We start from the raw sequence: 72089 nt of genomic DNA on the forward strand, positions 1-72089 counted from the left end.
CGTCTTGGCCGATCTGGTCCCCTTAAGTAGCTAGTAGATCAGTAGCTGTTCTCCAATAGGTGAAACCTAAATGGGCAAAAATCCCCAGAGATGGCTGATCTGAACAAATATATTGACTTATTATTCAAACCATCTTCTGACAGTGCAGTCTGTCTCCACAGGATGTAAACTCTGTTCTAAATACTAACAGGGCCATCTCCTCCACATTAATCAGAATCTTTTACTGGTGCCTGCAGCACAGATTTGCCCAGGTAATTTGTACGGCTGGGCTCTTGAATCTGCCATTGCCCCCTAAAATCCTCATCATCAATTCCCTGGACCTGATGAGGAGACTTCTCTGGGGTAGAGAGAATGGACAATCCCAAGAAAATCACAGAAGAGCTGGAATGAAAACTCTTGATCTCTATTTTGGTGTCAGCAATAGCTGGCCCCCCTTGTGCTGTCTGACCTAAGCATCACCCTCCCAATCATGACGAATGAAAGCCAGACTCAGTTGATCTTCCCTCCAAACTTCTGCAAGAAAGGCCTCTACAGTGGCTTCCGGTTTTCAGGGCAAAAAGTTTGGGGGCCACATGTTCAGCCATTGAGGCAAACAGATCCTTAGCATAAGGGTTGCCATCTGTTCATCAAGACGGCAAAAAGCCTGTGAATAGAGTTGCCATTTGGCCAGTGTTTTATCGGTTTTGCCTTTATTTTTATGTCAAGGACTCTTGAGAAAATCAGCTAAGTCCAAAATTTGTCCCTGCTTTCAAACGCAACTATAACACAAACTAACCCACTTTAAAGTATTTTAGATCTGTCTCAACTGTTTATATATGGTTATTAAATTATACAGAGACAGAATTTCAATGCTAAAAGAAATACTGAGGATTTTACACACAATCTTCTTCAGTAACCAGCTGCTGGCATTCTTGGAAATCCTGAACAAATGCCTCTTTTTTTTCTTTGACTCCCTACCTGGAATCCACCATCCAACCACTGCAATACTTGAGATAGTGGAAGTTCTCGTTCACGCCTGCATTGTTCGTTGCCACAACATATTCCACCTTCCCTGATATCTATCATTCGAGGCGATATGTCCTGGCCTGCTCATTTGCAATCCTGCAAGATGTCTGGCGCACATATCACCTAGATGATAGATGTACCTCCGAAGATTGCAGCATCCAGGTTTGTTCTTCAAGAAGCATCTTAAGGTAATCAAGCTTGACAGTAGTTCCAGGCATGTATGTGTTAAGTCAACTCCTTGCCACATCTGGATCCCCAGCGCAGTCTCCAGGCATCTAACTCTATAATTATGTCCAGTGTTCAGATGAAAAATAACAAAGCCATGACTTTCGTGTTGTGTCTTACTAACAAAATCAATGATGGGTGGAGAGCTTGAACTGATTTCAGTCTCTGTTGGCTTCATTTCATTAAATAGTTTTTTGTTTTTATTTGCTCACTGTGTTACGCGAGATTGAGACCAACCTTATTCAAATCAGACTTTACTGTGCTCCAATATAAACAGTCCAGACCACAACACCAGTCCTCATGCCCTCTGACCATGAGCTGAAGCAACCCAAGAACCGTTTCGGCTTCTTGAGCCTAATCGTTGATGTGCATCCTAAATTCTACGACACAGAACTCATGTCTGAGCATATCCATCCCATTTAAGATGAACCAATCAGAAAAACAAAAACATTGTTGAGTGGAAAGCCTTAAAATTAAATTGGGCAAATTATAATGGACTTGAATGCAACCCAAGTAGTTACCAGTCTCAGAGATTAATTCAAACACTCCATGCATCGCTTTATTGTTTTTTCCCATGTGGTCCAGCCACCACGGAATGCCTCTTCTGGCTTCCTCTACAAAGTGGCTGACCTTTGCGCACATGTACAAACTTCAGTATCTGTAGGTCCCTGTAATGAAGTGGATCCGGACACATGACTAGGATGGATGAGGTAAAGACAGACATATCGTTGCCCATTTTGTCTGAGAGTTGGCCCTCAAGACCTTTCAAGACTCTTTCTTAATATTTAAAATCTTGTCTACTAAACACTCTACACACAGATCTATTGCAGACCACATTAGCAAGAACTCCTAACACCTACCACCCATCCAACACTAGATGGTTACAATAATTTCCCCAACAGCAACGACTACCTCAAAAATACCTCACTCACCTAACTATGAGCTGGGCAAAGTCCATGTCAGATAAACCAGGTGGAACCTATCAATTTGGTCGGCCCTCTGAACTACCCATCAAACACTATCATCCCCAGTCACAACAGTGATTCAAACATACTGAAAACTCTAACAGCACCATAGAGATGGGGCCGCAGACACATCCTAACAAGGCAAAGAAAACTCTAGTACATGATGCATTTTCAAGACTCAAGATGGAAGATACCCAACTGTGTTAGGCAGAGGAAGGAAATGGTTGTAGTATATTGTAATTGTATATATATTGTGCTTACTACCCCTGACGAGATGTCAAAGTGATTTCCAGCAAGTAGCACGCTACTCCGGAACCCAAGAAGCATTAGTGGTGAGCTAGTATTTAGAAAATATGAACTAATTGAGCAGTGGGCATGTGAATCTGTTAGTTGGATTGAAAAGAATAGTAGAGGGATAGAAGAGGGAAGGACCAAGAAAGGGTTTATATGTAGATAATGTTAGTAGTGGGAGGAGGGTTACATGATGGAAGGGTTTAGAAAGGGTTGTTCTGAATAGTAAAATGAGGTTTGAGGTGATGCACGGAGGGATAGAGGAGGAAAGAGTGTAGAAAGGGTTATTTTTGGAGCTCATAGTAGTTGAATGAGGTTTGGGATGAGTCAGAGAGTGGAGGTAGAGGTTGTATTGAGAGAGGTATAGGGTGACATATAGGGTAGTGCATTAAAGAGGATCAAAACATGTGTTTAACAGTATGAGTAAAGTAATAAACATATAGATACACGACCCTGGAAGGCCAAGGAATACAATGAAATTACCCATGTATTTACGTATTTATTTACACATTTGCTTATTTGTGCTTTTATTCATTTACTGATCATCTTCTGTAGTGCAAAGTCCAGCCAGCTGGGTTGCAGAGTTCTGCACAACTTGTATGTAAAAACATAAAGACCGCCATTAATTGGCAGTGGCAGGAAATAAACATTTGTCGCACATTTTGATAAGGGTAGAGATGTTGCGCCAACGCTGGCATGTGCATAAAGACAGAGAACATGGAGACTTATCACAAAGTATAAAAAGGCTGAGAAGGGCATGAGTAAATAGATGGATAATCAACATACATCTAAATGGTGAGAGAACAAGAGGATACTTAAACCTTTCAATACTAGAAAAGTTGAATGTTACAACATTCTATCTTGCATGTTCAGTGAAAAGGCAGACTAAAGCCTGAAGATCTGCCCACTGAAAAGAAAAAGTAAACCACATAATAACAGAAGCAGCTTTCAATCACAACTGCAATCGTACACAAGTGTAGCCAATAATATGGAAGGAGTGATAGTAACACAATGAAACTGTAGTATGATAGTCAATATAGAAGGAAAAATGAGTGTGTATGTCAAGATAGAGAAAGGAATATAGGAAATCACCCGCCACAGTCAAGGAAGGCGCAGAAATGGAATGAACACAGGGTGTCACACCACACATCAGTATGTTATAGGAATGGAATGACCATAGGGTATCATGCCACACCCAAGGATGACAAATTAATGGAATGAACTCAGAACCTTACACACCAAACCTCACAAAGACTGGGGAAGGGAATTAGCTTAGGACGTACCACACAACACCTCATAAAGGTAGAAGAATGTAATGAATATAGTACATCACACACTATATTCTAGAGAGGCAGAGGAATGGAATGAAAAAAGCACACCACACACTGCACTCTAGGAAGGTGGCGGAATGGAATGAACATAGGACACCACACATAAGTAAGGCAGAAGAATTAAATGAACCTAGGAGGTCACCCACCACACTTCTGGAAAGCAGAAAAATAAAAGAGACATAGTAAATCATACACGCCATAGGAAGGCCCGGGAATTTAATGAATGTAGAAAATCAGACACCATACATAAGAAAGGCAGGGGAATTAAATCAGCCTAGGACATTACACACCACACTCCAGGAAGGCTGGGGAATGAATTGCATGTAGAAAATCACACACTGTCATACGCTTTATATTTTTCCAAGTAAAACTTTGCATTTGTTGGACACAATAAACATCAGAACCATGTGAGACTGACTCCACACACACCATCCAGATATGTTAGCCTAAGTCATGCTGGCTCACAGTGCACCATCTGTACCCCAATAACAAATGGATGTGCAACCTCAGAACATGAAAACCCTGACTCCCCGTGGAAAGCATGGTAACAGATCTAGAACACCCAGATCTAGAACACCTTTGCTTAGTTACTTATGCATATACAAAGAGATACACAAGAAATACACAACATGCAGTTTCAATATTTATTGAAGTATTGTGATTATTGAGAAAAATATGTGTGCTGCAATAATCAATAGGAGGAAACAGAATAATGTGAATAGCATTATGAGAATGGTAAAGAAGATAAACAGTTCAAGCATGTTGCTGATTACAGAGAAAATATGTTTGCATAGAAGTACTTTAATATATTGTACGCCTACCCAGCACTTCCTAACCTAGTGTGTCAAGAATGATCTAACTCTGTCACCTGTGGATAAGTGTCAGCAGGCTGCCCGTCTTGGTGGAGAGCTGGGAAGCATTCCTCACATGAGGTCAACAGAAATCAGCTGGACTGGAATTCCTGCATGGGTCGGCCTCTTAGTGCCAGTGAAATGCTCCTCTGTCTGTGCAAAGGATTGATGTAATTTATATAATAAACAGCATTCACGTTACCATGCTGAAGTCCCAGTCAGGCCACTATTGTTTTTGCTATGGTGATAGGCCCATTGCCAAATGGCCTAAACAAATAACAACAGTTTGCGTGAAGAACTGAGCCCTTGTCTAGAATATTCAAGGTATCTGATAGTGTACCAGCAAAGTGGAAGCAAAGCTAAGTTCAAAGAATATTATCTGGTATTTGCATGCAGATGAATGTGTATAAAATGTCATTGTGTTTAAGGAGAGAAGGCAACTTAAGAACGTGAGCATGTAAAATGGTTGTGCTTAGAAGTCAATAGCGCTAAAAGGTTACTTGGAGACGCGCTGGACCAGGGCAAATCCAAAGTTCCGGCCGACCGTGATGCAGGGCAGGCTGGCTAAAAGACCCATGCAGGGTCTGCTGAAAAAGTACCTTGGATAGAGCAAGCGTCGCCGTCGATGAGTCGGTTCTGATTCATGAAGTTGGGTTGAAGTGCCGTCATCTAGCCTCACAGTAAGGTTGTGCATTGGCATTGAACCCCCTTACGATGTAGGCGCAGTGTCATTGTCGAACCTCGTAGTAAGGTCCTGGACCATTGTGAGCCACACAGGAATGTGTCCTTAGATCGGCACTGCGTTGGCACAGAATGACACTGCGTCGGTTCCGATCGGCGCAAAGTCAATTTTGAAGTAAAACAGCTATAGAACCCATTTCTGAGGCCCAGAATTGAATTGGCACCTCAGGCAAAGGAGGACTCCCAGATGGCAGAGTCCAACAGCAACAATATTATTTTTAAGATTTTGTAAACGCCCTAGTTAATATATGTAATACTTTAAAAGTAGTTTATTCTACGAGAATGAGTGTAAGAGAAAACACAGGTACAGTAGTGAAGAGAATATTGCTTCTTTATTCCCTTTTGGTTATTCCAGATCTTTTCTTTGGATCTAAAGTCAAGACTTGTTTCACCGCCTCTTGGCATGTAATCCTGAGGTTTTTCAAGGTAGAGGAATATCGTTGAGCTCTAATTAGTCTGTCAACTGGTAAAGAGTTTCTGGTATGCATAGGCGTAGTTTCAAAACTGTGAATAGTTGGATCTGGATGGAACTGCTTAGGTACCCCATGTATGCTGCAATAAACCTCCCTGTAGGTCATGACCAGTCTCATGAGTTATACTCACCTGGTTTCTACAAAGAGGTTCCTTTCTATAAATCTTTCAAACCCTCTTTATTCTCAGAGAGGAACTGGTCAAAGCTCCTGACATTTGGGTTGAGCCGGCGTGTTAGTTCGATATCACGGTACGGCTTCATCCACTTGTAACGGAACATGTCAGCAAGTTCCTTGGCCCCTGGGAATCCCAACTTCTCATACATATCAGGAGTAATCTAGTGAAAAGTTAGAGAGAAAGGCATGCAATTATCAAAAACCTCAATTGCAATTATTATCATATCATTTACCTTAAATGCTTGACAGCAACATGGACCATGTGGAAAGCAGTTTTCTATCTCAACAGAGAGCTGCTCATTTCAACAGAAAGGAAGAGTAAACCAGGGGTTTGCAAAAGTGCAAACAAAGTCTTGTAAACAGAGTTATTTCTCACAAAAACTAGGAAGAATATGGAAAGAAAGCAAAGTTCTCAAAAAGTTGGGCTTACACATATGCATTTTTTCATTTGCAGCTTCACCTTAGTGCATCAGATTATATCACTGCATTGCGGGGCATATATTAAAGGTGATAACTTTCAAAACTGAACTTAGAAACATATTTACAATATGATGCATCATTTCACAAGGAGTCACAGATACGTCCGTATTACTGACATATCTGTAGGCGCAAAAATGACGCATAGCTGGAGTGTGTCACAAAAGTGACGCAACTCCAGCAATGGGTCATTACACATGAGCAAGTCTCATGTGAAATGTGCCTGCGTTAGTCTTATGCCTGCCATGAGGCAGGCGTAAGATATTAACGCATTTGCGTCCTAGAAGTGGCGCTGTGAAATCTTAAAGATTTTACTGCGTCACTTCTATGATCCTTACTTGCGTCGGAATGCCCCCCTGCATACATTATACCTGGCGCAGGTATAATGTGGCGCAGGGGTTTACAAAGTGACACATCTGCATAGATGCATCACTTAGTAAATATGGTGCAACAAGGCACATTTTTTACGCCACTGGTGCGTCACAAAAAGTGACGCACCTGTGGCGCTGAAGTGACGCAAGGGCTCATAAATAAGCCCCTATATTTGGCTCTTAAATTTTGCGTTCACCGTTGAAGTATAGGTTTTTCTCTATCTGAACAACCTTGTGTATAGAAGTGTAGGATATAGGATCTGCAAGCCAAGACTGGTCTCAAAACCCCCAGCACTGGACCACTCGTTTCACAAAGGCTCGGGATGGACTGTCACCCATCTTTTACTACAGTGTGACAGTGGATCACAGGGCCAGTGTGTGTGGTGGTTCCTTATCTACACTGAAGATACAGCACAAACCAATACTTTACCGGCAGTTCATTAACATCCCAGATATTAGCTCTTATAGCGCTTCATGCTGTGTCTTTCTGAAGCGCTGTAAATAATGAATGTTCTGAAAAATCGGGGCATATGATTTAAGACAATTGCTGGTGTCAGAGTTGCATACTCATCAATTCACAGACATTTCCTTTCACATGCATTATCCATTATTCCACTCATCCATCTATCCACACAAATTCGGCATTCATCAAAAGATTAATTTACAGCAATTCAGCCTCTCAACTCATCCAATTGACCACCACCTCATACCACCATTCACTATTCCATTAATTTACTCCTGTATATATAGAGCCAAGTATCCCTTCACACAAAACGTGACATAATATGACATATGAACTTGTAAGCGCGCGTTCACCTCTTGTCAAATCATGGCTCTGAATTAGCAGATGTTTATATTCAACTGTACATACTGAAACATTTTACTTGCTCAACCATCAGTGCACTTAGTAATCCACACAACTATACTAAAACATCTGATTCAAATAGGCAAGGTGTTTGCACTACTGCTGCTGTGCCTGTTAATGGATGGAGGAAGATTCACTGATACATCCTGATCTTTGCCTGTTCTGTTACAGTAGAAAGCTAGCTCTTCAATAGAGTGAAGAAGGGAAGCTTGCACTGGTGTGACTACGCTGTACCGCTTCTGTAAAGGAGGGAAGCTTGCACTTCTGCCCAGGCTCTACCTGTTCCAGGAGGACTGCTGGTGCCCAGCTGTACCTGATGCTTGGGCGATGCTGTGGTGTCCTTCTGTGAAGATGGGAAGCTTGTCAACTGAGCCATATGGTATATCTGTTCTGTGAGAGAGGGAAGCTTGCACGTCCAAACCCCAGCTGTGGCCACCCTCTTTAAAGGCTTACAGGAAGGGATGCCACCTTTAACAGAGAATAATACTAGACATCTCTGTGCATGCCTAGGCCATTATTGAAGGGCCAGGAGATGGCCCTTAAATAGCATGTTGTGTAAAATTATCGATATTATTTTTCTTTAACATAGCAATTCAGCCTCCATCTGTATTAAAAAAGTATTTAGGAATAGTCTAGACAGCCCTAAAATACTTTTGACGTGTTCTCATCTTGTAGTTGTTGCTTTTCGTTTATATTTCAAAGGGAAAACCACTGTATTGTGATTTTATTTTTTTATCTAAATTGGCATTAAAATACTAACCAGACCAATGGTCACAGTTGCAACCCTCTCCAAATAGCTTGGATGGTTATGTACCCATACCAGAGTATTACATGGAATATTAGATATCACATTTGTAGTCTAATCCACAAACACTTAGAATGACATCAAAGCCACATAATTAGGACAGGTAGCTTACAAATTGTAATTCCTTTCAGCACACAAACCCACGCATATAACCTTTATATCTTCAAATTTGTGATACTATTTCTATACTTTCTGTTAAAAAAGGAGAAAACCAGGATCGCTGGTTACTTGCTGTATAGATCACCACAAGGGGCAAGGGTTTTATGGTCAAGGTAGTTTCAAACTTTCCTTTCCAGGAGTTTAAAGAGACTTATCTCATTACACGCTACAAGGTAATCTGAAGCATTTTTACTGTTTTGAAGTGTTTACCTAGAGTGCTAAGCGTCATTCCTCTCTTCCAAGCAAGGTCTGCTACTGGCCATGGGCTACTAAAAGCCCAGCTCTCACTTCTTCCTCTAAGCCTGATCTGCTGATATTAGGTATGAGCTCATGCTAGCTTGCTCTTCTTAGCAATACGAAAGGGGATGATGGACGGAGCGTTTAAGCAAATCAAACACTCATCCCAAGTCAACTGATCTGGGTTTAATCCATCACCATTCTTTAGCTCACTTCACCACCCCAGTTCAGACATGGCCATATGCAAATCAGTCTGACCCTGTGCCTCATGGGAACAGTCCTGCCCGAACTGCCAAGCCATGTCTTCCCTGGACCGGAAACAAGCTTCCTAGGACCGGTTTTGGATTCATAACCCTCATCAGCCAGGCTATCTTGAATCCAGTGGTAGAGTGAGCAAGGGACCCATATCTGGGCATACCCTGCCAACTTGCTTTTCTGTGCTTCTCTGCCATATATTGATGTGAGGAAGTACTGGAGTACAGTGGACAACATAGTCCAGACTATTTCACTGAGGGCCTACACTGACTGGCCTTACTTGTCAAAATCTGTGAAGGTGAACACCATCATACCTGTCCCTTTCCACCACCCAGTGTCCACACAGGAATTGTCTCACTAAGGATAAGTGCAATCTCTCTTTGCCTCAATCCCCGTCTCTATTGTTCCACAAGCCACCATCCAGTGTCTCCAGCCTCTCCTATCCTATAAAGTTGGGTAGACATCATCGCTTGTGGGGAAATCTCACACTTGCATCCCCTAACAATATTGACAACGCTACACCCCGGATAGTGATATAAATGATATCAGTTTACTACATAAGGTTGCACGGCCACTTTGCTATGCACAGGTACCAAAGCATCTTTGTGTCTCGCCTTCCAACTCACAGGACCAATCTAATTATAACATTTTCTTGCACAAGAGATCTGAGGAGCCTAAAACTGTACAAGTGTATAGACTTGTGCCTGTAGGGATGATTGTTTCTGAAAGTGTGCAACACCTAATCTCATCATCATCATCTCATCGGCACATCTCATCATCTGCACATCATCATCCTCTCATATTATTAGTAATTCTCATATCATCAGAATTTCTCATCTCACCATGATTAAAGTTTTAGCGTTTCAGTGAACCTACATCAGGATCCTCTGTACTCCCGGTGTGTGCACCCCATACCCGCGTACCCCTGATGAAAGCGCTCCTGATGTTGAATAATGTCCTACTCCCTCAGCCTGCATCCCCTGGCCTCCTGAACCAGGACACTTGACTCTTGTTCCAGTGGGATAGGCCCTCTTGAACGGTGTTGGGTGAGCACTCCATCTAATACTGGGAGTTAGGAGGCTCCGACACACCGGGCACCCACATTTCCAGTTCTTCCATGGTGCCCCGTTGCCTACCAGAGTCAACCCCATTTATGGGTGTGAACGAGGAGAGCTCCACAGTTTTAGCTGGAGCCACTGATTTACACTGAGTCCAGGCCTTGAGCAGCCATGGGAACTCGACAGGAAAGGCCTTAATGGTGTGGCAGAAAGGTTCCATGTTTACAAAGTTAAGTGACAAACTCTAAGCAAAATCAAAATACATTTGTGCCAGTTTTTTTAAAACACGCTTTTGCCAGCAATTGACTCACACGTTCACAGCACAAAGTGAGAGAGAGGAATTTTACTGAGGGAGCAAATCCCCGGCATCTCAACTGTGCCACAGAAAATAAGCCAACCCTCCAAATTACCATCAGGGAACTAATTCTCCTGCACACTGTTTTATTACACACAGGAATTACCACACCACGACTAAACATCTCAGTAACTATGAAGGTTCTGCATTCACATCAGTATACAAATTTTAACTACTTTGGGTGCTTCCATCAAACTTTACTTACATCACATGGTATCAAGGTTAAAAAGTCATGAGTGTAAATTACTCCAAACACTCAAAAGCTGATGGGAGGATGCTTGCAATAAGCTTAAACATCAGCGGTTGCTCTGGGTAGCATTCCAATCCATCGTTGTATTGCCCACCATGCCACTTCCAATTAGACCCAGCCATGTGGAAATCAGCCTTGACCCTGCTCCAATAAACACAGTCCGTCCCAAACTGCCAAGCCAGGTCCTCTTTGAACCACAGCATAAGCAACCCAAGCCTGGTTTTGCCCTGATTGCCGCTCTTCAGTCGGGTGTAGCTTGGTTCCAGTGGCACAGTGAGCAAGAGACCCATGTCGGGGCATGCCCTTGGCCACATAGTCCATTACATCAAACATACAAAAGCTGGTGAGAAGATGCTCACAATAAGTCTAACCCCTGGCAATCACTTAGGTAGCATTCCGGCCATAGTTCGGGCTGGATGTTGCCACTGGAGCCGGGTGAAGACTGATTTTCATATGCCTGGGTTCAAACTGAGGTGGCACAGTGGACTCAGAAGCGGCCCAAGTAATTACAAGTGGCTAAGAATAATCCAAGCATTCCATCACTTTTTTCTATTTTTTGGTGTATAAAGTACCCCGGTCATCACATCTACATATTTCAGTGCAATGCTTTGATCCTCATGAACCTATTGATGGTCTCCAAAGCTGAATCTGGGCAATTATTAACCATTGGATCTGTAAAATAGCATTAGCACACTGCCAAGTGCTATACACAATCTGTTAAAGGCCCTGAACCCAAGTTATAGGCCTTAGGAACGGGTGAGGGCCTATAACAAGAGAGAGGACCTAGCCATTCACGGAAAGTAGAATGTTGTAAACTAAACAGGGTGAAAAGAGGATACAAGTATTGGAATGTTGAACCACATGTTGTATACCATTCATTGTTGTCTTCTGTGGAGCTCCCAACATTCCAATGTTCTAATGTACATTTGTGTAGCCAGGAGATGTAAACTGACTCATGATACAATTCTGGCCAACGTGGACTACATATCAAACTCTGAGCTCTGGTTGATGTGAACTAAATGCTTCTCTCTTCTGATTGGCACATATTTTTACATTTGTTACTGCAATGGCATCTTTTTTAATAGAAATAATATCTCTGTCCAGATCCAATTCACGTACACCATGAGAACACCCACTCATCCAACAAATTTGACCCTCTCCTGAAACTCATGACTGTCACAATTCCTTATTTCTTACAACTGGCTGCACACGTATAATGTCACGTATACACAAGGAGCAGGCACATAATACTCACAAAGGAGACCGGTGATTCTTTTAGCACTAATGCCTTTAAGGAGCTGAGCACACTTTATTTGTATTTTTTTATTTTACAATTTTCTATAGCACAACTTTACCAACGTAGTTGTCACCTGCCTCATTCCAAACAATGAGTACCATTAATGCAAGTCTACAGATGGATGTATTGTAACAAAGGACTTGATTGGTTCTGGTCATGCTGGCATGGAAGGAGGGGGATTTCACAGCTACGGGGGAGAGAAACGCACCAAGGTACTTACCACCAGGGTTTAGCTGGCTGCAAATGCTGACAAAAAAGGGCTTTTGCACGTGCAGCAGAATGGGCAAAAATAGCATGTAGGTGAGTTACTGCCAATTTTTTTTATTTTATTTTTTTACCATCAGAATGGGTAAAAATACATACAATTTGCACGGGGATATTTTTAGACCATTAAATAAAACATAGATATCAAATGTACTCTGTTAATTGTGGGAAACACTGTTTTCTTCTCACATTTTAATTGTACAAGCATGTGACTCACCTTGGATTCCAGCACTTTCTTCCCCATATGCTTGGATAGTATCTCCGCGTACTGCTTGATCGTCAGACGTTGAGCGGTCAGCCCAACGGGCTTGCCCAGGAAACCTTGTGGAGACTCAAAGAGTTTAGCCACAGCTGGTCCAATGTCTGCGACGGATATACCATCCATTGGAATATCACCCATGGGAATCACTAGAAAGAAAGAAGAGAAAAAAATAAGAAAGACAAATGTTGGGGGGATACAGCGCTGTCTTATTCAGAGGGTGACTTTGTTATTTTCAACTATTATTGTCTCACATTCTTCCTCCAAATAGCACGTATTACAAACATTCGAGGTACCTTCCACTGCTCCCTCCATAAATCTCTGAGATGTTGCATAGCCTTGGAGCTCATTGAAAGTTTGAAAGTTTATGTAGTTTGTTTGGTCCAATGGGAACAAACAGGCATTACAAGATAGGAAAACAATGATCTGGTCTTCTCACATAGATGTAATTAAAAACGGGAAGACATTTTCTAGAGGGGTCGTCTAGTCCTGAAGAATACACATAGATGTGATAGCACACTGACAGGCTGAAACGTGTTGATCAAAACAAGGCAGAGGGGACGGTCTCCCATAAAGGCTACCACACTCCAATCCTTTCCTGATTTTAATCTTATATGAGATGGGGTCATCCCATAATAAACAAACTGTAACAGTGCCTGTCCCAATGCAGTTTTAACCTATAACTCACGACCTTTTATGTTTCACAAAAAAAAATCCTTTAAGAATGAAAAAGAGCTCAGGATGAACCCCCAGTACAGCATCTTGATGTTGGGGAGAAGCATCCATATGATGAGGCATGCCCCCTAATGAGAGTGCAGGGTTGCAATCTCTTTTTTTTATAAACATACCGAGGAGTATCAAAAAAACTATTTTTCCCTGCAGAATATGTAAGAGATAGGGAATTGTTGATTCATTATAATCGCTTTCTATAGAGAACACCTAAGCATAATGATAATGGTCAAGATAATATTAGGGAAGTGCAACTGGGTGTGCCTTTATAAAATAGCCCTCTTCCTCAAACTTCGGTTATATTAGGGGAAAAGGGATGTCGGGGGTAGCAGCTGATACTCCTAATTCACATTCACTCTCCCTTCTTCTGCAGGTTAGTGGCAGTGAGATAGTTGGTTTGGTTAAGGCGCCATCTGCAGGGTCCATTCATCCTTTTATTCTTAAGTGAGATAGCATAGAGCATATTTGGTTTAACCTGAAAGGTGCCTTGTAAGTGTTGAATTTATAACAATGGTACTGTCATTTAGTATCAATGAATGCAAGAAAGTCTTTAAACGCTGTAACCACACATTCCTCATGATCACACGAAGAGCACAACTCATCTTGAGAAGGTACCTTTCTTAGTCTATATCTCAAGATGCCTAGATTCATCCTACTGTGGGCATTAAGACTCTGGTATATGCTAGTTAAGATACCCTAGTGTGTTCATGTACCCTCTTCAGAGATATGGGTAAACTAAAAGGCACAACTCAATCTCTACTTGTCAATGAAATTGGTACCAATGAGTTGGGGAATAGAAACTTTAGTTTTGACAAAGTAAGTACCACTGTGTTGGGTAATCAAAGTACTTATTTCAATAAAATAAGTACCAGTAAGATGGGCTTTGGAAGCACCGATTTTAATAGCTCCGCAAATTCTGGAGAAGCAAGCGTGATATAAAACCACATTGTAAATACTACTGGGGATAAATGATCAACGCATTAAAAGAGGTGCCTTGAGACTTGGAAAGTGGCGGTTCAGGTTAGCATTACTGGGTAGAGTCCTAAGAGGTAGGAAGACGTAGCCCACATAGATGCTACTATCGAGAGAGCGTGCACCACGTACACAGGATGTAATCATCTGAAACTGGCGCCTTGAGTGGCCTTATGATGGTGAAGAAGTTCTCATAGTAGAAGGGGATGCGGACGCTGGTCATGGGCACCCCCTGGTTCCAGAAATACTGCTCCACCTCTCCCTTGCCGTCGAAGTGCAGAACTTCCAGCTTCCCACCGGTGACGGCGCTCACGCTCTCCAGCCCGCTGTAGACCACGTGCTTCGTGCCCAGCCGCTTGGCTACATCAGCCACCGCCTTACCCTGTGGGAAAGATAGAGGGCATCTCTTAGCCCCAAGATGGATGCTTGCAAGAAGACTTTTCTTTATTTAAGTAACAGACATTTTTAAAGATAGATGATTCCCACACACTGCACACCACACCAGCGTCACAGCTACCTTAAGCAACTTGCAGTCTCCAAACTTCAACCGCCTTCAGAGTGATACATACTACAGGATCTCCCATAACATTTGTGATGTACCTAACAGCACCTTTGCAGACCCATAGCACACTGACAGAGTGCAACTTTCCTTACACAAACACGGCGAATAGTCACCAACTTTCTTAGCAATAGCGGTATTGGAGCAATTTTCCAAGAGGGGTGCTGCCATCAGTGTTACATCGCTGAACTCATAGAGTCAACGTAGAACACGTATTGTAAATGAGCCACGCCTTCAGAAGGAGGGTGCTAGAGGTGTCCTATGTAGCCGGTGGTGCATTCCGAAGCACACCGTCATAAATATATTAATAAAGCATGATGTGGAAGTGCACTGACATTTACATGCAGGAGATTGTCCATTGAAATGGTCACTAAATTTGCACAGACAGTTTTACTGATAAAACGTTATGAAGAAAAAACCATAAAGTGTGGAAAAAGGGTTTCAGCGCATATTTACATGTGCACATCACCAAGTGTAGAGTCGTGATGTGTTCTGATCTTATTAAAATCTTGGGGCATTATTCATGAGAAGTGATGCATCGCTGCATAAAAACAGCGAAGCGTCACTAATCATGCGCCCTCCGAGGGACATGAAGGATGCGTCATCTTTACTGTATGATGCATCATGTCACAAGGAATGACAGATACGTCAGCATTACTGACGTATCTGTCGGCGCAAAACTGACACATTGCTGGAGTTGTATCAGAAGCGTGACAACTCCAGCAATGTGTCCTTTCACATTGGACAAGCCCCATGTAAAAGGGCCTGCGTCAGATATTGAAACAGCAGTGTCCTAGAAGTGGCACATTGAAATCTTATAGAATTCAACGCGGCACTTCTACGAGGCTTGGATGCGGGGGAACGCCCACCCTGCAGACATTATACCTGACCCAGGTATAATGTGGCACAGGGGGTTTACATAGTGACGCTTTGTAAATAGGGCTCAACATGGCACATTTTTTATGCCGCTGGTGCGTCGGAAAAAGTGATGCACCAGCAGCACAAAAGTGTTGTAAGGGCTCGTAAATGAGCCCCTTTGTTTCCATTATATTTCAGAATTAAAAAAATGTGCTTCATTTGTGCTTTCATAACTGCTAATATAATTTGAAACATATGTACAATTGATTTACAGATATTTACATTTTGTAGTGTAAAAACTGACACCCTACAGCCTTACCTATCACACCCACTGTACCACAGCAAGATTAGCACAAAGTTAGCTTCACAAACGTTTCTTTATTTACAGTGAGAGAAAGAAAGGTAAACCCCAATCGCCATGTTAAAAGAATAAGCGGCGATTTGTGAGAAGATAGGGCCTCACATTTGACTTCCCATCTTTGAACACACATCAAATATCACAAAAGAAAGACAAGACAAAATTTAAAGGCATCTTCATTGCTCATTCACCTTTTGAACTCTGGCATGGTTATTTTGAGGGTGCTACTGCCCCCCCCCCCCCTCACCACTACTGCAGACACTCGAAGCACCAATCCTACAGATACTTAATGCATCAGCACCACTGCAGACACTCAATACACCATTCATTCATCGAGTCAGCACACTAACATTGCAGACTCGCAGTGCAGCAGCACAAGGCACATGATACCTTCCACTGTGGGAATGCAGCACAACTGCTGCACGACAGCAACATCATCTGTGAAGACATGCAGTGCACCAACGCAAAATAAATTAATCCTTGCCATTTCCAAACTTAGCCAGCAAGAACGCAGCACCTCAAGAACATTATCACTACATGTATCATCACTTCTGCAAACCCTCCACACACCAATTCATGACAAGCACAGACTTCAGCTGCTAAACCAGTAGCATGTGCAGTACCTGTTTACGGTAGAGTGTCTGTGTTCTGGAGGTGTGTTGCAGCTGCTGAACCTGAGCCATGCGTTGTACCTATTCAAGGCACCATGCCTGTTATGGTGATGCGTTGCAGCTTCCGAACCAATGGCATGTGTAGTACCTGTTTAAGATAGAGTGTCTGTGTTGTGGAGGGGTGTTGCAGCTGCTGAACCTGAGGCATGCATTGTGCCTGTTCAAGGCAGAGAGTCTGCTGGCGAGGTGCATTGCAGCTGCTAAAGCAATAGCATGTGCAGTGCCTGTTTAAGGCAGAGAGTCTGCTGGCGAGGTGCATTGCATCTGCTAAACCTGTGGCATGTGTAGTATCTGTTCAAGGCAGATTGCCTGTAATGGTGGTGTGTTGCAGCTGCTAAAGCAATAGCATGTGCAGTACCTGTTTAAGGCAGAGTGTCTGTGTTGTGGAGGTGTGTTGCAGCTGCTGAACCTGAGGCATGCACTGTACCTGTTCAAGGTAGAGTGCCTGTTATGGTGCTGTGTTCCAGCTGCTGAACCTATGGCATACGTTGCACCTGTTCAAGGCAGTGTGTCTGTGGTGGAGGTGTGTAGCATGTACTGAACCTATGGTATGCGTTGTAAATGTTTAACGTACAGTGTCTGTGTTGTGGAGGTGTGTTGCAGCTGCTGAACCTGAGGCATGCATTGTACTTGTTCAAGGCACCGTGCCTGTTATGGTGGTGCATTGCAGCTGCTGAACCTATGGCATGTGTAGCATCTGTTCAAGGCAGACTGCCTGTTATGCTGATGCGTTGCAGCTTCTGAACCAAGAGCATGTGTAGTACCTGTTTAAGGTAGATAGTCTGTTGTGGAGGTTCGTTGCAGCTGCTGTACCTATGGCATGCGTTGTATGTGTTCAAGGTAGAGTGTCTGCGTTGGAGGTGCATTGCAGCTACTGAACCTGAGGCATGCGTTGTATGTGTTCAAGGCAGAGTGTCTGCGTTGGAGGTGCATTGCAGCTACTGAACCTGAGGCATGCGTTGTATGTGTTCAAGGCAGAGTGTCTGCGGTGGAGGTGTGTTGCAGCTGCTGAATTTATGGCATGTGTTGTATGTGTTCAAGGCAGAGTGCCTGCGGTGAAGGTGCATTGCAGCTGCTGAACCTGAGGAACGCGTTGTATGTGCTCAAGGCAGAGTGTCTGCGGTGAAGGTGCGTTGCAGCTGCTGAACTGAATGTGTTCAAGGCAGAGTGTCTGCGTTGGAAGTGCATTGCAGCCGCTGAACCTGAGGCATGCGTTGTATGTGTTCAAGGCAGAGTGTCTGCGGTGGAGGTGTGTTGCAGCTGCTGAACCTGAGGCTTGCAATGTATGTGTTCAAGGCAGAGTGCCTGGGGTGAAGGTGCATTGCAGCTGCTGAACCTGAGGCATGCGTTGTATGTGTTCATGGCAGAGTGCCTGGGGTGAAGGTGCATTGCAGCTGCTGAACCTGAGGCATGCGTTGTATGTGTTCATGGCAGAGTGCCTGGGGTTAAGGTGCATTGCAACTGCTGAACCGGAGGCATGCGTTGTATGTGTTCAAGGCAGAGTGTCTGCGTTGGAGGTGCATTGCAGCTGCTGAACCTGAGGCATGCAATGTATGTGTTCAAGGCAGAGTGTCTGCGAAGAAGGTGCATTGCAGCTGCTGAACCGGAGGTATGCGTTGTATGTGCACAAGGCAGAGTGTCTGCGGTGGAGGTGCGTTGCAGCTGCTGAATTTATGGCATGCATTGTATGTGTTCAAGGCAGAGTGCCTGCGGTGGAGGTGCGTTGCAGCTGTTGATACTGTGGCATTGTTTTACAACCCAATGCTCTTTGACAAGGGAACCCTGCAGCCAGACACGGCTTTTCACCCTACAGCATGTTGCATAATTGGGCTTGTGGTTTTGCTTTCAACAGTGCCATTAAAGGCTTGAAAATCCCAACACACCAATGGTGTTGCCAACAAGCCAGTATTTGCTAAATATGTCACACACACATGGCAGCTTTGTTTCACAATTTTACAAAACGGTCTAGTGTATTTCAAAAACGGTGCTTGTTCACATGAAGACCCAAAAGTAACCTCAGGTCGCTAATGTGTTTTTTTAGAGCAAAGTGAACAGGTTGATAAAAAGCCTCAATAGCACACAGCAAGGTACAGCATATCACCCTTGGTATTACATATTAAGTCTTATTGCAATGGCAATGCACGATACCTAACAACGATAATGCTTAATTTGAAGTCATTGTTTCTCAACAGTACATCACTGTAGTTCATTGGATAGCACGCATATCTTTGCTCAGTGAATATACAATACACTTATTTCAGCTAATACTCGTTGTGGCTGTACCAGCTGTGGCTTGGATTCTCAAGCATCCTGTGTCATCCATCTACACGCGTTTCGACAAATCAATGCCTTCATCAGGACAGCTACCTGTATAAAGTATAGTACAGTAACATGCTGCTTAGCGCTGTGGTAACATGCTGCTGAGATGTCCATTGATATCACACAGTACTCTTATTTTCACTTGCTGTGTGTAACGATGCACACAATGGATATGTTTAAAGATATAACTTTTATTGCGCAATAATCTTGGTACTTCAAACATACACGAGCTCGCTCGTCGCAATGCTACTACTGCCTCCCTATCCTCAGATTGCTAACTTTCCTAAGGTTTTTACTTATATCACGAGGAAGGAGAATATAGCATGATGTCCTAAAAGTACAATATTAGACATGCTATAACACACAACTTACTCTATAGGTATTCCTATGATATACTTACCAAATAACTATATTACGACACATCCCCTCTTTTCACAAAAACTAAATTTTGTTGAAATTCCACAAAGAGTTTATATACAGTGGAATGTTAATAAAAATACTAAATAAAGCAATATTCCCCATAAACATAGAGAATATCACTCAGAAATGTCATTGTTCAATCCTGGAGATTTTACCAAGGTTCTGCTGAACCTTCCCGCCCCTGTAGCATCAGAAGTTGGTGCTTGTTCATTCTTCTGATCATCGGTTATACAGTCTTGCTCCACATTATGTTTATAATTTATGATCCAGTTTCTGCTCTTTCATGCCCTCTTTGGCCTGGTCACGAACAGTGCACAGGCACACTCATACACATTCTAAATGTCTTTACATGTAATATTCAGGGATAGTGACCTGTTTTCAATATTGTACCACAGCTGCAGCTCACTAATATTACTGCAAATTATCTCCTTGTTACCCATTTCTAATACGTGAGGGCCTGTTTTAATCTAAAGGAAACTTTTCATGGATGTTGCATGAAACATAAACACAAAGGGGGTGCTTATGATGGCGAAAAGACCACCATCGCAGGGCCGGTGGTGGCAACTGCTGGCCCTGCGATTATGGTCCTTCCACCATCAAACATATTTTTCCCACGGTGGCGGTGGGTATCGCGGCGGACGGAAATGGAAAGGCTGGCGGGGATTGGCTTTGGGGGCCTGTTCCTGGCCCCCTTGGGGGTGATGGGGTGCACTTGGGGGATACCCATGGTACCCCCCTGCAGTTCCCTGCACAAAGTGGCTGGCACCGCGTGGTGCCTGCCACTTGGTGCAGGGAAATGCTGTGCATGCCCTTTTACCATTGCGGATGGTGCAGCAGCCAGCAGCACTGTCCGCAATGGTAAAAGGGCAGGATGCGCCCCCAGTTATGGTCTGCCATCATAATGAGCCCCAAAATTTCTCTGCAAAATGTCCGTGCTGGACTCTCACACATCACCCACATTAAAAGTAAATTAAAGGAAAACAGTATTTAAAGCAATCTGTTTAAGAATTATTCAAGGCCATTAGGGCAAGACTCTGCAGAACAGAGCTGGCTCTATCAGAGGGTCCTGAAAGGCTGGGGCCCTGAGCCAGAGCCCACTTTGCCCGTGCCTTAAAAAGTCTTTGTGCTTTGGGCACTGATGGTGTATGACAAAGGTTTGCACTATCCTGTTTTACCTCTGCTCAGCTGCAGTATGGTTCACCATTATATCTGGCACTGGTGCTATTGACCAGAGATGTGTCCACCATCCTGTTTCGCTCTCTTGCATGTATATTTGTATGTGAAAGAATGAATGATTTATTGTTCTGCATAGTTGTTAAAAACCATAGCTTTGTATGGTATATTAGTGCATTATTTTCTCGAGTACTCCTGCCTTTTTCTTGTGGTCATCCTGCGGTTTTTGGTTCCGCCCCACCCTGGTCTCTCTTCCCACTCACTATCATTCCCCCCCCATTAACTCAATTTCAAGACTCAGACACAAGAAGGGAGCGTCTCGGTGACCCTCACGCACAGCGCACACTCCACCAACATAGGTCACACTACAGCAGGCTTCTCCAATGAGCAGCTTGTGAGCTACTGGTAGATCTCCAGGTACCTATAAGAAGCTCTCCTGTGTGCAGCCCAGTCTACAAAATTAGAAGATTTTCCTTAGTTGATTTATATATGTATGCAAAAATTAAAAAGCATGTAGTCGAGATGAAAATCTGTGTATTTTCAGAGCTCATAAGCATATGTTTAGAGAAAAACGGTTACATTTCCAAAATATATTGGTTGATAATTGAGTGAGGTGTTGAGGAGACTTATTCCTAATAATATTAACTTGGTGCTAGTGTCATTGTAGCACTGACTGTCATGTATTACGTATGTAAAGGCGTTCCACATTGACACACCATTTTTAGGTCGAGCCTGGGCAGCGCATGCCCTGCTCTGCGAAGCATGCTGTATTGAGGTAGGGACTTGAAGCTCTGCCCACCCTCCGCCCAGATTTTTCATTGGCTTGTGTCATTGCGCACTGTAAACAGTGGTTGTTCATTGGTCAAAAGGCTTAGTTGTCCCTCCTCAATACCATTTTGTCTCATTTTCTAACCTCCTATGGTGATACACTCTATTACATGTGTTGTGGGCTTTAATTACAGCGTTCAAGCACTATTTTCTCAAATAGCTTTGCCTGTCTGCTGTTACAGGCAGGACAGGCTCTCTCCTAACGCTTATAGCACGCTTTTGCAATGCAACAGGTCTTGCATTTGCAAGAGATTAAGCTATTGGCATTGTAAATGGCAATGCCATTTATTTATCTGTGTTAAAAACAATACGTAAAAAAAGGCATTGTTATTTGGAATGCCAATAGCTGAAACTCTCATAAATGCGAGACATATAGCATTGGAAATGCGTGTTACATTACTGCTGGCAACAATGCTTGATACACTAGAGTGATCTCAGCTGGTTATCTTTGCATACGGTGGCCACTAATGTAATCTTGGCTGATATGATTACTATAACATTGCTTATAATATTGGTAGCAGTCAGTTATTCAATAATTCAATTCAATTCAATAAATTTATATAGCGCGCTACATACCCAGAGGGTCTCAAGGCGCTTCGGGAAGGGTGGGGGATTACTTGTCGAATATCCAGGTTTTAAGTTGCTTTCTGAATACTAGGTGGTTCTGAGTGAGGCGAAGGTGAATGGGAAGTGAGTTCCAGGTTTTAGCCGCCAGGTAGGAGAAGGATCTTCCTCCCATGGTGGTTTTGTTGATACGAGGTACAGCAGCAAGGGCTTGGTTGGAAGAACGTCTACGATTCCAGCAGTAAACAAACAAAGAAGCAAGGCGCTACGATACCAGCTGTTGAGGGAGCGACTGTTCCTGAATGGGTACTCCCGGCCCAATATATATCCGACACTACAGTCCATATACACTGTGTACACGGCGAAGTAAAACCCTACCCTGTAGCTATAGTCACTTTATTCCCTGAGAACCAATCTCTGTGCACAGTGAGGGTGGGGGTGGTGGGGACTCTCCCTGAAGACCTCATCATAAGGGTGGACAATCCCAAATTCCTAGCCCTGTTTCAGAGGAACTTAAACAGTCAGTCAGGAAATCCAGTTCAGACTTATCCAGCCACGACTACAAAAGAGCCCTGGTTACTGGATCGTAGTTTTAGGTTCGCTCAAGCTAATGCTCCTTCAGAAGCGTGGCTCAATGGTTAGAGCGGCAGACCCTGATGCAGAGGTCTGGCTCGGGACCAGGGTTCAATTCCCGCCTCGACGGCTCTTGGACTCAATCTCTCCGGACCTGATAATTCTCGCCTCAGTGCCTAGTCTAATCATGGGTCCCACTCTGTGACTCTGGGCAATAGCTTGCTTAATCTCCACAACGGCCCCAGCAGCGCTTGGATGCCTGGCTTCACCTTGGGGGTGCCCAGGAGTGGACATCTCACAGAAAAAGGCCTGGAAGGGTTCCACAGCGGTATGAATACAGCGCTACGAGACCTCTGGTTAGAAGGCGTTATATAAATACAAACACATTTACATTACTTCTTAATGCATGGGAAAACACGCATGTGAACAAAGTTGTCCCCTCCGCTCCCTATCCACGCTTTATTATAATAAACGATCTCCTGTACAGCGAGGGTGCTCAGGGAGAAGCTTTTCAGTTGGTGGTACATGTCGCTTTTAGTGAACAAATACTTTTTTACTCACATGCCCATATCACTGCAGGGCACTCAAGAGCAGAAAAGACCACGCAAAACCTCTTACATCACTTCTATTGGCCAGGAATATATAAAGACACTCAGAAATACTGCCAATGTTGTGACGTATGCCAAAAAAGGAATCTACAGCGTCCATCAGCTGTCCCCCTTCAAACTTTGCCTCTCATTGGGAAACCCTTTGAGAGGATAGGAATGGACTTGATAGGTCCCCTCCCTAAAAGCTCTAAAGGAAACGCATACGCATTGGTAATTGTGGACTACGCCACGCGATTCCCTGAAGCCTTTCCCCTGAGGGCCCCCACGACCAAGAACATATCAGAAAAATTGATTGAACTGTTCTCCAGGGTTGGCTTCCCAAAGAAGATATTAACGGATCAAGGCACACCATTCGTCTCAAGATTAATGAAGGAAGTATGCAAGACTCTAGACCGCCATCATATTCGTACCTCGGTATACACCACAAAGCGTGCGAAGTCACTGACGTGAAGGAGGAGAGCAGTGGAGCCGCGGCGGAGTTGAGAATCAGTGTGTTCCTTCCGGAAGGCATTGATGAGCAGCATACGGCAGGAGAATCCAACGTTTCCACTCATGCCTGAGCCACGCCCACAGAGGTGCGTGCCTCTTCAGGTACGAGACCGTCTCTCGAGCAGAGTGGGGTGGCGGGGACGCCCGTAAAACACCGCTCGGAGAACGCAGTAGTTTGTAGACTTTCACCCGCGTTACTGCTCCCTTATTCCTCACTCCTTTCCCCCCTATTCCTCACTCCTTTTCCCCGTCTTCCGGCACCGCACACAATCACCGTCACGCATTTGAAAACAAGCATTTACAATGCAATGGTCTCGGCATTATTAAAGGTAGAGCTATTGGCATTGCTCATGACTTTTTTTTTTTAAATTATACATAAATGGCATTGTCATTTACACTGCCAATAGCTTAATCGTTAAATAAATGGCATTGTGATTTACAATGCCAATAGCTTAATCGCTCGCATATGCATGACCTATTGCATTTACACCCACACAGAGCCACACACACACACACACACACATACAGAGCCACCCACACAGAGTCATTCACATAGAGCCACCCACACACACAGAGCCACCTACACAGAGCCACCCTCACACAGACAGAGCCACCCACACATAGAGCCACCTACAAAACAAGACAAGGCATCACAAGGATAGGGGTTCAAGTTGTCCACGAAAAAAAAAAATCCTTGACTGAAGAAGCTACTTGCTTGCCTCAAGGATTATGCTTTAAAGTTTTATCCCTATGTAGGCACTGCTTGTGCTCTAGACGTATTCTACTTTACATTACTGAAACCAAATATAGTATTATAAGTAAACTCTTAACTTTTTATGTGTTGTTTATCTCCTAAAAACATGATAGCCTTTGACTTCTAATCCCAATGAGTTTTGTTGGTCATATTTTCTGTTATATTTTTTGAACTTTAACTTTTCTTTCATTATTACAGTTGGCTAGTTAGCGTATGATTGAGGGGGAGATGTGTTGTAACCTGCCTCTGCCCCATTAACTCTGATGTAACGTGTAGAGTCTTGGGGGCTTCAGATGGAACTGTGGGGTGCCCAGAAGAAACAGTGATGAATTGTTGGTGGCTTGTCCAGAGGAGGTTGTGCCATCTGTGGTGGATGCAATTTCACAGTGTGAGTGGACTCTCCTAACAATATTTCGGTTTAAAATTATGTGGTACCGAAAGTATCAATATTTCATTTTTCACCTGAGAACCTCTCTACCGCTGTGGAGCACACAAAATCAGAGCCATTTTCCAGTACACACTCGCAAAAGTAGCTACAATTGGTGACCACACAGTCCATCAGAGATGCGCTTAGCAGGCTATAGGCCATCTGAAATAAGTAATCGCCAGTAAGAACTGAGCACTCGCTCAACCCAATTGTCCTCTCACAAGCACTTTTCCTCCAGTAACTCATTTAGTCCAAACCGTCTTGCTAAGTTAATGGCCACCTCATTTATCAGATCTTGTCCTCTCACCACTTCACAGTCATTCTTTGTCCTCTTTCCACAAACCTGTATCTGATTTATGTCTCTTAGTTCACTCCATGCCCCCAAACTACTAATTGTCTGATTTAGCTGTTACGGTCCGTTTCTTCAATCTGCTCTTCCCTGCCCATACAATCATACTGTTAAGGCCCCTGAAATGATGCGATCACTAGTGTCTTCACCCTACCCGAGGTCACGCCACTCTAGTGTGCTTCTTGATGTCCTTACTTACGTCACCTCTGATTGTTGCCTTACTGCTGCCTTCCCTGACCCCTTTCCCTGATCCTGCTTTTAGCCGCACTAGTCTGTTCCTTGTCCTTGCAAACTCTTCTTCTGTGTCATAGTAACGTTGCCTGGTCTCTTCCCCTGCTCAGTTAGTTGCCATCCTAACTTGCTTCGCTAACCTGCTTCTTGCCACCCGAACTGTTATCCTAACCTGCTTAGTGGCACCCGCGCCTGAGTTAGTGTTTGCACTCTTATCTTTCCCCTAATCCCTTCATCCTTGTTTATCACGAAGGTACCAGAGGCATAAAATATAAAATGTTAACATGTTTTACTCGTTTCGAACGAGTGCCTCTACATCCCTCTGATTAGATCCACTTTTTTTGAGCTGGTAAAAATGTGTGTATAATGAGACCAGCGTAACATACTGCCTGCTATTGTACAGCATGCTTGCCAGCTCATTCCTATATGGGGCTTGTCGAAATGTTTTCATTTATATTTATCATCCATAAATTCGAATGAGATGACGATTTCTTCAAACCAATATTGCTCTCCAGTGAAGTATTCTTCCTCCACTCGCCCTCTTATACTTCTTAGAGCTACCATTCTGACAGGTATGCTGGAACCCTCCGAATGACAACTCTTATGTGGGCGATGAGCCTGTTTAATGAAGACAACGTACACTTTCGAATGCAGCATTAGGGTGTGGGTATTTGCAGGGTCCGCTTGTACATGTTATTAAGAAGGCTGTGCCCTCGCACCCTGCAGCTCTAGCTCTGCTCCCCCTGCCCCTCATCTCACCTGTTCTCTAGCCGGCTCCTCGGCTCCCACTTCGGTAGGGCTCAGGCCGCTGCCACGGAGACAGCTTGTTTACTGACGTCACTTCCAAAGGCACAAGAACTCACTGACGTCCACGGAAGCAAAAAAAAGCCTTATCGGAAGTCAGGCAAGGTTGCCTGTGACGGGGGCGGGGCCGCGTCCGGACCGGGAGAGGAGGCAGGCGGAGTGAAAGCGTCTCACGGCCTGGGGCTCCTGTGAGCGGTGGAGAGCCCCGTGGCCGCCAGCAGAAGCAAGTGTTGCGGGGCTACTTTGACCAAGAGGGAGCCCCGGGAATGGAGCTGGCGTGCTGAGAGCAGAGTCCCCCGAGATCGGCCCGGTAAATTGAAAAGGGCTGGGGGGAGGGGGCTCGGTGCACTTGTGTGTGTGCTCGTGTGTGTAGGTATGTGTGCGACGGCGGGGGGGGCTCGGTGCACTTGTGTGTGTGTGCGCGCGTGTGTGTATGTTTGCGGGGGTGTGTGTCTGTATGTATGTGCCTGCGTGCATTGGCGCTCGTGTGTCTGTGTGAATGCGTAGACAGCAGCTGGCCACAGCGCGCTCGTACTTGTGCGCGTGACAGTTTGAAATCGCCTCCAAGGCGATGTGCGCGGCCAGGATTGTCTCCTGGAAAGCAGACACGGCAACAATAGGTTCTCGGCGAGAACGCGCTTCCGCGCGCTTAGCCAAGACCTAAAAAGTGCACAGAGTACACGAGTGATTTAGGTGTCTCCTCACTCCCAGCCCTATTACTAGTGGAAGTCAGATAAACAGCCTCACTGACCCGTTCTTCTCTACTCACTCTTTTGGGCTGCCGCTACTTCCCGGTACTGACGAGGAAGTTCGAGGCCGGAACCACCAGTTGCCTGGAAGACCTGGCACCCTGCCGCCATCACAGACCCTGCAAAGTTCGCAGCAGAAAGACTGACTAGTAGAAACAAACGTGTCTTAAAGAAAATAAAACCATACCTACCTAGGCCCAGTTTTCGCCCTGTTCATTCCACGCCGCCACAACAAGCTAACACTTTAACAGGTGGAGGCACCCTTCCTATTGGTCAACCCAGTCAGTGGACACTTACCATGATGACAACACATCTGTTTATAAAACATCTCAGGCGCGCATGCGCAAAGGTTGTTTTGAACCTTTTACAAGGTTTAGGAAAACCATTGCAAATTCGAAAAGGTTTCGAATTTTTCCAGCCTACAGCTTTAGCATGAATAACATGACTTTTGCGACAACTTATGTTTCACGTATCCTTAGCGAATACTAAGAAAATTGTTTTGCAAAAAGAGACAGAGAAAACAGTGTTCTTTTCCTGCGCAGAGGCACTAAACATAGAAAAACTCTGCAAAAGGTAAAATTTCAAATAAAATGTCTATTTATTTTTGAGCCAGGCTGCATTTGATGATCCCCCCACCCCCAAAAACAGAGGGGGCCTCATTTATGAGAAATGACGCATCGGTGCGTGAAAGCAGCGATGCATCACTTCTCAGTGCGCACTCCTTGCGACATTCCTGATGCATCATATTTAATGTATGACGCATCATGTCGCAAGGAGTTACAGATACGTCAGTATTTCTGACGTATCTGTAAGCGCAAAAGTGACGCATTGCTGGAGTGTGTCACAAAAGTGACGCAACTCCAGCAATGTGTCCTTTCACGTGGGGCAAGCCCCATGTGAAAGGACCTGCATCAGTCTTACGCCTGCTGTGAGGCAGGCTCAAGATTTTGACGCAACGGCATCCTAAAAGTGACGCAGTGAAATCTCATAAATTTCACTGCGTCACTTCCACGACCCTTCTTTGCGTCAATACGCCCCCTTGCATACATTATACCTGGCGCAGGTATAATGTGGCACAGGGGTTTACAAAGTGACGTATCTACCTAGATGTGTCACGTGGGATTATTGGGTGGCTCTGTTCTAAAACTGTTATAAAGCGCAGACGCTGTCTGCAAGGGCCCTTTACACAAGTGGTTTGTCTTCTATGTTGGAGTATATATGTCAGCTCGCACATTTTGTTGTACGTTTTTGATTGTCCTGCACGATAAAAATATTTTTGTGTATAACTGTTTATGTACAACTGTTCGTGTTTAATCATTTAAATGTCGGAACTTGAAACTATCACCTATACAGACGATTACATTAAGACAATTGCAGGTGGACCCTCTCTTTTAGGTCCCCAATCGAATACTGGTGGCCCTAGTTCCGTACAAAGTACACTACGTAATAATTTGGAAAGATTGCACAAAAAATTGATTCGTACTGAATTGCACGCAAAATTACTAAGAGATTGCCTTGCGAATAACATCATCCCTATAGGTCTACAGGTACGTAATATACCCTGTATTTTTGTAGAAGATGAGGATTATAAGACCGGATTTAGTTTTGTATCCAACAAGTGTTCCAGAAGTTGGATGGTGCTTAGTATAGAGACAGCTGTACGCCTTATTGATAAACTTAAGACTGAAATCGCTGATCTAGAAAAACAAATACGTGAAGATCCAGCGATTACAGATGCGAATGATTTCTTAAGTAAACTTGATCTTACCATAGCTGAGTTCCAATGGATTAATATCCTTAAGAAAACCGAAAAATTACAAAAAGATCTGAGAAATTACAGCCGTGAACGCACCTATCCGCATTTGAAAAAGGACTTTTTTCAACAGACAGGCAATCAAGGGAACCAGGGACCCAAGCACATCAGTTTCTCTGACTCGGGCTCTTCTAGCTCTGATGATAATTTGAATAGATCGACTTCCTCATATAGATCGAATAGAGGAACCAACTCCACACCTTTTTTAGGAAGAGGTCAATCGCCACACAGGAGACGATCCCGGAACCCGAGACGAGGCTGGTTCCGGAATCAGTACACTCCGGGATTCAGACAGACACGCAACAATTATTACGAGTGGTAACTACAGAACCTATTGAGACTATAGGTGCCATCACCACTAACCACTCTAATATGGAAGTTGTACCCATCTTTAATCTGTCTTCGTACCAATTAAGTGCCAGGGAAGTTGAAGTGTTGAGCCATGGTCTTTCATTTGTACCAACTAATCGAAATGATCTTTTCTCTATTTTGGTTGAGACACACAGATTTTTTAGAACTTTAAGGTTAAAACATTTCTTTCATAAAACAACTACTAATACGCCCATAAACATCATTGGCTTGAAATGTCCTTCAACATTCTTTCCAGCTAATAACTTGATCCCTAAAGAAATGATTACATTCGAAAATGTGGTTTTGACTGAAATTGAGCAACTCTTCCAAAATAGAAAGTTTGCTAGGTTCAATCTCTCCAAGGATGACATGTCTATCATTAAAACCTTGGCAGAGCGGGAAGACCTGGTGGTCAAGCCCGCCGATAAAGGCGGTGGAATCATCCTACAGGATAAAATTCTATATGATCAGGAGGCTCTGAGACAACTTACTAATTCTGACCATTATAAAAAGCTCCCTTGTGATCCAACGACAAGGATCAGAAAACTTATCTTGACCCTTACCACCAAAGGTCTTGACGGACTATGGCTCAGCAAAAAAGAATTTGAGTATCTTAATAAAGATGACTTTAGTATTCCAGCGTTTTATACGCTGCCAAAGATTCATAAGAACAGCCAGCAGCCACCGGGAAGACCTATAGTGGCTGGCTGCCAGTCGGTTCTGCAACCACTGGCAGAATACGTTGACTATTTTCTGAAGCCTTTTGTTTCTAAAACAAGGTCATTTACCCAAGACAGTAGAGACGTTATTGTCAAACTTGAAGGTGTCCATTATAGCCCAACACATAACATCTTGGCTACAATGGACATTGAAAGTCTCTACACTAATATACATCAAGCTGAAGCACTGCAAATGATTTACAACACGTTAGAGACCCGTACACGGCCCCATCAAGTCCCCACTTGGTTTATTACGGAGTGTGCAATGATTGCCTTAAAAGAAAATTATTTTCTCTTCAATAATAACTTCTTTGTTCAACTCAAGGGCGTTGCAATGGGGGCAGTTTTTGCCCCCACCATTGCGAATCTGTTTGTGGCAGAGTTTGAGGAACAAGTAGTTTTCAATAACAATCCTTTCCTTCCACACCTCTCCAACTATCTAAGGTACATCGATGATGTCTGTATAGTTTGGGAGGGTACACAAGCTAAATTGGAAGAGTTCCATCTATGGCTCAATTCAAAAGATGTGAACTTACAATTCACTTTGGAAAGTAACTCTGATGTAATCAACTTTCTAGATCTCAGCATTATGCATGTGGATGGGGCACTGGCCGTAAGTCTGTACACTAAGCCTACGGCACGAAACACTCTCTTAAAATATAGTAGCCACCACCCCCGCAGCCTACGAGATAACCTCCCTTTTGGTCAGTTTCTCCGTATTCGGAGGAACTGTACCAGAAGGGAGGATTATTTCAGAGAAGCCAAAGTATTACAAGAAAAACTTGTGACGCGTTCATACCCTTACCGGCTGGTAAAACATGCTATGAAGCGTGCCTGGTTTTATGATCGACAGGCCTTACTGCAGAAAAATCAGTCTAGAACTTCTAAGTCTAATACGGAGCAGACTACATGTGTCTTGACTTTCGGCACAGAATCCACAGAAATAACCAAAATCATCAGAAGCAATTGGCATCTGATTAAAAAAGTTGAACCACAACTGGCCATGCCAAGATTTGCGTTCAAAAGGGGAAGAAACCTACGTGATCACCTTGTTAAAGCCTATACTGAACCGAGGATCAGTACTCTCACAAGCATTTGGGGCCTTGCACCCATTGTCGGACATTTTCCCTGCGGTAGCTGCACAGCGTGCGCTACCACACAAGTAACAAAAACGTGTTGTATCAACGGAAGAAACATGATTTTTAAACATCATTCAAATTGTCTGACCAAAAATGTGGTCTACTGTATTCAATGCCCATGTGCCCTCAATTACATAGGTAAAACGACAAGAAATCAGAAAATGTATTACACAACACCAATCACGTATCAGATGCAAAGTTAACACCGCACCATTAGTAGAGCACTATAACAACATGTCTCATGCTCCCTCTGATATGAAATGGTATGTAATTGAGTCTGTAAGGGGCACAAGGAGAAGACCCAATGTTGAGAAATTGCTGGCACAAAGGGAGAATAAACTGATCTGGTTATTTGACACAGTAGAAAATGGGCTTAATACCCTCATTGGATGGCACACTTTGGCTACCCTTATCTGATTGCCTCTTAGTCTGATGAAATATCTTATTGGTTGGCTGTCACTCAACGATGGTATGTTACTGTGATACCCCGCTATGTATAACTGCCATTACTGTGGTTTTCATTCATTTTTTTGTTAACTGTACTATACCTTGCCCCCTTTTAGCACATGCACTTTAGATTTGACTAGCCTAAGATGGCTGCCATTATCGGTTCCGAATGATGCCATCATATTATTTTGTTGTACATACACTATATGCTGAATTATGTACTTGTCTTGTGGGCATTTAAGTTTTGTCCTTAGTTTTGTCCATATTTATGCTGGTTTCGCCAGTAGTACTTTGTACCTACTTGTGCGTCTAGATGAGGTTACACCACTGCTTTACTAGGTTAAGATGGCCGCCTGTTTCGGTATTGATGATGTCACCGCGCTACCACGCTTTATTCGCGCTGTATGCGGAAACTGCCTGCTGCCCTGAGTAATCACCGGGACTTAGCACGGACTCACTCGAGCCGGCGTTTGCTGCCGCCTAAGTAAGTTTTGCGCCCCCATTCGTTGTCGGTTGTGTTCTTAAGCTTCTTTTTGTGTTGGCTTGACTATCTTGACGCACGTAGTCAATTTGCTAATTTCGAAACAGTGTACCCTTTTAGATTCCCTGGCGACTTCCAGACTGTGAGTTGGTTGTTTATATATATTTTATTTCTATATCCTTATGTGCACGTTGGAAGGATAGTACGCCTTAATATTGAGTGGTCTTTCTGATTTGGTTTTTGGTTCAATTACAGAACGACCTGTTTGGCGCTTTAGTTATCGTGAGTAATGCTTGATTATCCCACGTTATTGCTGCACCTCTGGTAACTGGAGAATACTTTACCTCACCCTTAACCTTTAGTTGTTCGTATGTGAAGTACGCTAGTTTCACATCTAATTAGGACTTCAGTGTTACTATTACCCTTTGTCCACTACCTCTGGGCCGCATGTGCCTGTGGTTATAGAGTTGTTTGGCATTTTGCTCTCTCTTTAACTGCACTGGGATTTCGGTTGTGTGTTTAATATCACTTTATTGGCTTTTTGTGTTGAGCTGGATATTGGTCTCCTTGTACCTCAGGGTTTTTATTGATGTTATTATGTTTACATTAGAGACTTCTGTGCAACTTTTCTGTGCTGAAGATGGTCCTACCGATCGACATGACCAACATGGACCGAAACGTCGACGCCTAACACCTTTTATGCAATACACTGTATAATTCACTGTATAATTGAATTTGTGAATTTGTATGTGTAAATATCCATCCGTATGTGGTTCCTATATTGTATCCACATTATATGCTGAAGGTGTATGTGGACTACCCAATAATTTATTTTATACTTTTTGGTAGTCTTTTTGTTGCCCGTTCTTGATTATCTACTTTTCATGCATTGAAAATCAAAAATAAATATATTATATTTTTGATATAAACCCTTTGGTTGCTATACTGATTTGTGTGATCACTGATGTGACATATATAAATGTAAAGTTGATTGCGTTAATGATTCCTACATGAACATTTAGCTTATATTATTAACTTTGTAAATATGGCGCAACAAGGCGCATTTTTTACGCCACTGGTGCGTCACAAAAAATGACGCACCGGCGGCGTAAAAGTGACGCACAGCCTCATAAATGAGGCCCTGGGTACTCATTTTGAGAAATTTAAATGGACCTAGAAAAAGGCGCATAGGAGAAAAGGGGTGTGCCCCCTGAATATTGAATCAATAATATCGATGGGACCGAATATAGAGGACAAAATATGAAAAATAAAATATTACCAGGTAAGTCTAGATTTTCTATACCTAACTCCACATATATGCACCTATGCAGTACACACATCTTCAAGGTACGTAGACGTGGAGTCCTCAATATTAGTAAGCTACGATATTGTTGGTGTTGACATTCAGTAGTTCATTGCAAAGTGGTACCTTAATATGTTAACCGACGGCAGACGTTCTCTTCTCACCTGCCGGATTTCTTTCTCTTTGCTGAAGCCTTCGTAGAAGTTGGTCACCAGGAACACCCCATGAGCTCCGCCCATGACCTCCTCCACGCTCTTCTCGCTGTCCAGGTCTCCTTGCACTACTGTGGCTCCCAGGTCACGGAGTGCCTGTGTCACCGGTCGATTGATATCCCTAGTAACGGCTCTCACCGCAAAGTCCGGCTTCTGCAAGAGGGCGCGTGCAACAGACCCACCTTGAGCACCTAGGAATACAGACAGGGTGCAGTGAAAGTAACCGGGGAGTTAAAATATGTTTTCAATAGTAAAGGGACCCACTCTAACGCCCACAAACAATACCACAAAGAACAGAAAATTTAACATGTCGAATTATGGTCCTGTAGTAGAGAACACCTGAGGTGGATGCTGGCAGAACAACAAAAAGTGGTGGGAGAAAAGACCCTCAGCAGACTACCTTGTAATAGAGTGGACACAGGAAGAAAGTAAAAGAGGGTGATGATGGTGGGATAGTCTAGCAAATCATGTGTGCCCTCAAAAGGCACCATTTAATTAAGCACACCTACAAGCAAGCATCAAAAAGCCAATAGGTCTGGCCTTGGCTGTCAGCCTTTTCTCAAAGTTTATTTTGTTTGTGAATTCTTTTTGTATGAAGACATGCAGGCAGTCCGGTAGGAGTGATGACAGAGTTACTGGTCCCTCGTCTAAGTGAAACAAGAGCTTCTTTTTGCTTATTGCAGGGTGGGGACGGGAGGCACCAATGAGGGACGAGGGATGGGGTGGGGATAAACAACACAGACAGCAGGTGGGAGGGGGACAGAAGGGAAAACGACTACAGGCAAAAGGCAGCCAGAGGGGGCAAGCAACAACATGGACAGCGGATGGGTAGAGGGGGAGCAACAACATCAACAATAGACAACTGGTTGAGGTAAGCAATAAAATGGACTGCTTGTAGAGGAAGCAGCAATCTAGACAGCGGGAGGAGGCAAGCAAAAACAAGGACATAAGGGGGTGGATCAAGACAACTCGTCACCGCACCCACCCATGCCACCGGCCACACGCTAGACCCAGTCTTCTCCACAGGCTCCCACGTCACCTTTGACCACACCACCAAACTCCACTGGACCGACCACCGCTGCATCCATTTCACCTTCAAGAAACCAACCACACACCACCGCACCCAACAGCTCCCTCGCCGCTTCTGGAGCAAAGACACCAACGACCAGCTGATCACCACCCTCGCCTAGAACCCACCCACCGACCCCACCGACCCAGACACCGCAGCCCGCAACCTCAGACAGTGGATCGACGACTGCGCCAACACCCTCGCCCCGCTCAAGAAACCCTCCAACAGCCACACCAGCAAGAGAGCCACCTGGTTCACCGATAAGCTCCAGACCTCCAAACGTGCATGCCGGAAACTGGAGAAGACATGGCTCCACGAACGCACACCGGACAACCACGCAGCCCACAAGGACGCTACCCGCAGACATCACCATCTCCTCAGATTAGCCAAGAGATCCTCCTTCAAAAAACGCTTGGACAACAATGCACACAACAGCAAAGAGCTCTTCAGCATCGTAAAGGAACTCTCCAACCCCAGCGCCAACACCAACGACATCCCGTCCTCACAAGAACTGTGCGACTCACTAGCCATCTTCTTCCACCGCAAAATCGCTGACATCCACGACAGCTTCAACGCCACGACCGCCCGACTCAACTGACAACACCTCCCCTGTGAACTCCACCAGCGCCAACCGCCTGACCTCCTGGTCCAACGTCAACGACGACGAGACACGCAAGGTCATGAACTCCATCCATTCAGGATCTCCATCAGACCTGTGCCCACATCACGTATTCAACAAAGCAGATGCAACCATCTCACCCCAACTTCGAAACAGCAACATTACCGGAAAGCTGAAAGCACGCCGAAATCAACACCCTCGTCAAGAAACCCAAAGCGGTCCCCAAGGACCTCAAGAACTTCCGGCCCATCTCCCTGCTCCCGTTGTTGGCAAAGGTCATCGAGAAAATCATCAACATGCAATTGGCCTGCCACCTGGAAGACAACATCCTAGACCCGTCCCAGTCCGGATTCAGACGCAACCACAGCACCGAGATAGCCCTCATCGCGCCACAGACGACATCAGGCGTCAACTAGACAACGGCGAAACATCAGCCCTCATCCTCCTGAACCTGTCAGCCACCTTCGACATGGTATGCCATCGCACTCTAAGGGCACGCCTCCTGAAAGCCGGAATCCAAGAAAAGGCCCTTGACTGGACCACATCCTTCCTCTCAGGCAGAACCCAGAGAGTCCACCTTCCACCCTTCCGATCCGAAACCACTGACATCATCTGCGGCGTCCCACAGGGCTCATCCCTCAGCCTGACGCTGTTCAACGTCTACATAGCCCCCCTCGCACGAGTGGCCTGCCATCACGACCTCAACATCATCTCCTAAGCCGACGACACCCAGCTCATCCTCTCCATCACCAAGGACCCACACACCGCTAAATCCAACCTCCACGAGGGAATGAAGGCCATCGCCGACTGGATGAGGAACAGCCATCTGAAACTGAACTCGGACAAGATGGAGGTCCTCATCCTCGGACCCGCCCCCTCACCTGGGACGACTCCTGGTGGCCGACCGCAATGGGAACAGCACCAACTCCCACTGACCATGCACGCAACCTAGGATTCATCCTCGACTCCTCCCTCTCCATGTCTAAACAGGTCAACGCAGTCTCCTCCTCCTGCTACAACACCCTCCGCATGCTCCCCAGGATATACAAGTGGATCCCGACCGAAACAAGAACAGTGACACATGCCCTCGTCAGCAGCAGACTGGACTATGGCAATGCACTCTACGCAGGAATCCCAGCCAAACACCTACGACGACTACAATGCATCCAAAACGCCTCCGCCCGACTGATCGTCAACATCCCCCGCCACAGCCACATCACCCCCCACCTGAGAGACCTACACTGACTCCCCGTCGACAAGAGGATCACCTTCAAGCTCCTCACCCATGCACACAAAGCAATCCGGACCAGCCTACCTGAACAGCAGACTCAGCTTCCACACCCCCACCCGCCAGCTCCGCTCCACCAGCCTCGCCCTCGCCGCTGTGCCCCGCATCCAACGTACGACCTCCGGCAGCAGGTCCTTCTCCTACCTCGCCGCCAAGACCTGGAACACCCTCCCTACCCTCATACAGCAGACCCAAGACCTACTCGCCTTCAGAAGACTCCTCAAGACCTGGCTCTTCGAACAGTAGCAGCACTCCCCCCCCCCACACCCCTCCCCTCAGCGCCTTGAGACCCTCACAGGTAAGTAGCGCGCTTTACAAGTACTCTGATTGATTGATTGATTGATTGAGCAAGGAGCACAGAGGGTGAAGCACCACAGAGGATGAGTACACAAGAGAGGCTGCTGGAACAGATACTCACTTTAGTTCAGTGCTTAGAAAAACATAAAATGTAGTGCCCAATTAAAAGAGAAGTGGAAGGACACATGTGCTTGGGACATGCTTCGGTAGAGGAACAAACACAACAACTGGAAGTGAATGCTGTGTGTGCCAACTTATGAAAAGCAAGTAAACGAGAGTGACAATGAACCCAACCAATGATAAGCACTGGGCAGCCTCTGAGCCCCCTGTAAGTAAACCAAATGTCTTGCAAGTGACACTCATGCGCTGTCTCAGGCGAGACCTAATGACATCCATGTACATTGCCATTAATAACCAACTGCTAAATTATGAATGCGACTCTCACTCTTCAGCACAATCCACCTATGTTAACAGCCCTGATAAGCAGGCACCTAGGTGTAACAGAACTGTAATCATAGCCCCTTTGGGGAATCAGGCTTACAATAAGACATCCGGACCAGAAACTCATGGTCTGCTGCTTCTGTTTTAGATGAGTTAATAATGAGCTCATTGGTGAAAACAGAAACGTAAAGAATTAAAAGGAATGGTACAATATTTTAATGAATCTAGGTCTAAAATATACATTTTGGGTAAGCTTTACAATTTTGGTTCCCGCTAATTTGGAATGATATTATCATTTTCAGTGAATTATAATGATGAGAAATGCCGATGTGGTTTTATTTGTATCTGGGATAAATTCCCATTAAAATATTTCACAGCTCTCTGTACACCAATACAGCGCACAGGACAGCACCAGGAAGCGTGGGTGTTTCCCTGGAAGGAGTCGGGACCATTCCCCAAAGCTGGGGGAGGAAGGATGCCGCAACTTGTATGTGAAGAGAGGAGGTTACACTGCCACGTGATCTGAAAAAATATTCCCAAATTCACCAGAAGAAATGCAAAGGCTCAGCTGAGTGTTGCTGCGAAAACAAAACTCCTGCTAGAGATACGTAAGTCTGCCTTAGACCAAAGTGCCACTGGGGCTGCCCTGCTCGCCCCCAAGAAGAAACACACCATAACTGCAGTCACTGGCGCGCTCTGACTCTATGGTTCCACATTGAAGAGACCAATCACCTGGTGGACATTCACTGCCACTACCCGACTCTATGGTTCTAAGATAAAGAGACCCATCACCTAGTGGACATATATTGTGTCTCTTTTACTCTATGGTTCCATGATAAAGAGACCCATCACCTAGCGGACATTCCATGCCACTACCTGACTCTATGGTTCCATGTTAAAGAGACTCATCACCTAGCGGACATTCCATACCACTACCTGACTTTATGGTTCCATGATAAAGAGACCCAAAACCTGGAGGACTTTCCATGCCACTACCTGACTCTATGGTTCCATGTTAAAGAAACTCATCACCTGGCGGACATTCCATACCACTACCTGACTTTATGGTTCCATGATAAAGAGACCCAAAACCTGGCAGACATTCCATACCACTACCTGACTCTATTGGTCCATGATAAAGAGACCCAACACCTGGCGGACATTCGCTGTCACTCTCTGACTCTATGGTTCCATGATAAAGAGACCCATCACCTGGCGGACATTCGCTGTCACTCTCTGACTCTATGGTTCCATGATAAAGAGACCCATCACCTGGCGGATATTCCATGCCACTACCTGACTCTAAGGTTCCATGATAAAGAGACCCATCACCTGGCAGATATTCCATGCCACTACCTGACTCTATGGTTCCATGATAAAGAGACCCATCACTTGGTGGACATTCACTGTCGCTCTCTGACTCTATGGTTCCATGATAGAGACCCATCACCTGGCGTACATTCCATACCACTACCTGACTCTATGGTTCCATGATAAAGAGACCCATCACTTGGGGGACATTCACTGTCGATCGCTGACTCTAAGGTTCCATGATAAAGAGATTAGTCACCAGGCGGACATTCCATGCCACTACCTGACTCTATGGTTCCATGATAAAGAGACCCATCACTTGGGGGACATTCACTGTCGATCGCTGACTCTAAGGTTCCATGATAAAGAGATTCGTCACCAGGCGGACATTCCATGCCACTACTTGACTCTATGGTTCCATGATAAAGAGACCCATCACTTGGCGGACATTCCATGCCACTACCTGACTCTATGGTTCCTCGATGAAGAAACTTGCTGCCTTGTGGCGCTGTGTCTACACAGTGTAAGACAAGGGCTTGCTTGAGGTCCCCTTCCTATTTTTAACTTATCCTTATTGTTAACAGCCTCTTACGCCATGGGCCTGCCCAAGTTGATTGGTTGCAGGCTAACCACAAAGTTCTTCGCTCTTCATTGTTCTTCACCCCCAGATCGCTCTCACAGATCATCTGAACCTCAGTGTGCTGACTGGAGATGAGCCATGTAGAGAACTTTGTCTTGGCCCACACACCAGACGCACAGCACACTAGCCCACAACCCCGGCGCATGCAGGTTTCCCCTGTGCCTGACTTTCTCGTGCACACTAGTTGTGTAGCTCTGTGCAAGAAGGAAAGTCCCAGGGCCCCAAGTGTAAAAGGTATAACACTGACCAGACACTACCATTTTTGCGTGCTGTCTTTCTGCTGCTTTTATGATGGTCCTAACCCACAACAAGAGAAATCCTTTTCAGTTCAACCTCTCCACACCCCAAAAGTCATGTCTCAAAAAGGAGGTCCTTGGCTGGAGACCTGGCAACAGATTCTGGCACTAGAGACCACTCCTAAAGGAGACTGAAATCACACAAACTAAAAGTGAAGCAATGCTAAGATTCCTGGCCATCAAAACTCCACTTAAGAAATGAACCACAACTGCCGTCCTCCGTGCTGCCGGGTGCAGCATCCCAAACAGACACACACACAATGCCCAATTTATGACCTGCTGAACCTTGTCCACTAGTCAATAAGTAACAAACCGTGAAAGATGACTATCCACACAGAATGAAATGCGTACATGCTTGTTTGAAAAGCAAACAAGACTAGACAGAAGCAAAACAAGCAGTGGCAAAGCCAATAGGTTTCGCCTATGCAAAATCTATTGGATTTGGCAGGGTCTTTTTAGTGAAGGAAAAAAGTGAATACGTTAAAATCAAGTATAAATGTGTGTGTGTGGGGGGGGGGGGTCGTTTACTGAAAGCGTTACTTACACCAGCTAAATATTCAAGTGCGCTCAAAAAGAGCAGATTCAGACAGAAGATGGCTGTGTGAATAAGTAACCAATTAATGGAACTATTGTCCCTTTACAGCTCTTTGTGCCTGGTCATGGAAGAATGGACGGGTTGGATGGCCAATGCCATAAACAGAGGGGGCAGGCCAATCTTCCTCTTGATAGCAGATAGCCCTCGATAAAGTTTAATTAGCATGTTAGCATTGTTCGAGTCAAGGTTTCGGAAACAAGCTGGGGGTCAGATACCATGGCGTGGAGACTTCTCCCACCGGCGCACTAGGGTTTGTGTGGGTGGACGCGCCCCCACTACAATAAGGGTTCATGCTCTTTCCCCTCTCACACAGTATCGCCGCGCGCTTGAAAAGTGAGTGTCTGGCGCGTGCTTGTATCAGGCGGTAATGCCTCGTGTGTCTGGAGCGGGTTCAACCTCTGCTCAGCTTTTCACACACACACTTGTTTGTCTCATTAAATCTGCTTCATACAATTGATTACAAACCGCACTGCGTCAGTCATGGCAGTTTCTTTTGTGTTGTGTGCGTTATAACGTGAGATGTACGCTGCGACCCAGTGCATCATTTGTAAAATGACAAGTGCCAGGGGCAGGGCCCTGACCAGGAGTCCACTGCAGCGCGCTCCACCCGTCGCTGCCAAAACAACTACGAACCGTCTCTCTCGCCTGCAAGTGCGACAGTCAGGCGCGCAACGCCCATTGGGCTCACGGGGATTCAACTGAGTTTACCTCCAGACAGAGCTCAGTACTGTTAGAGTACTGGTGGTAATAGTCAGTTATTTGTTTTAGATGGTTCTACCTGGGCCTCTAGTAAGTAAACAACTGGGGAGTGAGGCTAGAACCTTGCACCATTAAGAGTGCTTCATTTGTAAGAATAATATAAGTGCAGAGAAGCAAGGAGCCTGCCGCTGAATGCTGCAGTTGCTAAATCCAAGGCTCCACTGTCCTGATTCCAGCTCATGCCCCTGCACTTTGTCTTTATCTCATTTTTGCGGGTTCTTTTTTCCCCCTGCTTCCTTCCTTTGTCGCTGTTTTACTATATGTCTCTTCCTCCTTTTGTCTCCCTTTGTTGCTGGTTTGCTATCTCCCCTCTCCTTCCTCCCGGTCCGTTCTATCTCTTGCTCTGTATCAAAGTCTGATGATGTAAAGTAAGTCCATATCCCCAAAAGTGATTGCTGGCACCCAGCACCTGCCGCCACCGGCACAAATTAAACTCTGACTGGGCATGGTGTAAGAGGCAGGCGCAATGGTTGTCCATGTGAACCTTCATTTTCTGGATACGGAAATGATAGGACCGACACGACATCCCCAATGACAAGCACACTTTGCAGGGTATTGTGGTTCTGGTGGATTGTGGTTCCTTTATGTGATGTTAGGTTAAGGGACTTGTAAAGAGCATAGTGGTCCCAGCGTGGGGGCTTCCTACAGGAGATATGAGGTACAGCTGCCACCACCTAATGGGGTGAGGTGAGGGCTAGATGGAGAAGAGCCAAGTCTTAAGAGATTGCCAAAAATAAAATATGGATTCTGACAGTAACCCACACTAATCTCAAACTCCAAGAATTAAGGACAAAGCTTTAACCTTTGCTATCAGAAAGAGAGACCCAGCCGGTGTCTGAAGAGAGCAGTTTAAAACAGGGATATGTCCCGGCTCCCCTGCTTGAGCAAATTGTATGATCTTTGGCTACTTTATTTCTCGGAGTGCTCTTTTTGTTCATTATCACATATGAGAGCACCTTCAAATACGTGAGTTCAGGGTGTGTGCTTTACAAAAACCTGTGCTCCATTTATTAGCTTATAATATAACTCCATCTATAATAAGGATCCAGGCTACATATGGGTAACTCATGGCAACCGGCCATGGCAGGCATGTTTCTCAGTGCATGTCTAAAAACTCTCACTTTTAATGTATACTTCTCGAAGCTGAGGTATAATCTGATGTACTAAGGTAAAACGTCTTTCGTGTGTTGATTAAACACACGTTTTTGCATTTTTAAGAGACCTATTGTTTTTGTTTGCATGAATGACTTGTCAAGTCGTTTTACGGCTCGGCTCGTGCACAGGCTCTTAGGACCACAGCTGACCCTAGGCTCGGCTTGGCTCAGCTCTTCCTGTTAATTTGCTGGTTCACCCCTTACATGCTATAGTGGGCAATGGTTACTGCTTCAGTCCAACAGGATTCAATCGTCTGCTTCACAGTACAGGGATCCGAAGGGACTAGGGGTTCCACCCTGCCAAGTAGTACGCATCAGGAGTTAAACTAACGCATTTTAATGCTGGTGTCCGCAACACCGCATTAAAATGCATTGGTCATGGATATATAGCTCCCGCACACACTTTGGGGATCATGAAGCGCTCCAAAAAGCAGCCTTGTATGCATTATGTAAGCTCTGCACTGCCGCCCTCCCTGCAAAGCACTTTAGCCTGCTGGTGGGCCAGGAGGACTCGTTGTTATAGTGAGACACGCACAAGGGATACGTTGTGTCTTTCTCAGCCCCAACACAGATTGTGCTGCCTGTGTTAGCCCTTCCTGGCATCGCTGAGACACACTTGTAGTGGTTGGATCATCTGACACAGGCGGGGTTGTTGTTGTGAGTCAGGGTTTGTTTCCTGTGGTCTGGCAGGTGAGGGCGGCCGCCGAGTGTGCAAAAAGTAATGCGATGTGTGGACCCAAGCATAAAGATGAGGCAATACATCACCTTGTGTCCTGTCTTGGTGAGCCAGAGTGAAATAGTAAAACAAACTTCTCAGAAGCAATGGCTAAATGGTTAGAGCGGCAGACCCTGATGCAGAGGTCTGGCCCGGGACCAGGGTTCAATTCCCCGCCTCTGCGGCTCTTGGGCTAAAAAAAAAAAAAAGATTCCACGGACCTGATCATTCTCGCCTCGGTGCCTATTCCAATCATGGGTCCCACTCTGTGTTAGACGGACCGGGAGGGTCGGCCGAGGATACGGGGAGAGGTCTCCGGGGAGAGCCGTCTCCAGCGATCGTACAGACAAGTAACTTCCCCCCCACAGACGGACACCACACAAGGATAAGGTTCAACGATACTTTATAAGCAATTCTTCAAGTACGGTAAATTAATACAAGGAGGTCTGGACTCATGGGTCCCCTCGGTTCTGGTCTCTGGATTGGGAAAAGGGTAGCGGGACAGTCTTATTACCAATTGAATAGATGAAATAGCTCTCAATCCTCGAGCTCGGCGTTCTAGATGATCGGGCCGCGGCGGAGCCAGCAGGTCCCGAGATGGTTGAAGGTAGCGACGGTCCGCGGCGGAGCCAGCAGGTCCCGATGAAGATGGTAGTTACAAACGGTCCGCGGCCACGCCAGCAGGTCCCGACGACGATGAAGGTTTAGGAAGGTTGCGGCAGCGCCAGCAGGCAGGACGATAGTTCGCAAGGCAGAGCTACGGCAGCGCCAGTAGTCCGTCAAGGATGAGTTCTTCTCTGCGTCTCTCGACTCCAGGATACAACTGCCTTCCTGCTCTGGAGCTGCCCCAGTTATAGGTCTGGCGCCCTTTGATGTCCGGACCCTCGCACTTGGAGGTCGGGAGGTCCGGGATGAGGGAGTCCAGACACCCAGCAGGGGGGTGGAGCCAGCGCCCGGGGAGGCTGGGGGCGATCGGCACCTGGCGGGGGAGAGCCATCGACACCTCTTTCTCCCATTGACCTGCCAAGTAGTCCGCTCACCTCCTGGGTGGATGGTGGTGCCGGGATGTCAGAGGCCTGGCCAGGCCCAGGGTTAGGGTCGATCGGAGGCCACGCGGCCTCGTGGTGCAGTGTCCAAGATGGCGCCCAGGTCGGGCGCGAGGGCCGGTAGGGGATCGGGCCCATGAGGTCGAGATGTTCAGAGGCAGGGGTCCCAGAGGGGACGGAAAACGTGGAGTGGTGGCGTGTAACACTTGAGGAGCCGGGCTCGGGCCTGGTCGTGCAGAGGGGGAGCGGGCCCTTCATGTGGCCTGTCCAACATGCGTCCCCCCCAGCTGAAGGCGGGGAGAGTCACCCATCCTCTTGGGGACTCTCCTCGTCGAGGCGGAAAAAGCGTGACAGGCCATCCGCGTTGGCGTGGTCTTGCCCAGGTCGATGTTCCACAGTGAAGTCCATCCCCTGTAGGGAGATGGACCAACGTAGTAGTTTCGGGTTTTCGCCCCGCATCTGCATCAGCCACTGCAGGGGTCGATGATCGGTCTGTACCCGAAAGTGTGTGCCGAAAAGATAGGGCCGGAGCTTTTTGAGGGCCCATACCACGGCGAAGGCCTCCCTCTCGATGGTGCTCCAGCGTTGTTCTCGGGCCAGGAGTCGCCTGCTGATGAAAGCCACTGGCTGGTCAAGGCCTTCGGGGTTCAATTGAGACAGGACCGCCCCAATGCCATGGTCGGAGGCATCCGTCTGGACGATGAATTCCCGGCTGTAGTCGGGGGCCTGGAGCACAGGGGCGGAGCACATGGCGGCCTTCAGTTGCTCGAAGGCTGCTTGACAATCTGGGGTCCAGTTGACCTTCTTTGGTTGGTTTTTGGATGTGAGTTCCGTGAGGGGCCCCACTATGCTACCATAGTCTTTCACGAACCGTCGGTAATAGCCTGTGAGTCCCAAAAAGGCGCGTACCTCGGTCTGGGTGATGGGGGGCTGCCAAGACTGGATGGCGGCGATCTTGAGCTGCAGAGGGGCCACCAGACTGCTTCCCACCTGGTGTCCGAGGTAGGTCACGGACCCCTGACCAATTTGGCATTTGCTGGCCTTGATCGTGAGGCCAGCTCGCTGAAGGGCCTGTAGCACCTCTCGGAGGTGGTGGAGGTGGTCGGACCAGTGGTGGCTGTATACAGCGATGTCGTCTAGGTAGGCGGCACTGAATCCTTCAAGTCCTGCCAGGACTTGGTTAACTAGCCGCTGAAACGTTGCTGGGGCATTCTTCATGCCGAAGGGCATGACCTTGAAATGAAAATGGCCATCAGGAGTGGAAAACGCAGATCGTTCTTGGGCCCGGGATGTGAGGCCGATCTGCCAGTAGCCCGCCGTCAGGTCGAAGATGCTGAGGTAGCGGGCAGCTCCCATGCGGTCGATTAGTTCATCTGCCCGGGGGATGGGATGTGCGTCTGTTCTGGTGACCGCATTCAAGCCCCGGTAGTCGACGCAGAACCGGAGTTCCGGTGTGGTGCCGGGGGCGGCCGCTTTGGGGACCAGTACTACTGGGCTGGCCCAGGGGCTGTCTGAGGGCTCAATGACCCCGAGCGTGAGCATTTTGGCCACCTCCTCTTGGATGCAGGCCCGTACCCGATCTGGTACGCGGTAGGCCCGGTGGCGGATAGGGGGACTGTCCCCCGTGTCCACGTCGTGTACACACCAGGAGGTGACCCCTGGGGTGAGGGAGAACAGGCTGGCGAACTGCAGCAGAAGGTCTCGACATTCTTGGCGTTGTTCCAGGGTGAGGGCCTCCGAGAGTCGGACCCCGTCCACGGAGCCGTCTTTCTCCCGAGTCCGTAGGAGGTCAGGGAGGGGTTCGGAGTCTTCCTCGGCTCCATTGTCTGTGGCCATCAGGAGGCTGAGTTCTGAACGCACGAAATGGGGTTTCAGTCTATTAGCGTGGAGAACCCGGAGGGGGTTCCGTGAAGATTCCATATCGATGAGATAGGTGACAGGGCCCTTGCGCTCGATTACCTTGAAGGGCCCCGTCCATTTATCTTGCAGGGCGCATGGTTCGGTGGGGGACATTACCCATACTTGTTGGCCGGGTTCAAATTCGATGGAGGAGGCATTTTGGTCGTACCACCTTTTCATGTCCTCTTGACTGGCCTCCAAGTTTGCTTTTGCCATCTCCCTGAATCGTCGGGTCTGGTTGCGGAGGGTTAGGAGGTATTTGAAGACATCTGGAGGGTTCTTTAGAGGGGGCATTTCCCAGCCTTCCTTGACTAGGCTGAGCGGCCCTCGCACCGGGTGTCCATACAACAGTTCAAACGGGCTGAAGCCGAGGGATTTCTGGGGGACTTCTCGGTAGGCAAAGAGAAGGCACGGTAGTAGCACATCCCACTGGCGACGGAGGGGCTCTTCCAACCCCCCAATCATCCCTTTGAGCGTGCGGTTGAACCGCTCAACGAGTCCGTTTCCTTGAGGGTGATAGGGGGTCGTGAATCGGTAGGTGACCCCACACTGTTGCCAGAGGGACTTCATGTATTTTGAAATAAAGTTTGTGCCCCGGTCACTGACGACTTCCCGGGGGAAGCCCACACGGGAGAAGATCCCCATCAGGGCCCGGCCGACTACCGGGGCTGTCACAGTTCGCAGGGGAACAGCCTCAGGGTAGCGGGTGGCGTGGTCCACCAGTACCAGGATGAACCGATGTCCTTGTGCTGTACGGGGGTCGAGGGGCCCCACAATGTCTATCCCCACCCTCTCGAACGGGGTGGTGACCACTGGAAATGGTTGCAGGGGGGCTTTCAGTTTGCGGCCGCTCTTCCCACTGGCTTGGCACGTGGGGCAAGATCGGCAGTGCTGGAGTACGTCGTTCCTCATTTTAGGCCAGAAGAAGTGGGTCACCAGGCGGCTGTAGGTTTTGTCCTGACCCAGGTGGCCAGCCAGGGGGACATCGTGGGCCAGGTTTAGCAAGAAGTCTCTAAAACGGAGGGGCACTACTAGCACTCGACTGGCCCCTAACTCCGCGATTCTTTGTTCACTGTATAGCAGATCATTGTCCCAATAGACCCAATGTGTTCCGGAAGTATCCCCTGCGCTCTGAGCGAGGGCTTGTTGGCGGAGTCCCTCGAGGGAGGGACAGGTCTTCTGTTCTTGGCGAAACTGCTCCTGGGTGGGCCCCCCCTCTTGATGCCACTGATCCAGGCCGGAAAGGTCCGGAGGTTGAGCGAGTCCCTCGGGAGCTTTTTCTGGGGGGACGGCACGGTCGGTGTCTTCTACTGGAGCGACCGGGGGAGGAGGTGCCGGCCATTCAGGTTCTTCGGGTCGGGGATTGGCACGGGCGGCCATGGACCGGGTGGTGACGCACGCCCAGTCCGGGATGCCCAACATCCCCAGGTGTTCTCTTCGTTCTACGGCTGCCCACGGAGAGCTTTCAAGGTCATTCCCCAGGAGGCAGTCTACGGGAGCGTCATCTCGGACCGTCACCTTCAACATGCCGGAGACTCCTCCCCATTCGAAGGGGACGCCGACACAGACTCTCCGAATTATCGGCTGAACGGACAGGGCAGAGAATGTTTGGTAGGATCTGTTCTGGGGTCACCAGGTGACAGCGGACGGCTGTTACACTGGCCCCGGTGTCACGTAGGGCTTCGGCCCGGCGTCCATTGATGCTCACCCATTGACTGTACTTCCGGGTGTTAGCGGGTAGGGGGACCCGCGGGACCATGTCTTTCCCCCCCTAAGCATGCTAGAGCCATGGCGGCTGGCTCCCATTCTTGGTGTTCTTGCTCATATTCTTCCTGTTCCTCGGAGATCTGTTCTTCCCCCAGGGCAGCAGCAGCCACCTGGCGGGGTCTCGGGCTCTGGTTCTGTGGGCAATTTGGGTCGTTTGCGTAGTGGCCGACTCGCTGGCATCGGTGACACGTGACATTGGCTCTATATCCCGGTCGTGCCGGGGTGCTGCCCCGGTTGGCCGGGGGGGTGGTGCTGGTAGCGGGGGCGGCCGGAGCGTTGTCTCTTCCTCGTCCTTGGACCCCTCTTCCTCCTCCTCCTCGGGGACGGTGCTGACCGTGGTGGTTCCGGTTCTGTTCATAGGACCCATTTCGGCCCACTCTGGTGATTTCCCACCGGTCAGCCTCGGCTGCGAGCTGCCGTGGATCAGTCAATTTGCTGTCGAGGAGGTGCTGCCGGAGCTCGATGAAGCAATTGTTTGATAGATGCTCCCACACCATGAGATTGAAGAGTTGTTCGTAAGTTGTGACATTGCTTCCTTTGATCCAACCCTCGAAGGCTCGGCTGAAATAGTTCACGTATTCCACCCAAGTTGTACCCGGGATGCGGGTGCAGTCTCGGAACCTCTGACGGTACATCTCGGGTGTGAGCCCATAGCGGGTGAGGAGGGCAGCTTTCATGTGGTCATAGGAGGTCATCAGATGGTCCGGGAGCTGTAGCAGGGCATCGCGGCCCTCATTGAGGAATCTCCCCCATAGACCGGCTCCCCAGTCGCTTCGATCGATCCGGTGGGAGGTCATAGCGATTTCGTAGGCCTTGAACCATTGCTGGATGTCGTCCTCTCGGAAGTATTCTCGAACGACATCCTTGGGGATGTGTACCTTCTTATCTGTTGCCCCTGGGGTGCGGGGTTGCTCGGGCACCCCTAATTCTTTGTTCTGCTTGCGTAAGTCTATCTCAGCTAATTTGCGCTCATGTCTTTTTTCCTCGAGCTCTCTTTGTCTCTGTTTTTCCTCTCTTTCTTCTCGGAGCCGCAGATGTTCTAAGTTCAGTTTCTGTTCGGCCAACTTGAGTTCACCATCCATTTTGAGCCGGGCCATTTCTAGTTCATGTAGTCGTGTTCTTTCTCGTTCCTGGATCTCGTCTTGCGAGAGACCCGTTCTTCGCTCCTCGGGAGCCGTGGTGTCTTTTTCTACTGCTGCGATATTTTGGTCCGGGGGTCTGACGGCCCCGGTTTCTGCCCAGGACTCCAGGGCATGCTTGAAATCGTCTTTGGTACTTAGACCGGTGGTAGCGATACCTAGTTCGATGCAGAATTGTTTTAATTCACGATGGCTGTATTCTTCCAATTTCTCCATCTGAAATTTCTTGGTGGATCCGCTTTCTTTGGTTGTCATCGTGATTTCGTCGTGGGGTGAGCTACTCTCTGTACGATTATGCGGTGATTCGGATCGCGCCGCTGGCCACCAATGTTAGACGGACCGGGAGGGTCGGCCGAGGATACGGGGAGAGGTCTCCGGGGAGAGCCGTCTCCAGCGAACGTACAGACAAGTAACTTCCCCCCCACAGACGGACACCACACAAGGATAAGGTTCAACGATACTTTATAAGCAATTCTTCAAGTACGGTAAAATGATACAAGGAGGTCTGGACTCAGGGGTCCCCTCGGTTCTGGTCTCTGGATTGGGAAAAGGGTAGCGGGACAGTCTTATTACCAATTGAATAGATGAAATAGCTCTCAATCCTCGAGCTCGGCGTTCTAGATGATCGGGCCGCGGCGGAGCCAGCAGGTCCCGAGATGGTTGAAGGTAGCGACGGTCCGCGGCCACGCCAGCAGGTCCCGACGACGATGAAGGTTTAGGAAGGTTGCGGCAGCGCCAGCAGGCAGGACGATAGTTCGCAAGGCAGAGCTACGGCAGCACCAGTAGTCCGTCAAGGATGAGTTCTTCTCTGCGTCTCTTGACTCCAGGATACAACTGCCTTCCTGCTCTGGAGCTGCCCCAGTTATAGGTCTGGCGCCCTTTGATGTCCGGACCCTCGCACTTGGAGGTCGGGAGGTCCGGGATGAGGGAGTCCAGACACCCAGCAGGGGGGTGGAGCCAGCGCCCGGGGAGGCTGGGGGCGATCGGCACCTGGCGGGGGAGAGCCATCGACACCTCTTTCTCCCATTGACCTGCCAAGTAGTCCGCTCACCTCCTGGGTGGATGGTGGTGCCGGGATGTCGGAGGCCTGGCCAGGCCCAGGGTTAGGGTCGATCGGAGGCCACGGGGCCTCGTGGTGCAGTGTCCAAGATGGCGCCCAGGTCGGGCGCGAGGGCCGGTAGGGGATCGGGCCCATGAGGTCGAGATGTTCAGAGGCAGGGGTCCCAGAGGGGACGGAAAACGTGGAGTGGTGGCGTGTAACACTTGAGGAGCCGGGCTCGGGCCTGGTCGTGCAGAGGGGGAGCGGGCCCTTCATGTGGCCTGTCCAACACTCTGCAACTCTGGGCAATAGCTTGCTTAATCTCCACAATGGCCCCCATAATGCTAAGGGTGCCTGGCCTCCACCTTGGGGGTGCCCAGGAGTGGACGCCTCACAGGGAAAGCCAGGATGGGTTCCACAGCGGTATTCGTACAAGCGCCTTGAGACCCTTACGGGTGAGTAGTGCGCTATGCAAGTATCAATTTACATTTACGTTGGATGTTTCTAGATACAAATGTTTTTTTTCAATAGTTAAATTAAGTAAATTGAGTAGCTAGCACATTTCACATTTCCTTGTCTAACTATGGAGAAAGTCAATCAGAATCCTTATTTTTAATACAGTGTCTTGTGTTAATACCATCCAGCTGCCTGGGTTTATAGCCAATAGCACTTTACTTTCTGGGTCCTGTATTTGTACTTCATCCACTGGTGAACTGACCCTAAACCCCATCAGGACACTGCTAGCTCGGCCGGCTTTATTAAAGGCCTCAAGTCCAATCATATAGTCATAAGCGCAATGTTCAAGTGATTGCATTCTTTATTATCAGTAAATAAAAATGTGTTTCTAAAGTAGCATTATGTCTTTCAGGCTGCAACTTCTAGCTTCCATACAGACAAAGCCAGCTCTCCATTAATACACAGCTTATGTGGTGTGTGTGGGCACAATGGTGCAAGGCATAACTGCTTGTTTCTACTTGCTACAGTGTCACTCAAAGCCAATGAAATGTCACACATGAGCACACCAAAAATACAGAAATGTCACATAAGTAATCTGAAAAATTGGCACCTGTGGGGTTCAACTTAAGAAGTGAGGAAGTATGGGGGAATCGACAGATTGGGACAGGCTTGGCGAGAGCCTTGCGAGAAAGACAACAGAGCAGTGAGTGCAGGTCAATTCTAAGAATAGTTTGGTGTCAGCATGTGACAACAACGAGGCAAAAAGGCCAAAGTAGCGTGCCACGGATAGTTTTAAGAATGTCTCAGAAAAACAAGTTCACAGAGAAGCGGAGGTAGCAAACTGGGTGAAAGGGTAAAATCTAGGAAAAACATATGCTTAGTGCTCAAGGCAAGGAGTGTTGCATCTAACCCGTTGGCTGCTGCTGTCGGCCCACGGCCGTCGCGAGCACTACCTCGGTAGTGCTGCGCACGTCCGTTGGCTGACACTGCCCCGCCCGTTTCTTAGAACATTCCGCACTGGCGCGGAACGTTCAAAGCATGCAACGGGTTAAGGTGCTTTAAAAAAAATTACAAAGAAGCAAACTCTGTAGAAAATAGAGAAATCTGCAGTCCAAGAGGTGGAAGAAAGACAAACATTGGCAATGCCAATAGGTCTGTCTGTTGTATGGTAGTGTGAAACATTACAAGTAAAAAACATGGGAATGGATATGTATCTGTGTAGAAGCTAAGAAATGTAGAATACTATTGGTTAAAAGGTCAGGTGACAGTCGAACTTTCAAGCCAGACCTAAACATCTGTATAGGTTAATGACTGCCCAACTCCCATCGGTGCTGCTGCCAGAGAAACAAACATTAATTTTCTAGCTATGTAAGACAATTTAAAAGCTTTACAATGTCAAGCGCGTGCTAAAAGTTGAAGCTCAGGCAGCTTGATTAAAAAAAAACGATCACAGCTGCGTGAAGGGATAACTTTTAATGTGGAATCACACATATGCCCAATCAAAACATGCACCCCTGGCTCCCCACATGTGGGCGGAGCCAAAGTCCCTCTCTAGTGATGCTCACATAATTGTCTGGCGACAACTGTGCTCTCAAGCCGGTCCATACAATGAAGGATTACAAGGGTGTCATCAGGGAGGGGCCAAAGCAAAGGATTAGGTAGCAGCGGGTGGTTGGCGCAGGGATGAAAGCAAGAGCCAAACATATATGACACATCAGTGCCAGGAGTCAGAAGAGGTTGTTTCCATGGAGACGCAGGGCGTACATGGAGTGGTGTTACAACATTTTGCTTGGTGTTTTGCAATGGGTTGGAAGGCTACCCCAAGCCGTTGCCAGTGGTTAGACTTACTGCAAGCATTCCTCCCATCACAGTTCGTGTGTTTGATGTGCTCCGGGTCTTATAGGAATTCTGTGGCAAGTGCTGAGTGTATGTGTGCTTGTGTGAAGTACAATACATGAAGGGCGAAGCATTGTGCAGTGTGCACACGGTAAGTGTGTGTGCAGGCAGTGTATGTGTTTGGAAATAGCCCTGCACTTTTAGTAACTTTTAAACCAGTTAAGCTAGAAAAAAAATGTTTTTGTTAAAATCTGCAGATTATTCAGCAGGTGGTGGATTATGTGGCAAATGTGGCACGTCTATGATTATGCAGAAAATGTAGCAGACGCACAATCGTATCATTTCAGTGAGCCTGGCTATTACTAATGTACACCATTTACAAAAATAGGTTCTTTTTCAAGGCCAAGCCCCCTTCAAAATTGATATTGAACGAACACAGACCCCACGCCCCTTTGCCTTAAGTTCTGACTAATGACTGAAAGTGCTTATGAAATAATTTAGAGGACACTTATGACCAGAAAGTGGTTGACTGTTCATTGCTTGTACTCGACAACAGAGGATAGACTAACACCCTTTACCGCACAAGATATATCAGATTAAAGCATATACCATTTGATTTCTAAAAAAGGAAAATCTTTTAAGTGAAGGAATACAGTCAAGATTTGAAAACAATGTATTTTTTGCCCTGAAGAAGTCAGAGAGGACGAAACGCGTTGGCTACGGTCTTTGTTTCATGCTGAATAAAAGAAGTTATCAATAAAGAAAGAAATTAAAGGAACAACTCTACTGAATTATCGATTTTGTTGTCTTTTGAAATATGAACTACAAATATTGGAAGGTGATCTATTACTAGTGTAAAAATCTGAACCGAAATTAAGTGTGCTGGACCTTTATGTGGCTTATGATATTGTGAGATACATTGTATCTTAGGAGATCTAGGAGCATTGGATCTCCGGTCCTTAGCACCTTGTGTATCCATACAGCAATTATCTCACTAAGGATAGGTGCAATCTCTCGTTGCCTCAATCCCCGTTTCTGTTGCTCCACAATTGATATTGAAGCCTGCACACGTTTAATAAATGTGTGGCTAAACAGACTTCAAAAGCTCTTGTTTTCCAGTATTTCCCCACACATTCCTCTGGGTCAGAACCACCAGCCGCCTCCTATGACGCTGTATTTCGTTCCCACACAATTATTACCATTTGTTCTAAACTATAGGTTCAGAAGTAGCATTTACTATGAATGTTCTCAATCCTTCCTTAGGGAAATCCAGAAATTCTATATACATATGAATTATTTGGGGGAAACCCGCCAATTCTCTTTTAAGCTATTTTTACACTATGCCGATTTTAGACCCAAGTTTAGGACCCAATATGGACAACCGGACACTCATGTTTGTAAAAATTCCGAATATAGACGCCCGCGTGCATTTATATTTAAAGCATATTGATTTTCAGCCTTTGTGTTTTACAATCTGCTATTTGGCACAGGTTTTCCTCAAAAGTCCGCAGTTGAAAAATATAATCGCAGGATTAATGAAAAAGAAAATGGATTGGGTGTTTTGAAATCTCACAAAATGTTCAGCATTTATTTTCCAAACAATTTGCGGAGATGTTTATTATATTGTACGGTGTATAGCGCTTAAATATAACCGACTGCTCACTTCAAAGAGGTGGAAATATACAGTGCTTAAAATGCAGGATAGAGCAATGAGGGAAGGTGTTATAAAAGTAGTAATCCATCCAGGAAAGAAAAATAACAGAATGACAACCGAGATTGTGTTTCAAATCTGGCTGCTGGCGTCCCAGACTGCACCTCAAATTGCATTTCGATTAATCGAAAGCTTCTTTAAAAGGATCAAAAACTAAACAATGAAGCGCATCTTTATAATGGTATTGCTGGGGCCCGGCTCCCAAAAATACATACTCTCGGATCCCTACGCCCCATAGACGTTTTAGCAATAGCTAGAGGTTACAGCGGCGACCCCCGGTTCCCTTTGCAAACCCTGACACTGTCTTTGCGACCCCTGGCCTCAGAGGTAGCAAAGTCAGTGCCAGGCACAGGGGCAGCTCCTCCTTATGTGTGTTGGTTGAAGCCCCACATTCCTTATTTTCAGTAAGATTTTTTATTACACTAATAGTGAATAACACCACATTATTCACTATTGGTGTAGTAAAAAGAATGGAGTACAGTAAGCTGGAATATGACCCTATATGGCAGTTGAGGTCAATAAAACATGCTTTTAAATGTTTGTTGTGTGCGTGCTTGAGGGTGTGTTCACATGTAAAAGAGGGTGTCTGTATGAGTGATTGTGTGTTCATGCGTAAGCATGTGTGTTTGAGTGAAAGTAATGGTCAAATGGCGTGTGCTGTCACTTCCGCGACCCCTAACGTTTTGGTGAATTGGCGTCTCTGCTATGCACCCCTCCCCAAGTATTATTTGCATTGAATTGTCCGACGCGTTTCTGCTCCAAAACCTTTAGGAGCCTCTGCTCAGGTGTCAGCCCCTCTCGGCTGCTTACCTGTCGCCCCAAACACTGTGATCAGCTTCCGGCTCGCCATCCTGCCTGCTCGACCCTGTCCGACCCCTCTGGGAAAGTGAAATTCAGGGCGGGCCAGAGATGGGTGCTGTGGCCGGAGCTGCCTTGTTCCTGTAGTTTTCCAAAGCGACCTGCCTTGCTCCCTCCCGCCTGCGAGGCTCGGGTTCAATGTTATCACCCCGACGAAGCTTATCACACACCCTCCCCGTCACCGCGGACTCGGGCAGCAGCGTGTGTATTCAAACGAGCCCCGCCCCCACTCCTGGCCCTGGACCGCGGCCTAGATTCGTGCATGCTGGATATATTTGTAAGTAGTACCTTCTGAGATTATGCGGCGGCGCATAAACCACAGGCTTCAGCCTCCGTGCACCGGGATTCAAATCCTGGCTTCTCCCGATAAGCAAACTGGCTGCTCCTTGGCAAATCTCATCTGGTTACCTTACATTATCAAAACACGAGAGTGCCTAGAAGTAATTCTGTCCGCAGTGTGTATTAAAAATGGAGAGCCACTGGAATGATGCGGCAATGGAGGTCTAAATTATGTGGCAGCACTGTATGAACAAAAAAAATAATAAGCAACATATTTACCAATGATGGGGCAATTATGAGGCAAGTTCTGTGGCCTTATTATCAAGATATTTTACCACAAATGGATGCAGAAGGGACCAAATATAATATACAAAGGTGTTTTACGAAATGAAGTTATTTACAGTCATCATATCCCAGACAAAACGTTATCCTCTGGCAATGAGTGATTTTGTCCTGCACGGAAGTTTGGAACTATCACTGCATGAACAGTGTCCCTTCTACCAGCCAGAGTCAAAATACATTGAGCAAAGCATACAAGGCTCTGCCGCAGCAAGCCTATGTGTATCCTCTTCTTGAAATAAAAGACTTTCATTCAGCAGTTGGTATTCCCCAAAACTCATGGCCTGGTTCAGGTTCACCTCACACACACGGAGTTTACGTTCTAGAACAGGGAACCTCGAATCTAGGCCTTTCATATGGTCTGATCACTCGGGCCTCCGAGATATTTCAATTTACCACCAAAGGTGATTACGGATTTTAATCTATCGACAGATTACAGAGATAAAACAATAAACATTGGCAAAGCCAGTAGGTCTGGCGTTGGCTGCTGGCCCGCTTTGCAAATTCTCATTTCGTTGCGGATGAAAAAAGCATGGTCTAAAAGCCAAAGCTAATATTTTTTTTCATAGGGCACTGAGGGGGGCTATTTATATAAATACATTTGTATATTTATATAGTGCGGTTTATCCTCCGATGAGGATGTACAGGCGCTGGGCATGGGCAGGAGGAGATGAAGTGATTTGTCCAGACTCACAGGATGTTGAGCCGTCTTGTCAAGACTAGAACCCGAATGTCGACAGCTCTGGTCCATGCCCACACCCTCTCCCGCTGTACTTATGCCCGGATGTGCATTGGTGCAAGAGCATAATCCACAGCCTGGTAGGCCAATGGCTGAAGTGGGGCACCCTGTGCCCACCACTGTATGCTGTGTTGGGTGAGAGTAACATTCCAGATTCCAAAGCAGACCAACGGATGATGGCTCTAGCAGCTTAGGGAGTACCAGACCCATGCCTGGGCTTACTTGTTGCCCTTAGGGCCTTGCATTGAAGTGTACAAAAAGTGATGGATGGAATGCTTGAAATAATCTCAGCCACTGGCAATTACTTGAGCAGCATCCCAGTCCATCGTCATTTTGCACGCACCGTGCCCCTGCAGAGTGGACCCGCCCGTATGCAAATCATTCTCAACCCTGATCCAGGTCCTCCTTGAAGCCTAACACAAGCAACCCAAGACCGGTTGTGCCCACATTGTGGATCCGCGTCAGCCTGGTGCCGCTTGGCTCCAATGGCACAGTGAGCACGGGACCCACATCTGGGCATGTGTGTCACACTCAGGGCATCTCACTCAAGTATACAAAAAACATTGAGCGGTTTCCAGCTCACTGTGCTTCCACCATGCGATACCAGCTCTTCACCAATCAGACTGCGGAGAAAGAGACAGTATTGTGTATTGCACCATGTATGTTGGCAGGTCTCGATTTAATTCATGCTGTGTGCCACACATTACTAAAGAAAAGTCAGCCCTTCTCCAAAAAGAACAAAACACAGGGGTGTGACTGTCAGCCACCCTTACAAGAAGAAAATATGGGACATGAGAAAGAGGAACTCTCCATTGGCATCCTGTCAATGCAAGGGTGACGACCAAATGCCCCCCCCCCCACCCCCTCCCCCATCTAAATACATAGAAGGCCCCTTGCTCCACAATTCATCATTCAGAACATCAGGGCTTCCAAGCCCTGGCACCCGAGCGCAATCATCAGGAGCCAAGTGAAATAGAAATGGACCATCCTGGGAGGAGAAAGACCATGGTACCGAGGGTAGAAGTGGATCCACTGATGGAATAACCCTCAGACGGTATTAAACGGGAAACATACTAGGTGAAGTTAAAGAAGACAGTAGAGAACCACCTTTTCTAGACTCTCTTCATGTTACAAATGACTGGTGCCCAGAGGCAACTATTCTTGCAGGAAGAGCCCTATAATAAATGGGATTCTGCAATCCCTGTATCAAAAACCTGTCTCTACCTTCTTATGTAAGTGGGGACTTGTGACGCACCTAGTTGCCTAATTTCACTGTAACAGCTTATTAAAATTGGCTTCTGATGTCGCAATGCCTGCTGCCAGAGCCAGCAGCCCAGGAGCATGGCAGGTCAGGTCACAGACCACGGTCCAAGCAGCTGTTTGAAGAACTAAAACAAAACGTTGCAATTCTTTCTTCTGCTCTGTTGCTTAGCTGTATAGTGACAAGCAGAAATGAGCGATCTATGGCGACATGTTTATTCACTCCTTAGGTAATTATAGAAACGTTAGACTCTTTCTGCATGTTTCCACACAGTCCAAGCTTCTGCACCTTTTTTTTCTTTTTGCTGACCTGAAATAAAATGATTCTAATATCTTTTTGCAACAAATTTTCAACAGCTTTTTAATGTGTATAATTTTACACTAAAGAATCTATTTTTATTCTTCTGGTTTGCAAACTTGCTCTCTTTTTCATATGAAAAAGCTATGCACTAAGAGTTTAAGTGGTTTGTGGGAAAGGTAACAGTAACACTTTGTATTATAAGTAGGGAGCCCGGTTTTATGTTTTTCTTTTTACATTTTCCTCTGTATTTGTCCATATTTATTTTTTGCTAATTTTATCTGTATTTATCCATATTTATTTTAGTCTAAGTGAAAAAATGACGCTGAAATTAGGGTATTTCCACATTTATTTAACCAATAAATATGCACTCATGCTTGAATGCCTGCCAGATTTCAGTGCCGTGAACACCTGCTGAAGTTCAGTCAATGTACTTATATGAAATCGTGCGAGTATCAGCCCTGTGTATATCTACTTCTTTACTTATCTTTACTAAAATACCTTTTCCTTATTAACCCCCTAACCCATGGGTACTCACAAACTTTCTCTCGGGGGCCAAATTTACAGTGTGGTTTGTGTCCGAGTGCAGCACCAGTGGGGGTGGGGTCAGTGGGGGAGGGGGCGGGGCTAGAGCAACAAAAAAAACTGTGACCATGAGGTTGAACACAGGTCCCTGCAGCAGACACCTTCGTTCACTGAGCCACCAGACCTGGCTTACACACATCTCTCTCTTTCTCTCTCTTTCTCTCCCTCTCTCTCCCTCTCACTCCATCTCTCCCTCTGTCTCACTCAGACTTTCTCACTCCCTCTGACTCCCTCTCTCGCCTTCTCTATCTCCCTGACTCCCTCTATCTCACTCCCTCAGACTGTCTCACTCTCCCTCTCTCTCCTTCCCTCTCTGTCTCTGTCACCCTCCTCCTCACACTGTCACCCTCCTCACTCTGTCGCCCTCCTCACTCTGTCGCCCTCCTCACTCTGTCGCCCTCCTCACTCTGTCACCTTCCCCCCCTCCCTCCTCCCTCCCTCTCTCTGTCACCCTCCGTCCTCCCTATGTCTGTCACCCTCCTCCCTCCCCCTGTCTGTCACCCTCCTCCCTCTGTCTGTCACCCTCCTCCCTCCCTCTGTCTGTCTGTCACCCTCCTCCCTCCCTCTGTCTGTCATCCTCCTCCCTCCCTCTGTCTGTCACTCTCCTCCCTCTGTCTGTCACCCTCCTTCCTCCCTCCCTCCTCACTCCCTCCCTCCCTCCTTCCTCCCTCTGTCTGTCACCCTCTGTCTCCCTCCCTCTCCCTTTCTCTGGCTCCCTTCCTCTCCCTTTCTCTGTCCCCCTTCCTCTCCCTTTCTCCGTCTCCCTCAATCTCCCTCTCTTTGTCTCCCCCTGTCTGTCTCCCTCTGTCGGTCTCCCTCTCTTTGTCTTCCTTCCTCTGTCTCCCTCCTCCCTCTGCCACCCTCTTCCCTCTGCCACCCTCTTCCCTCTGCCACCCTCCTCCCTCTGCCACCCTCCTCCCTCTGCCTCCCTCCTCCCTCTGTCTGTCGCCCTCTCTGTCTCCATCTGTCTGTCTCCTTACCTCTGTTTGTCTCCCTCTGTCTCCCTCCCTCTATCCCCATCCCTGTCTCCCTCTGTCACCCTCTCCCTCCCTCCCTCTTTCTATCTCCCTCCCTCTCTCTGTCTCTGTCCCTCTGTCTGTCTGTCTTCCTCCCTCTGTCTGTCTCCCTCCCTCCCTCTGTCTGTCTCCCTCCCTCCCTCTGTCTGTCTCCCTCCCTCCCTCTGTCTGTCTGCCTCCCCCTTTCTCTGTCTCCCTTTCTGTCTCCCTCTCCCTGTCTCCCTTTCCCTCCCTCGCTCTCCCTCTGTCTGCCTCCCTTTCCCTCCCTCCTTTCCCTCCCCCTCGCTTTCCCTCTGTCTGCCTCCCTTTCCCTCCCTCCCTCCCTCCCTCGTTTTCCCTCTGTCTCCCTCTCTTAGTCTCCATCTGTGTGTCCTCCTCTGTCTCCCTCCCTATCCCTCTCTTTGTCTCCCTCTCTTTCTCTCCCTTAATCGGTCTCCCTCCTCCCTCTGCCTCCCCCTCCTTCTGTCTGTCGCCTTCTCTGTCTCCATCTGTCTGTCTCCCTCCCTCTGTTTCACTCCCTCTGTCTGTTTCCCTCCCTCTGACTCCCTCCCTGTCTCCCTCGATCACCCTCTCCCTCCCTCTGTCACCCTCCCTCCCTCTGTCTGTCTCCCTCCCTCTGTCTGTCACCCTCTGTCTGTCTCCGTCTGTCTCTCTACCTCTCCCTTTCTCTGTCTCCCTCTCTTGTCTCTCTTTCCCTCCCTCCCTCGCTCTACCTCGGTCTGCCTCCCTTTCCCTCCCTCCCTCCCTCGCTCTCCCTCTGTCTGCCTCCCTTTCCCTCCCGGTCTCCCTCCCTCCACCTCCCTCCCTCTGTCTGCCTCCTTTTCCCTCCCTCCTTTCCCTCCCTCCCTCGCTCTCCCTCGGTCTGCCTCCCTTTCCCTCCCTCCCTCGCTCTCCCTCTGTCTGCCTCCCTTTCCCTCCCTCGTGCTCCCTCCCCTTCCCTCCCTCCCTTGCTCTCCCTCTGTCTGCCTCCCTTTCCCTCCCTCCCTCCCTCCCACTCTGTCTGCCTCCCTTTCCTCCCTCCCTCGCTCTCCCTCCCTTGCTCTCCCTCTGTCTGCCTCCCTCCCCCTCCCTCCAGCTTTGTCTGTGTCTGCCTCCCTTGCTCTCCCTCCCTCGCTCTCCCTCTGCCCCTGTCTGTATCTGCCTCCCTTTCCTTCACTCCCTTGCTCTCCCTCTGTCTGCCTCCCTCGGCCTCTGTCTGCCTCCCTCAGTCCGTGTCTGCCTCCCTCCCTTGCTCTCCCTCTGTCGCCCTCCTTCTACCTCCCTCTGTCACCCTCTCCATCTCACTCTGCCTGTGTGTGCCCGGCTGAGACAGACAGACAGACAGACAGACAGACACAGACAGACAGACAGACAGACAGACACACACACACACACACGTCTTTAAAAGACCATTTGTATGTTAATGAGGCTTTTGTATTTCACCTCTTAGTGCCCCTGCAGCTCCACTCTGACTATTACTGAAATGCCCGGGCCCCCACAGAGCAGCAGAGTCTTGGCGCACAGCCTTTGCAGACACTCTTTAATTTTTTTTTTTAAAACACAGATAAATTGTCTGCAAGGTCCGTGGGCCGCCCAGGAAGGCTTGCCGGGCCGTACTATGAGTACCCGTGCCCAAACCTATCAACCCACACAGCTATTGGCCTGGCAGTCATGGCAGACAGAATTTAAAATCAATTTCTGTTTTTATCCACATTTAAAAATAACTACAGACATGAAAATACATGTTTTTGGTCTGTATCTGTAAAAACCAGTAAAAACAGAAAACAGGAAGCCCTAATTATAAGGAATAAAGTAGCCCCTGTGTACATGGTCAGGATATTGCAAGTCACCTCAGAGTTCCATAACCTTATAAAGAAGCCTGGCCTTTTGCCTCGTTCCTCTATATGGTTATATAATTCTTCATTGACTTGCGATACCCTCATAGTTTACAACAGGGTGTACTTTATTCTATACACACGTCCTTTTAATCATAATTAAGGACACTATAGCAAAGCAACCCTTTTGCAAAGTCAAGGACTATCTCTTGATGGCTCTTGCCAGGTTCCAATTGACACACACCAAATATTCAGGTGGAACTTCCTGTCATCATCTGCCCCATCATGACACAGTACAGCATGAAGCCAAAGGAGGAACAAAAGAGATCAGAAGACAAGATATAAAACACTCCCATCTTCAAATATAGTAACAAAAGAACCTTCATGTCACTACAGAACACAACACAACCTAATCAAGCTAACCAACCCAAAGTAACGATACAATTTGATGATGCGTCATCCTCTGCATCTGCATGTGTTATCCTCTGCATCTTGTGCTTCAGATCTAGATGTAATAGTTAAGGATTAGCAATTCAAGTTTAATGACTGCACTGTTTATAGTAAATTTTCATATAGATGAGATTTACAGACCATTCACCATGAGCAATGATAAGAATGCCACCACTGCTGGGGCGTAGATTCAAAGGGGGTTTGGGGTGTGCCAACCCTCAAACATTGCATTCTTGGCTTGCTAGTTGGGTCTGGGCGCCTTGAGTCGGATCTGCTGTCTGTGTTATTTTTCCTTGCTGTTTTCAAGAATAAAAGTCAGAAAGTCTCCTTTGTGGCAAAACAGAAGAGAGAACGACATTAATCAGGGGGCTACACTGCAAAATGTGAAACCAGATTACCTGGAATCAATACTGGCGTTCCTGCTTGTCCAAACCTTGTGACAAAGAGAAACATTTCATTTTACAGAGCATCCTTCACCTTTATCACACACGAAAGCCCTTTTAAAAACTTGAATTCAGGATGAGCACTGTGCAAGCACCTTTTATGTTTCAGGTAATAGCCTAAAATGTTTTTCCACAAAATTACGGACTCGCCTCTTAGTTCACTAATGGCATTGTCATTGAGGGGGTGCAAGTGATTCCTGTTTCTAAGTTCATGTTTAAAATATTTTATTTTATAGAGACCCTTTTTCTTTTTTAATTTGTAAATACTTGAGGTCTATGCAGTTATATAATCTGATGCCCTAAAATAAAATCCTTCTGCATGGTAAACAAATACACTTTTTTTAAATTTTAAAGAAAGAGTCTGTATCATATATTTACTTATGTTTGTTGCACAATATACATGCCAAATATTCTCATGGCTAAGCTTGTGCTTGGACGCTTAAAGCCATGCCCAACCTGTGGCTCAGTTCTCGTTCGAGTTGCCCTAGAAATGTACAGGAGCACCCACTTCTATCTGCGACTCGGGCTTAGTACATGGTGCTTTCAGTCAATTAAATGATTTTTTAAAAAAGGCGAGGACTGGAAACATGGAGCCCTGTGTACATGCACCAATTTGACAACTCAACCATCAACGCTTCTCATAACAGAGACGAAGACAAGTTTGTGTAGTGAAAATGTATTTAAAGTAAGTGATCACAGGGAAGGAATCCCAGGTCGTTGTGTTGTTTGTAACCATATTCATAAGTTCCAAGGGAGAACTACCAGGTCCAGGTGGGATAGGCAGGGATATAGCTTCAAGGGGAGGAGGGTGTTTGTGGTGTGACACACCCCAAACACATTTTTGGCTTGTTAGTTGGGTATGGGACTCTCAGTTGAGCGTGCTGTGCCTGAGTCCGTTTTTCTTGTATTCCTTTCACTAAGGGCTTTTAAGTTGTTAATTTTTTAGAGTGGAAACTCAAATATTTATGGTGACTGGCTTACCAAATAAGCAGAAAATCTGCACCCAGAGGAGTACTCCTTAATGGGTGCAAATTTACTCATTTTTGTACTTAGCAAACATTGCAGTAGTAGGCTTGAAAAGTTGCACTATTCTCAGGGTTCCAGGCATACTGCTGGTACTCAAACACCAGAAAGGTGCGAGGGGAGAGGAGTTGGCCTAATGGCTTCGGGGGTCGACCTCAAATCCGGGGAAGTGGGTTCGAGTGTTGGCAAGGTCGCACAAATATCCTTTGATTCTGGGCAAATCACTTAATCTCCCTGTACGTAACAAAAATGAATGTGTCCTCATGTAAACGCAACTGGTGCTATGTAAAGCGCTCTGATACCCAAAACCTTCGGGTCAAGTTTGTGCTATATAAAACTCTTAAAAAAAAGGTGATAGGACTAACCCTGGGCGTAGTCCACGTAGTAGCGCTACGTGTAGCTACGCGAAGTGCACTACGCGAGCTACGCTTAGCTATGCGAACTGCTTAGTGCACTGTGAAAAATGCTGTTAGCACTGATTGCACAGTGCCAGATGCTTGTGTGCACTGTGCAATCAGTGCAAACCGCATCTTGCACAGTAGTTTTCTACTCGAGCGGCAGCTTTCTCAACGCGAACTGGTAGTTTCTCATCACGAGCGGTTGCGAGCATATGCGACCACTAGCAATGAGAAACCTGAACTCCCAGCATTGAGAATCTCGCCGGGAGGTTTATTTTCCACGCTCGCGATCGGCAACTTGATGTTGCTGATCGCGAACGAAGAAAAAGTCTCGCCGGGATGTCATTTTGCTCGCTCGCGGTCGCCAACTTGATGTTGAAGACCGCGAGCAAGCAAAAAAATTACCGCTATGCGTGTATGCACTGTGCTACGTTCAATTCACGTAGTGCGAATTAGCGCAAAGTATGCAAGCGTAGAGTAGTACTTTGCCCAGGGTTAGATAGGATGAATGCTTAACAAAAACCTAACTTGTTACAATCGCTCCAGGTAGTATTGCAACCCAGTTTTCCACCCACTGTGCCACTCTAGACAGAGGCACACCTAATGCAAATCAGTAGTGACACTGCTCAGGTTTTTTAGGTCTTGCCTAGGCAGCGCGCAAGCGCTGTTTAGGAGGAGACCTTTGGCAATCTATCACCAATTTTGCTAAACGCATGCACGTTTTGCATTGCTTTGTATTGCATTGCGTGCACCTTTGGCGTTTCCCTTGCAGGAGCGAGCAGCGGCACCATCTGTTAGTAATTATCTTCAAAACAGGTGGTGCCATTGCTCGCTCCCACAAGGGAAAAGCTGTGTGTGTCTGGTACCCATGCACGTCCCATTACCCCACCTCCACAAGAGTGCGCGTCGCTTTAACTTTCAGAGCCGCACTAGTTTTTCACTGTGACGGGCGAGACCGCGATGGCAGAACTACAGCATTAAATAAAATACGCGGTCATTAGAAGACCTTCAAAGATAAGCTTTTTTGGTGTTTTCTGTGGTTTGCAGAATGAAAATACTGTATGATTTTAGGTGCAGTCCATTGCTAGAGGTCTCCTTCAGGGCATCCACCTGTGGCCTCTGTCTGAGAGAGTCTAGTATCTCAATCTTTGCAGGCCACACTTTCCCTTCCCCTCCCTCGCCCTGCACCCCTTCACTTTGTAGTAAACACAGCTTTGTGTAGCTTCCTTCTGCGCTTTGGAGTTCCTCTCTTGGTGGTGGTGTGTTTTGAACTGATTTCATGTGGCCTGTCGGCAGCCGGTTTTGCCACAAAGCGCCATTCAGTGTGCGGTGAGACAGCGCGCCCGGGGTTCGCATGCCATTCCAGGCTGACCTGCAGGCTGGCGGCTTCTTAACGGAGGTTTACAGGAGGTCAAGGAAAGAGTAATATACCAGAGGACAATTATGACATACGCTGCTGAGTAATGCTAATTGCATACCTTCTCTTGGGTGGAATTGAGGGACTTGAGACAGCAGCTGCATATTATCAGAGCACGTTATATTTCTTGCATGTTGCCTTCCATATTTAACATGCTCGGGTGTCAGTTGTATCTAGCCCGATAGTTTGCGTGACTTTTTATCAACAAGCATTTGCAATGCAATAGGTCTCGCAGTTACCCGAGTTTAAGCTAATGGCATTGTAAATGGCAATGCCTTTTATTTATGTTTTAAAAACGAAAACAAAATTTAAAGGCATTGCTATTTGCAATGTCAATAGCTCAAACTCGCATGCGAGACCTATTTCATTGCAAATGCTTGTTTTTTTGGTTGGGAAATTTGAGATTCACATCCCCCTAATCTCACTGACTAAGCTACGCCCCAGCACTGTACTGGAGCGCCTTGAGGACGAGGGAGCCATGGGCGCACTTTCACTTCGCACAAGTCAGTAGGCATCATGTAGACACAAAGGTGGCCAACTAACTCGTTTTCGAAGGTCCCGCTCTTGGATTGTGTGTCACATGCTTGCGCCCAGCTGGTTCGGGACACCAAATGTCTCACTGTGATGATGATGGCCGCTCCTCAGAGGATATGAAAGAAGTGAGGTCAGTCTGTCATACCATGTGGTGTCATGGGCCCTAGAATGGAAGGAAATGCCTCCCCAACTGCGGTTTGAACTGTGAAATTTTGAAATAATTAGGGCATAGTGGGTCCCTCTGGGCAATGGAAGCTACAATCTTGATCATGCCTCCTTCATATAACATGAGCTGTGCAGCGATGCCTGTCAGGGGCAGTGTTGGGTGTGGCATAAGGACCAGATCTGCCATCTTTGGAGCTGGGGCACCAGGTTTGATTCTAGCTGTTGGCTCAACATCCTGTGATTCTGGGCATATCCCTTAATCTCCCCACAACTACCAAAACATTAATGTGTCCTTGTGAATGTAACTTGTGCTCATGAAAAGCGCTCCAGCAATTTAGGGTTGAGTTTGCGCTATATAAAACTGCACAAAAAAAGTCATTCTGCACAACACAGCTTTAGAAAACTGTTTACCTCTGGAGATGATAAATGAAGAGTGAAAACACCTGTAGCGAAGAGGCCCTGAACCAGCAGGGGCCAGTCTTGAAAATCCTTCAAGTAGCTCACAGTAAATACTTACCCAGACTTAGTGAATAGCTGGCTCATCTCGGACACACCTGTGCAGCAGATCACTCAGCTTTTCACTAATTTCACTACTTAGTTAAAATGAAAATATGACTTCTCCATCTCCGGAATGTTTGCAATTTCCTTTCCTGTGCTCTGGGGTGTGTTGCAAGTTTGACGTTCTGATGTCTTCATCACAGCCGCAGTGTAGAGCAAAGACAGGAGGTGAGACTAAAAAGCAGGTTACAGTGCCTCGTCTTGGGGGTACAGTGGTGGTGGGGTTACATGATTACTATCTGTCAAGTGCACCCAGTTAGCCATGCAAATATGATAAAATATCAATCTGATGTGAATGAATATTGTGGTGGGTGCAGTTTGTGAAGATGGTGCTAATTTCCTATGTTGAGCCGGTTTTAAAAGTCTCACCTAATCATACATAAGGTTGAATGAATGAATGAATGAATAAGGTATTTATTGAGCGCATGGTGGCCAAGCGGCTTCCTGGCGCTGAGAGCTCTACTGAACAAAACAGGGCCGAGGAGTTTTAACAGGGGTATGCCTGGGCAAACAAGAAGGTCTTGAGCGCTTTACGAAAGTGTGAGAAGATAGGAATTGAACGCATGGATAGGGGGAGGGAATTCCAGAACCGGGGGGCAAGAACAGAGAATCTGGTGCCACCAGTGCGGGATTTGCGGAAACGGGAAATAGTGAGGAGGGCAGAAGTAGAAGAACGGAGGGTACGGGCCGGGGTGTGGATAGAGATCAGGGTATTAATGAACGCCGGAGCAGAGCGATCAACAGCCCGGAAGACTAAGCACCCTAGTTTAAATAAGGATCTCTGCAAAACAGGTAGCCAGTGAAGTGACTTAAGGACAGGAGTGATGTGGTGAGTTTTGGGAAGATGAAAAATAAGACGGGCAGCCTGATTTTGGATTGCTTGGAGACGGCAAGTTTCGTAGGCAGGAATGCCCATGAACAAGCTGTTCCCATAATCAAGACGGGAGGTGATAAGGGCTGAAATGATAATTTTAAGGGAATCCAGGGAGAAAAAACTGGAAATTTTTCGAATCAGACGGAGGGAAAGAAAGCAGGAGGACACTACAGAACTGACCTGGCCATGCATTGACAGGTCCTGGCTGACCTTGATGCCCAATGTTTTAGCCGAGGGGACCGGAATGGGAGGGGGACCAAAGATGGGGGGCCAGAAGGCAGAGGACCAAGGACTGGATGAGCCTCCAGTCAAGACAAGCTCAGTCTTGTCTGGGTTGAGCTTGAGATGATTGGCGCTCATCCATCCAGAAATGAAAACCAGAGTGGAACGAAAAAATGACAGGGAGTGAGAAGAAGAGGAAAGATCAAAGACGAGCTGGAGGTCGTCTGCGTAATTATACACAGAGACCCCCAGATCAAGAAGAGAAACAATGAGGGGGCGAATGTAAAGATTAAAAAGAAGAGGGGAAAGGGAAGAACCTTGGGGGACCCCACAAGACACCGGGAGGGGAGAAGCGGAGAAACCAGAGAGGTGGACAGCTTGTGAACGACCTGTAAGAAAGGACGTGATCCAAGATAGAGCAGAGCCCCGAATGCCCGCTGCGCCGACACGGTCAAGTAAGATGGTATGATCCACCGTGTCGAACGCAGCGGACAAATCTAGAAGAACCAGGGCTTGAGGGGAATTGGTGTCGGCCTTGGCTTTTAGCTCGTCAAGAACCCCAAGCACCACTGACTCCGTAGAGTGGCCCGAGCGGAAGCCCGCTTGATGGGAAGTGAGGAGATGGTTCTGCTCAAGGTAAGAGGAGAGGCAGGAAGTAACATAACTTTCAAGAATTTTAGCAAGATAAGGAAGGAGAGAGATGGGTCTGAAATTAGAAAGGAGAGAGGAATCCAGGCCAGGTTTTTTGAGAATGGGAAAAACAATCGCAGATTTAAATGAGGAGGGGACCAAACCAGTAGAAAGAGAAGTATTAAGAAGAGAAAGGGGAATGGTAGGGCAAGAGGTAAAGAGAGTTCTCAACACGCGAGCAGGAGCACAATCAGCTGGAGAGCCGGACTTGATTTTAATAAGCAAAGCAAGAAAAGAGTCCAAGGAAATGGACGGGAAGGAATCGAATGAGGAATTGGGAACAGGGGAAGCAGGGAGATGGGAGGGGAAGGGTGTAGTAGGGATGTTAGCTTTTATTTTAGTGATCTTCTCGATAAAGAAGTCGTTTAAGGAGGAGCAGAGGGCCTGGGAAGGAATGAGCTTGGGGCATACACGGTCAGAGGTGGCCAAGTTGTTAACCAGAGAGAAAATCTCTTTAGATTTGTTCGCGGACAAGGCGACTTGCTCAGAGAAATACTTGGTCTTGGACGCAAGGATGGCTTTCTTATAGTCGTTCAACAAGCGTTTGTATTTAGCCCTGAGGTCGGGGCAGTAATTACGGCGCCAAAGGCGCTCAGAGCGTCTGAGTTCCAATTTAAGAACCTTAAGTTCAGAATTGAACCATTTGTGGGCCTCGTGTGGGCGAACAGACTTAACTATCTTGAGGGGGGCAACTTGGTCGCAGGAAAAGGAGAATCAGTTGCTGACTGCAGCAGCTTGGATATCAAGGGGAAGGCCATTAAGGTCAGGAGAAGAGGATGCAAGGGAGAGAGAAAGGGAATGCAGATCCGCGCGGTTCCAGCTGCGGAGCCAAGATTAATAGTAAAAGAAATAAGAGAGTGGTCAGACCATATGCAAGGAAGAATGCTAGGAGTAGAAACTATATCCTGAGATGACCAGACTTTGTCCAGTATATGGCCAAGAGTGTGGGTGGGAACAAAGACATGGGACTGAAGATTAAGACAAAAGAGAGTGGCCGTGAAGTCCTTAGACGCCAAATCCTCCCTGGGATCGCCAGGCCAGTAGTTGAAGTCTCCCAGCAGGAGTACAGAGGAGTTATTAACAACAAGCGTAGCAAGGAGTTCCTGCAGGGAGGCCACAAATAAGGGCATACTCAGGGGGGGGGAGATACACAAGGACGACTGTCAGAGGAACAGGAAAGTTAGTGGAACGGGCAACCAAAAAGTCCACACCAGCTACAGAAGATTGAGAGAGAAGCTGGAATTGAAGACTGGTCTGAACAACCATGGCTACACCCCCTCCGGTCCTGCCGTCAGGGCGATCAGCCCGGAGGGCGTAATAGGAATCGGGGAGGATGGCCAGGATATCGGGAAGTGAAGCCTCTGAAAACCAGGTTTCTGTTAAAAACAAAAAGTCAGGAGAATCTGAGGTAAGGAGGTTGAATAATTGTGATTGATGCTTGCCTGCCGAACGGGTGTTAAGGAGGCAGGCAGAGGCGATATGGGAGGGAGAAGAAGTAGTAGTAGAAGGCATGGAAACCTGGGAATGCAAGGAAGGAATGGACTGCAGGGAAGCGACTCGACCTGGGTGAGGGGTGTAAATACCAAGGGAAATAAGATGCTGCGTGAGGGACAAGGGAAGAGGCACATCAACCGAGCAGGAAAGGAGTTGCCCAGAGGAGTATGCGAGCAAGGGGGCAGGGTGTGTGGCCCCAGGTCCCGGCCTGTCGCAGACGGGCTTAACTTAGGCGCAATTTCGGCGCGCCTTCGTCGCGCCCGCTGCGCTCGTCCGCTGCGCGGCCGAGATAGAAGTGCCATAAAGTAGGCCACAGGAACCAGTAGGGGTGTGGCAGGGGGTGGAGGGACAGAGGAGCTGCACCGCCAACCCCAGAGCAGCCAAAGATGGAAGCCACACCCGTCCCCGCCCCGGTGACCTGCCCGTCAGAGGGGGAGAGAACGCTCAGCATGGGGCGCTCGGAGCGTGAGCCAAGGGGGGTGAAGCAGCAGCAAGAGGGGTGCGCGGTGTCCAGAGCGCGGCCCCAGGTGCAGGTACAATGAAAGTCTTAAAAGCGTTTTTAAAAAGAAAGCAGAGTAGCGCCACAGCAAGTAGCGTTGTTGCTCCCGGCGAAGCCTCGGGAGGTCTGTAGGACAGGAAGAGCTGGGGCGGGACTCGCCAGGCCCGGAAGAATTAGCCAGGGGGGGAGGGACAGAGGAGCTGCACCGCCAACCCCAGAGCAGCACAAGATGGAAGCCACGCCCGTCCCCGCCCCGGTGACCTGCCCGTCAGAGGGGGGAGAACGCTCAGCGTGGGGCGCTCGGCAGCGTGAGCCAAGGGGGGTGAAGCAGCAGCAAGAGGGGTGCGCGGTGTCCAGAGCGCGGCCCCAGGTGCAGGTACAATGAAAGTCTTAAAAGCGTTTTTAAAAAGAATGCAGAGTAGCGCCACAGCAGGTAGCGTTGTTGCTCCCGGCGAAGCCTCGGGAGGTCTGTAGGACAGGTTAGTGAGGGAGAGACAGAACAGGATTTTCCCAAGATCAAACATTTTGCTATACTTGTGCAACAGATGGCCACTCACTCCAATCTGGAATTTCCACAAATTTTTCGGAGTAGTGTGTGGGAGTGAGTGTGTGTGTGTTGCCTTTGCCGGGGTAATATACAATGTGAGTTGGGTTCCAGTCCAGTTTTGCGATCACAAATCTATCTTGCCAAAAAAGGGAGTGGAGGACCAAGTTCAACAAGCATTTGCAATGCAATAGGTCTCGCATTTACGAGAGTTTGGGCTATTGGCATTGTAAAAGACAATGCCTTTTATTTATGTGTTGTTTTTAAAACAGATAAATAAAACACATTGTCATTTACAATGCGAATAGCCTAAACTCTCGCAAATGCTAGACCTATTGCATTGCAAATGCGTGCTATAAAAATAAAAAAGCGCTAGGAGAGAGCGTATCCTACCTGCTAATGCTATTTGAGAAAATAGTACCCGGGGGCTGTAATTAAAGCCTACCGAGCAACAACACTTGTGACAGGGGTGTCATCACGGGAGGATACAAAATGAGACAAGGTGGGTCTAAGGAGGGTCGACTAAGCCTAGTGACCAATGAACTGCCATAGTTTACAGTGGACAATGACACAAGCCAATGAAAAATGCAGGCAGAACATCAAGTCCCTATCTGAATACAGCATGCCTCGCAACGCAGCACATGAGCTGCCTAGGATCGACTTAAAATGGATTGTCTAAGAACTGTAAATGTCTCTGCCATTATCACAAGTATTATCTGCTGCAAGCACGCATGCATGTAGTCTACCATAACTTCCAAATAACTATTCAACGTGTTTACAAGTTCAAATCTGCCCGTTTGCAGAACATGGGCCACTTTTTTAGCTCTCTGATTTGTTAGAGAGCAATTTTTATTTTGGTGTCCAAGCTTAATTTGTGTTCCAGTCCAACCCTGCCCACCCCAGTGAACTGCAGAGCTGCCTGGCCTGTAGGTCCATCTTACGATGCCAGAAGGTCAATGTGTAGGCTGGTTTTGTGGCTGTGTGAACCTGTTTTGCGGAGTAGTCGCTAGTTGTGTGCCTGTGTGTGAACTAGTGTTGCACATATATTTACACAAAGACATATAAGGCAGTGGCAAACAGCAACGGGAGGCTGTGACTGCTTTCAGCTCATCAGAAGTAGCACAGATGGGGTATTCATACTATATGTACAGAAGGCCGTGGCAATGTTTTTATCTTCTTGACAGGGAAGGAACATTGTGAATGTGGCTGACTCATTGCTCGAATATTTCCATTGTCCACAGCAAGCACAAATACATACACCGCAGACGCCGCCCAAGGAGGTCTAAAAAAGACAAGAGTTGCTCGAGTCGATTCACAAAAGTGGCCTTTTTTTTTACACTACAAAGTACGGCACTCAGGGGTGGGAAGGAATGAGTATCTGTTTCTTACATCAGGCTTTACCGGACAGGACGTTTTTCGGCTGCACAGCAGCCTTTGCCACCTAATGAGCGCCTTCTTGTGAGATATATATATATATATATATATATATATATATATATATATATATATGTACTCCTATAAGAAACAAGCATTAGCATAGCCAATAGGTCTCGTCTTTGGGGCCTTGTAAGTATTTAGTGATGCAGCACAATCTCCTTGGTGCAACAACATCAACTGTTGCATGGCCAAACACTTATAAGGTCCCAAAGACGAGACCTATTGGCTATGCCAATGCTTGTTTTCTGTAGGCACAGGGAAATTAAGTGATATGCTTAGAATCACAGAATGTTGAGCCGACACAAAGACTCGACCCAGTGTATGGGCACAATCACAGGTATATATATATATATTTCTTTTTACCATGCAACTTACTATCACAGTTTTGCAGCTTGGTTGCAATATTGTGCCTTTTGCTCAGCATTGCGTGTAAACCTATACACACAGAGCTTACTAAGACAGCTCAGT

The 72089-nt window shown here is 46.9% G+C and overlaps 1 protein-coding gene across 1 annotated transcript; it reads right to left on the minus strand.

Annotated features, from left to right (window-relative positions):
• Window positions 1-4447: 4447 nt before the first annotated feature.
• Window positions 4448-54709, minus strand: LOC147724860 (nmrA-like family domain-containing protein 1). The gene is made up of 5 exons (XM_086966355.1): window positions 54496-54709; window positions 33561-33799; window positions 14542-14791; window positions 12667-12857; window positions 4448-6217 (listed from the first exon to the last, which is right to left on the minus strand). The coding sequence occupies exons 1-5, from the start codon at window positions 54533-54535 to the stop codon at window positions 6038-6040; spliced, it is 900 nt and encodes a 299-aa protein (XP_086822481.1). The 5' UTR covers window positions 54536-54709; the 3' UTR covers window positions 4448-6037.
• Window positions 54710-72089: the final 17380 nt, after the last annotated feature.

The sequence above is a fragment of the Lissotriton vulgaris genome, chromosome 4_1 (assembly GCF_964263255.1).
Source record: "Lissotriton vulgaris chromosome 4_1, aLisVul1.2, whole genome shotgun sequence".
Classification (NCBI taxonomy): Eukaryota; Metazoa; Chordata; class Amphibia; order Caudata; family Salamandridae; genus Lissotriton; species Lissotriton vulgaris.

Excerpts from the sequence above, each read along its gene's own strand:
- LOC147724860 (XM_086966355.1), bottom strand. The coding sequence starts at position 54,535 with ATGGCGAGCCGGAAGCTGATCACAGTGTTTGGGGCGACAG. Across the intron at positions 33,800-54,495 it reads CACAGTGTTTGGGGCGACAG|GTGCTCAAGGTGGGTCTGTT; the intron begins GTAAGCAGCCGA and ends CTGTATTCCTAG. Across the intron at positions 14,792-33,560 it reads AAGAGAAAGAAATCCGGCAG|GGTAAGGCGGTGGCTGATGT; the intron begins GTGAGAAGAGAA and ends TCTTTCCCACAG.